The 69575-nt window shown below is 53.5% G+C and overlaps 1 protein-coding gene and 1 long non-coding RNA gene across 9 annotated transcripts; one reads left to right on the top strand and one right to left on the bottom strand.

The window, feature by feature from the left end:
• Positions 1-24464: 24464 nt before the first annotated feature.
• Positions 24465-36138, bottom strand: LOC140594436 (uncharacterized). Its single transcript, XR_011995220.1, has 3 exons — positions 36061-36138; positions 29182-29357; positions 24465-24911 (listed from the first exon to the last, which is right to left on the bottom strand). It is a non-coding gene; the product is annotated as an uncharacterized lncRNA (long non-coding RNA).
• Positions 29557-62771, top strand: BDH1 (3-hydroxybutyrate dehydrogenase 1). Of its 8 annotated transcripts, none has more exons than XM_025990323.2 (7): positions 29557-29798; positions 42813-42944; positions 47711-47783; positions 48346-48456; positions 57488-57629; positions 60449-60601; positions 61988-62771. In XM_025990323.2, exons 2-7 carry the CDS (start codon positions 42862-42864, stop codon positions 62455-62457), a joined length of 1032 nt encoding a protein of 343 aa, XP_025846108.2. In that variant the 5' UTR covers positions 29557-29798; positions 42813-42861; the 3' UTR covers positions 62458-62771. The 8 variants fall into 8 exon arrangements, with proteins under 8 accessions (XP_025846108.2, XP_072582550.1, XP_072582540.1 ...); XM_072726449.1 differs by lacking the exon at positions 29557-29798 and adding an exon at positions 32304-32556; XM_072726439.1 differs by lacking the exon at positions 29557-29798 and adding an exon at positions 32676-33889.
• Positions 62772-69575: the final 6804 nt, after the last annotated feature.

The following is a 69575-nucleotide window of genomic DNA, read 5'->3' as shown; positions in this document are numbered from 1 at the left end:
ATTGCACAAAGCACTTTGTTATCGAAAGCTTTTGCCTAGAGCCTTGGACAGGGTTACAAAGGAATGCTTTCTTCTCCCAGCTCATTTCTTAGGAAATTACCTCCAGACCTGCCAGTCACAAAGAACTGCAGGGGTTCACTGGGGTCTTCATACATGGAACACTTGGACGTCGCTCATGAGTTTTTGGCACTCCTATTTCCTGAGTAGGAAGCAGAAGATCTGGGAGAGAGGAACCGCCTGCCTCTGGTGTCTTGGCAGCCCTGATACAAGGCCTCCGAGGAGGAGCAGCTGCAGGAACCAGGCTGGGACCGTGAGCAGGTCAAGCTCCGTGCTCACAGGGCTCCTTACTTCACAGTGGGTGGCCTCTCTGTCCGCGAGGCCAGGGCCGCATTCTCTCTGCCTAGGGGCTTTGCCTTCACCTTTGTTTCACCACATTTCCTTCTTTTCTGCCTTCCTTCCATTTATCCATCATCCACTGTCCTAAATCCATTCACTATCTGTCCCTCTGTCCATCCGTCCATCCATGCATCCATCCAGCCTTCTACCCATTCATCCAAAACTGGCGACGTATGTGCCAGGCTTTGTGTTAGAAGCTGACTCTAAAGATGAGCAAGAACAGTCCCTGTCCCCAACCTCGTGGGACGTATGCATGCATCTGCGTACATAAATAGTTCTAACACGGGCAGAGGTTGCGTGTGCATAAAACCAAGGGACTGTTCAGAGGAGAAGCATCACCTCCATCTGTCACCTCCTGTGATGGGCTTTCTCCTAAAATAGCCCCTGCGACCCTACTTCCTGGTAGTCACATCTTTGTGTGATCCCCTCCCGAGTGTGGGTGGGACCTGTGACTTGCTTCTAACTGATAAAATATGGCAAAGCAGGTAGGATGCGGGTGAAGGTGTGTATGCGGTGACATTCCCACGGTCAGAAAGCCGTAGCACCCATCCTGCTAGAGTCTCCATGTCCCTGGCTGGCTTTGGGGAGGCGAGTGGCCGTGCTGGGGAACCACACATGGCAAGGCAGTGGGGGGGAGCTCCGGGGGCTGAGGGCAGACCCCAGCCAACAGCCAGCAGGAAACCGGAGCCCTCAGTCACACAGGAGCTTCCAACAACCGAGGCAGCTTGGAAGCAGCCCCTTCCCCGGAAAGCCACTTGGACTGTAGCCATGTGAGCCCCAAAGGAGAAGATCCAGTCAAGCTGTGCCTGGATGCCTGACCCAGAGGAACTGTGGGATAAAGACGTGTGCTCTTTTTAAACCGGACTTTGTGGTACTTTGGTATGCACCAAATGAGGACTATTACACCTCCTGCGATATAAAGTCCTGGGGACACTGTGGGTGGGGGGCTCAGCGGTTGAGCGTCTGCCTTCGGCTCTGGGCGTGACCCCGGGGTCCCAGGATCGAGTCCCACATCAGCCTCCGCATAGGGAGCCTGCTTTTCCCTCTACCTGTGTCTCTGCCTCTCTCTCTCTCTCTCTTTCTCACGAATAAATAAATAAATAATCTTAAAAAAGAAAGAAAGAAATGTAAAGTTCAGGAAGGGGTGGTATGCCTCCAATCCCGACGCTCATTCATTCATTCATTCATGCATTCAACAAATATTTACTGAGTACTTACCAGTCCATGGCACTGTTCTAGATACATTAGTACAAAAAGAGAAAATCCCTGCTCTCATGAAGCTTATATGTCTAGTCAAGGACTACAAACTTGAAATGAGTAAGTTAATTATATAGTATGTTCTTAAATAACGAGTACGATAGAAAAAGAGAGAGAAGGGAGGTCGGAGCACTGGGAAGGTGAATTGAAATTTTTCAGGGTAGGCCTCACTGATAAAGAAACACTTGAGTGAAAGTCGAAAGAAGTGAGGAAATACTGCACGAGAAACTCTGGGCATCCTCCAGGTAGACGACAGCAAGTGTGGCCTCATGATGGGACCCTGCTCTGGGGGACGATGGGGATTCATAGCTGCTCCTTTCAACCTCATTCCCTCCCCACTGTTTGAGTCCATCCACATCCTCACCCCCTGACCCACTACCGTTCCCTAAACCACCTGCCAAGAATCCTCACGTCTCATCCTGTTCACAAAATGCTTCTTCCCGGTAAACCTCCACCATCCCCCTCCCCCAGGCCGCCCCGCATCCCCCCCATCCTGCGGAACGGCAGCCTCCTCCGAGTTTCCTCCAGCTTTATGAGTTTAGAGTTTATTTATTATTATTATTATTTTTAATGATAGTCACACACACAGAGAGAGAGGCAGAGACACAGGCAGAGGGAGAAGCAGGCTCCATGCACCGGGAGCCCAACGTGGGATTCGATCCCGGGTCTCCAGGATCGTGCCCTGAGCCAAAGGCAGGCGCCAAAATGCTGTGCCACCCAGGGATCCCGAGTTTAGAGTTTAGAGTTTAGAGCAAGCCTTCCGCTTTCCCCAGGTAGTCCAACCGGTTACCTCTGCCTCTTGGGGACTGTGGGCTTGCAGAATGCAGAGACCTTTGCCTGGTATCACTGGATTTCCACACTGGCAGGTTATAGATGGTATTTTTTGGGGAAAAAAAAATGTAGTTAGGGCAGCCCGGGTGGCTCAGTGCTTGAGCATCTCCCTTCAGCCCAGGGCCTGATCCTGGAGACCCAGGATCGAGTCCTGCGTCGGGCTCCCTGCATGGGGCCTTCTTCTCCCTCTGCCTGTGTCTCTGTCTCTCTCTGTCTCTCTCTGTGTCTCTCATGAATAAATAAATAAAATCTTTTTAAAAATGTAGTTAGGTGTCACTCCGCTGCGGGTTTTTTCTCTTTCTCTCATTCCATCTACCCCTTTCTTGACTCCCTTACTATCTGCTTTTCTCTGCACATCTCTCTCTGCATCTCTAGGTGCTTTTATCTGTTTCTTAGTCTGTTTCTGATTCTCATACACACATGGACATGCACACGATCATATATAGCAGTTTCTTTTGAGCATCCTGTCCTCTGTGACAAGGGGGGACAGGGGTCAGGAAATGAGGGTGTGGTGGGGTAGGCTTGGGGTAGGGGAGGAACATCTACTTCCAGGGAAAAATTTAAAGTATAAAGCTGGCTCTTCTTTTTTTTTCTTTTTTTATAGATTTTATTTATTTGAGAGAGGAAGAGAGCGAGTGAGAGAGAGAGAAAAGGAGCGGTGCGGGGGCGGGGGAGCAGAGGGGGAGGGAGATGCAGATTCCCTGCGGGCTGACTGACTGGGGCACAGGGTCCCAGGACTCCAGGATCGTGACCCAAGCTGAAGGCAGACACTTAACTGACTGAGCCCCCCAGGTGCCCCTACAGCTGGCTCTTCTTAAATATTAGATTAAAATAATCACATTATTACCGCACATCCGCCAATGGAGGAAGCTCCCCCCTCTTACTATCCTGTAGCCCAGGGCTTCTCAACAGGGCGTTATTGATATTTCGGATCAGATAATTCTGCTGTGGGAGGAGGTCCTGTGTACTGTAGGGTGTTTAGCAGCATCTCTGGCCTCTAAGCACCGCTCGCAGCCCCCGGTCGTGACAATCAAAAAATCTGTGGACGTTGCCAAATGTCCCTTGGGGGCGAGATCTCCACTGCCTTCCCGGGAGCTGCTCCTACAGCCCTCTTCTCGCAGGATCCGCAGAGGCTTTTCAGGCAGCCTCCTGAGCGTATAACTTCTATAGGGCACGACGAAGGACACATGCCTCGGCTCGGGAGGACGTCAGCCTGTTCTCATCCTTCCCCGAGTTTTGGGTCCGGCCCTATGGGATCTAACGTGGGCCCTGCGGTAGCTTGCAGGGCACCTGTGTGCCACCTCTTCCAGGAGGTGCTATCTCTGAGTTAGGACACCCAGCTTGGATTTTGGACCTTCTTTGCCAGCTCTGCTGGGCCTTCGTGTGCAGCGTATAAACTACACAACTGTACACTGTGGGCCCGGACACAACGGCCCCCTCTGCTGCTAAACAGCGGGGTGGCTGCCAAAGAGTCGTTCTTCCAAAATCCCAGCAGGCCTACTCTTCTCTAACACGCCCATGAGGGGATGGCGCCAGCGGGGGCAGGGGTGGACAGGGACACGACCGGCTTCTCGAAGCCTCCGACTGTCCCTCCTGCACGCAGCTCCTCCAGCAGCCGGCGCTGTGCTGCTGGATCGAGCCGGAGCCCGGGACAGCCCGGCGGCAGAGACACCGAGGACCAGGTTGCCCAACAGTTTGTGGCGCTTGGGTCACAGGAGTCCGGGGACTCAGAGGGAAATTTGACCACACATCTGGCTCAGAGGAATTCACCCCTGGAGGGTTCACGTAGCCGATCCCGGTCCTGCTGCTCTGCCGCCCAGCTGCGCGCTGTGAGCCCTGGCATCTCACCCAAACCCAAAGAGCTTAGAGACCTTAGCGTAGTTAGAGGACGCTTGTATCGTCTGGGGTTTGGTTTGTTGCTCAGAGAGCAGTTGTTTCCTTTTGAGCCAGCTCCTTCCACAGCACAGGCCAGACGCTCCCCCACAGACGCGCCCCCCCTTCCAGACTCGGCCTGGGACCTGAGTCCTGCGTCCCCCAGGAGAAAGAGGCCGATGACCCGGGGCCGTTACCAGTAAGCGGCGAACACCAGGGGACCGGCCCCAAATATGCTGATTGAAAAGTCTTGCTGTTTAGTTACTTATTGCGACTCAACATAAAGCCCCAAGGTGGCAGAAGCCTCGGCGTGGAATCCAGGCGCCCGCGTGTTTCCAGGGCCACTCAGGCGCAGGCCAACAGCCGGAGGAAACACTTGGCCTCCGACTACAACCGACTGTCCTGAGCGACGACAATAAACCAGGCAGAAAGACCACATGTACTTGTGGGGAGCTCCAAAAAGAGTCTGGGAAACACTTTCAGTTGAGGATCCACGAGAGGAAAGAGCAAGCAGCCGAGAGTCCCACGGGCAGAAGGCGAACTTGCTTAAACCAGTCATCGGGGCGACACAAGTGAACGGGACGAAGAGGCCACCCCGCGCACCTGCTAGCTTGGCGGACGTCACAGAGCTGAGTGTCGGCATCGCGTGGTGGGGCTGTGGGTGGTCGGAAACCTCCTGGGTGCCGGGTGCCTGCGGGCAGCCGTTCTAGGGAGGAGCCGGGTCGAGTGCCCACCCCACGGGGCTGCTGTGGGGATGATGTGGAATGACATGTGCACGGCACTTAGCAGCTGGCAGCGCGTAGCAGGCGATTAAGGGAGGTGAACCAGTCAACGCTGGGTGTGGGGCTGCGTTTGGGTGGGAGAGGATTATTACATCTTGCTCAGAAACGGCTAGTCCAGGTTGTTCCCTTTGAGGGTATAAGGAAACCCCAGGGGAGGCTCCCCCACCACAAAGGGGGGGCCTCTGCGTTCTCCCCAGTGAATGCCCCTACTCAGGGGCACCTGAATGCCAGCCGTGAGGGCTCCCTCCTTCCCGGGGGCAGGGCCTGGTCAGGCTGAGGCCAAGCTGGGGTGGGGAAGAGCAGAGACCCGCGGGGAGCCCCCACACGGGGAGCCATGGCCCTCAGCCAGGGACCCTGATCCTGGCAGGCGGGCGCCCCGTCCCTCCTGCTGGCGGGGCACAGAAAGTCCTCGCCAGCGACCACCTCCTGCTGGACAGGCACAGGCCAGGGGTACGTGGGGGCCTCGGCGGTGAGGCTGCTCCGGGGCCTTGCGGCGGAGCCCGCGGATGGGGCCTGCCTCCCCTCCCTCTGCTGCTCCCCTGGCTTGGGCCGTCCCTGGTCCCCTGCTCCCTGTCTCTCAAACGAACAAATAAAATCTTACCAAAAAAAGCAAAAAAGAAACAAGAAAGGTACATGGCAACATGGTGAGGGCTAAAGATTTTGGAGGAGGAGGAGGAGGGATGATTAGGTTAGTGCTGGCCCAGGCCGCCCACAGAGGGGCCCAGCCCTATTTTGAGGACGATAGGGGTACAATCAGGAGAGACATGTACATTTTTTCTCCCAGAAATGGCACCAAGGCTAAGTATCCTTTACAGGCTCAATCGCCACATAAGCTTCAACTTGATAAATGAGTTTTAAAAATAATAACTGCGGCCGGAACGAGGGTTTTGAAAAGCAGCAACCAAGCAGGTTGTAAGTCTATGTCGAGTGGTTCAAGGAGCCTGAAGGTGGCCTGAGAAGAGGACCCTGTTCTCAGGGAAGGACGCTGTAAGGACACAGGGCCTGGTTATCCTTCTGATATAAGTACGTGCTCATTAATTTGAGTTAACCACTCAACCGTCAATACTCCTCTCATCTCAATGGATCTTAACAGAAAAAGAAAAAAAAAAAAGAAAAAAGAAAAATTCAATCAGCTCTAATGGAAAGCAAAAGAAAGGAAGAAGAAACGTCACCCTAGACTCCGTCTCTTCCAAATTCAACCCCCTTTCTGGGTTTCCCAAACATGATCTCACTCTGTTCAGCTTATCGCATAGAGATACATTCTTATATTCAGCTTTTGCTTACCTAGCACCGAGTAACGCAGTCTATCGAGAGGTGCTATACTGAATGCGGTTTACATTTAGTGACATAAGAGTAGAAATACCTCAACAATTAAAGTACATGCAGCAATTTCTTTCAAAGTCCTTTCGCCCTTTGCCCGTAAGAAGCTGGGGTCGCAAAGGTAAACTTTCTGACACCTTTTTCCAGGTGTAGTCCAGGGAAAGGGGCCACTGAGGGTTATGTTTATTCGGCTGTAGAACTGAGTCAGAGTGGTGATGCCTGCTGAGTACTTCTCGGGAACCGCCAGGTCGATGTGATGAACAGGTAAATGAATAAATGCCAAAAGGGTCCTGAGGAAGCAGGTTTAGGTGTGTTGGGGTCAGGGGTGGAGGAGAGAGAAAGATAGGGAAAGACAAAGAGCAGCATGGGCAGGCCCAGCCTGGGCTGGCTTCAGAGTCTGAACCTCCGGTGTGGTGGTAGCTGGTAGGGAACCCCAAACACATTGGCACCTTGACCATCTTGCCACTCTGGGGGGACATCAGCTGAAGGGGCAGTGGCAAGGGGCTTTGCATGAGGTTTTGCTGGCAGGAGCATGCAAGGTGGCTGGAGAAAAGTCTGAGGGAGATGATACTGAGCACATCTAAGGCAGTTGCAGGGGATCCCAGAAATCGGTGGCGGTGGAGGGAGATGCTGGGTGCGGTGGGCTGAGGTCCTGAATCAGATGGTACGGGGTGATGGGAAAATTGAAGTGTGACTTTTATGTTAACAGGCTTGGGTTTGGGGACACACTGGCAATAGAAGAAATCTTACTTTTATCCACTCGTAAGAAAAATATATAAAAGCCTCAGGGGATCCCTGGGTGGCGCAGCGGTTTGGCGCCTGCCTTTGGCCCAGGGCGCGATCCTGGAGACCCGGGATCGAATCCCACATCAGGCTCCCGGTGCATGGAGCCTGCTTCTCCCTCCGCCTGTGTCTCTGCCTCTCTCTCTCTCTCTGTGACTATCATAAATAAATAAAAAAATTAAAAAAAAAATAAAAAAAAAAAGCCTCAGAAATATTTGGCTTATTCCCTTATTGTTTTAAAGAAGCTCTCCAAGGTCAAGAAGAGTGGGCTAAGAGCCTGTTCTCAGGGCTCGACTTTCCTTTCTGGCACAAACTGGTTTCTCAAGGGTGGTAAACTACATTGCAGAAGGCACTCTCTTGGGGAAAAAAAGTTGGTTCTTCAAAGATAAACAGAGAAGAAATATGCTAACAACAGAGGCTCTTGGGAGACACTGGGCACTGCTTATGCAAGGTCCATTCTTCAGGAGTTAATTAAAAAAAATTAAACAGATGTCTTTAAATGGTCGTTGTGCAAAATGTTGACTTGTTGTATCTGGGGATCTTCCCTGTGTTCCAGGGAAAACAATCTCCCCCAAGATAAGTAGCCGAGGCTAATTCAAGTCAGTGGTGAGGTTAAGAAGTGGGGTGGATTGGACGAGTACTCCCAGAAGCACACCTGGAGGCCTCGCATCTGGTTCTGTGGGGGGAAATGTATCTGGATGAATCGCAGGGTCCCTGTTCTCAAGAAACTCACACTCGAGCTGCAGAGAGAGCTACTGCTCAGCCGGGTGAGTGAATTCAACCTTTACACTAAACACTTTGGTTCTGCCATTACATGGGTCTGCACCCTGAGGATGCCTGGCACGGACGGGCTGCAGAAGGAGGACCTCCAGTCATTTAACAGTTGGACAACGGATGTGCTATTCCTTCCAAGGGAAGAGGAGGGCTGGCGGCATATTATATTCATAGGCCTGCTGGGCTACCTTGGCCTTTATATGGAACCATCTCCTGTATGTTCTCCAACCGAAGACACAAATGCCTACACTTCACTTGGGGCTATGGAACACTACTGGTGTGTAACCAGCCCTGGCTAAGGCCCGCCATTTTGTCTGGATGAAGAAAAGCTTGGAGAAGGAGTTGAACAGTTCAGGATGGTATATAGGGAAATCCTGAACTCACCTCCTCCCTTGGACACAGTGAATTTACAGTGACATGTGAAATAATATTCTCTTAAGAAAAAAAAAAAAACAACCCAAAGGCTAGCTGAGTAGTCATTATACATCGGGTTACTGCCTGCAGGGCAGTGCACCCTAAAGCAGGTAGGAAGGCTGGAACACAAACCCACCATAAAACCCACCACCAACCCAGCACACAATTGGGAGGTAACTCAAAACCCAGAGCTTCTCCATGAGGAGCAAAGGGTTTGAACCCCACATCAGACATCCTAAATTTTAGGACCTGCACCCTGAGAGATGGAGCTAATTTTGAAAAGCAAATGGGGGGGATCCCTGGGTGGCTCAGTGGTTAAGCATCTGCCTTTGGCCTGGGGCGTGATCCTGGAGTCCCAGGATCTAGTCCCACATCGGGCTCCCTGTATGGAGCCTGCTTCTCCCTCTGCCTGTGTCTCTGCCTCTCTCTCTCTCTGTATCCCTCATGAATGAAAAAATAAAATAAAAAAATAAAAAGAAAAAAAAAGAAAAGCAAATGGGCTCAGGTCCTGACACCCATAAGACTGTGACGATCTGAGAAATGGCTTGTGAAGGCCTCACACACCCCAGGCCCAGCTCAGAGGTGGTAAGTAGATTGATGGTGCCCAGGTTGAAGGTGAGGATACCTTAGAGGCAAGCATCTAATTTAACATGCACATCTCAGAGCCTGCTGGGGCACCCTCCAGGGCCAGAGATGGGTGGGCACCATCTTTGTGTTCTCCCTGTGTCACAACCAAAGCACCAGTATCTCCTGGAAGGGACCTTTTATTACATGTGTCTGGTACCCCGATTTCTGTAGCTGCCCGGAGGATGCCTCTTGATCATCTAGGCCTGGAGGCTAAAGGAGCTTACATCCCTGGTCTCATGAGACTATAACAATCAGAGTCACCCAAAAGGGAGTTTATTCCCTTGTCTTGTGCCCTGATTCTTGTAGTTGCCAGCAGGAGACACCTCTATGTCGCCTGGGTCTGACGGCGAATGGGCCTTATGCTAGAGGGTCCTACAGAACTCTATATATTTACATACTTTTAAAAGCTGGTTTTTATATTTCCTTGGTTTTTAGGTTTACTTCCCCTACTTTTATGGATGCTGCCCAGGGGATGACCCTTGATTTCCTGGCTCTGGTAGCCAGAGGACTTACATTCCTGGGATCCACAGGGCTGTGACAATCAGAGGGACAGTTGGCAGGCTACCACCCCTAGGACACTGCAGAGACAGCAGCCGGGGGTACACACCCGGTCTTTCCGTGAAGGAGCCTCTTTGCCTGTCCTGAAGCTTTGGCCTGAGGGACAGGCGTCAGGTTTGATACGTATTTGGTGGCCTCCAGAGCTGCTCTCAAGGAACACAGGCTATAGATGCCATCTTGGTGCTCTTTGTCTGCCTTGCTCCAGGTCTCTGGAATCTCCCAGAGAAAAGCTTAAACACTTGCCTGGAGCTCTAATTTTTGTGACTGCCATTCTGGGTGTGCTTCCAGGTTCCCTGGCTCTGGTGGCAGCAGGGCTTCTGCTTGTGGTCCCACAGGACTCTATATATCTGCATACTCTTAAGAGCTGCTGTCTCAGAGTCCAGTTTCAATCAGCTTGAAACGAGGTGCTAAGATCCTCCCCTTAGGGACACAGATACTGTGTCTTGGCAGATACTGGGTCTTGGCAGATACTGGGAGCTATTAAAAACATAATTGGGTGCTTAGATGAGCACTCAAGCTTGAGAGACAACCAAGAGCTAGGGCAGGTTTTAAACGACAAGTTTCATCTCCTACACGAACCGGTTTACACAAACTGGTCTGAACTGACTGATTACTAGCAAATTGAATCAGTAATAAAAAAAATCTTCCAACAAACAAAAGCCTAGGGCCAGGCAGCTCCACTGGTGAATTCTATCAAATATTCAAAGAATTAGTACCAATCCTGCTCAAGTTCTTCTAGAAAACATAAGAGGAGGGAATTCTTCCAAACTCATCTTATGAGGCCAACACTACCCTAAAACCAAATCAGACAAGGATGCCAATATCCCTGATGAACATTTATGCAAAAATCCTCAAAATATTAGCAAACCAAATTCAACAGCATATTAAAAGGATCATACACCATGATCAAGTGGGATTTATTCCAGGAATATAAGGCCGGTTCAAACCAAATCAATCGATGCTATATGCCACATTAACAAAATGAAGGATAAAAATCATATGATCGTGTCAATGGATGCAGAAAAAGCATCTAACAAAATTCAACACCCTTTTATGATAACAATTCTCCATAAAATTGGTAAAGAGGAAGTATATCTCAAAATAATAAAGATCATCTATGATAAGCCAAAAGTTACCATCATGCTCAACAGCGAAAAGCTGAAAGCTTTTCCTCTAGATCAGGAGCAAGACGCGGATGCCCGCTCTTGCCACTTTTATTTAACATAGTACTGAAAGTCCGAGCCAGAAAAAGAAATAAAAGGCACCTAAATTGGAAGTGAAAAAGTAAAATTCTCACTATGTGCAGATAACATGATATTATGTACAGAAAACCCTAAAGTTTCCACCAAAAAACTTAGAATAAACTAATTCAGTAATGTTGCAAGATACGAAATCAATATGCAAAAATCTATTGCATTTCTACATACTAACAATGAACTATCAGAAAGAAAACTTGATTTTTTTTGCCGTTTACAGTTGCATCATTTCCATTTACAGTTCCATCAAAGGAGTAAAATACCTAGGAAAAAATTTAACCAAAGAGGTGAAAGACCTGTACTCCAAAAACTACAAGACGCTAAGGAAAGAAATTGAAGACATAAATGGAAACATTCCATACTCATGGATTGAAAGAGTTAGTATTGGTAAAATGTCCATAGTACCCAAAGCAATCTAAGATGTAATGCAACCCTAATGGAATTCCAGTTGCATTTTTTTTTGTAGAAATAAAACAATTCTAAAATTTTTATAGAACTACAAAGACCCTGAATAGCCAAAGCAATCTTTTTTTTATTTTTATGATAGTCACAGAGAGAGAGAGAGAGAGAGAGAGAGGCAGAGACACAGGCAGAGGGAGAAGCAGGCTCCATGCACCGGGAGCCCGGGTCTCCAGGATCGCGCCCTGGGCCAAAGGCAGGCGCCAAACCACTGCGCCACCCAGGGATCCCAGCCAAAGCAATCTTGAGAAGGAAGAGCAAAGCTAGAGACATCACACTCCCTGATTTCAAGCTCTTTTACAAAAGCTATTATAACATAGGATGGTATTGGCATAAAAACACACACACACAAAACAAACAAACAAACAAACAAACAAAAAACCAAAACAGACACACAGAAGAGTGTAACAGAATAGAGGGCCTCAAAAGAAATATATATATATATATATATATATATATATATATATAGTCAATTAATTTATGACCAAGGAGCTAAGGATATACAATTTGGAAAGAACAGTCTCTTCAAAAAATTATGTTGGGAAAGCTGGACTACTACATGCAAAAGAATGAAGCTGGACCACTATACACAAAAATTAACTCAAAATGAATGAAAGACTTGAACATAAGACCCAAAGCCATAAAACTCCTAGTAGGAAACATAGGCAGTAAGCTCCTTGACATAGGATGTGGTGATGATTTTTTTAAAAAACTGACACCAGGGATCCCTGGGTGGCGCAGCGGTTTGGCACCTGCCTTTGGCCCAGGGCGCGATCCTGGAGACCCGGGATCGAATCCCACGTCGGGCTCCCGGTGCATGGGAGCCTGCTTCTCTCTCTGCCTGTGTCTTTGCCTCTCTCTCTCTCTCTCTGTGACTATCGTAAATAAAAAATTTAAAAAAAATTTTTAAAAAATAAAATAAAAAACTGACACCAAAAGCAAAAGTAAACAATGGGAGTACAGCAAGGTAAAGACTTCCTGCACAGCAAAGGACACCATTAACAAAATGAAAAGGCAACTTACTGAGCAGGAGGAATTTTTGTAAATCATATACCTAATAAAGGATTAATGTTCAAAATATATAAATGACCCACATAACTCAATAGAAAAAAATAATAATTGATTAAAAACTGGGCAGAGGATATGAAGAGACATTTTTCTTTTTTTTTTCCTCCAAGTTAGAGTATTTTTTAGTTACTAGCAGTGGCTACCAAGTAAGCTGAAGGTAAATTTCTTCCAAGGAGCTGCTCGCAATTTGCTTTGTCGAGAAGAGGCGAGGAGCTGCCTCACTGTTCCTCTGTAAGGTGATGCAAGTGTTTTTATCCTTGAAAGGGGTGTCTGAGGTTGGTGTCCCTATCAGGAAAGGGTCACTCCTGGCGTGCTCGTCCCCTGGGACGTGAGGTCCACTGACGCCTCTGAAGCCTATATTCAGCGGAAGCTTCTTGCACGATGCTCGTGGGCCTGCTGTTGGCTCCACACCTTCAGTTATTGCTTTTACCTGGAGCCAGTGGGCCTTCCCGTGACCCACCATTTTCAGGTTGTAAGCGGTGGACTGAACCTGCGAGCTTTCCACCAGCCTCGGGGCCCCAGGCCAGAGGGCCTGACCTCCTAGGTCTGGCTGCAGCCAGGCCTCATGATTATCAAAATCATTCCCCAGCTGATTCAAACATCTGAAGAGACATTTTCCAAAGAAGACATCCAGATGGCCAACAGGCAAGTGAAAGGATGCTCAACATCACGAATCATCAGGAAAATGAAGTCAGAACCACAGTGAGGTACCACCTGGCGCCTGTCAGAGTGGCTGCTATCAAAAAGACAAGAAATAAGAAGTATTGACGGGATGTGCAGAAAAGAGAACCCTTGCGGGTTGGGGAGAATGCAAATTAGTGCCGCCGCTGTGGAAAAGAGCATGGAGCTTCCTCGGAAAAATCACAAATAGAAATCCCTGTGCTGCAGTGATTCCACTTTGGGGTATTTATCCAAAGAAGACAAATAACTAACTCTGGAAGATATATGGTACCCCATGTCCTTTGCAGTGTTATTTACAATCGCCACGATACGGAAACAACTGAAGTGTTGATTGATGGATAAATGGATAAAGATACTTGGTATATATATATGTTTTTTTCAATGGAGTATTATTCAGCCATAAAAAAGACTGAAATATTGCCATTTGAGACAACATGGATGGGCTTCAAAGCGTTATGTTAAGTGAAATACGTCAGAGAAAGACAAATACTGTATGATCTATTTTATATTTAGATTCCAGGAAAAAAAAATCAAGTTTAGAGATACAGTGAACAGTTTGGTGGTTGTCAGCTATGGGGGTTAGAGCACAGTGGGAAAATGGGTGAATGGGCCACACATTTTAAAAACGTAAAAAATATAGAAAGTAATAAAAACAGATTAGAAAATATAATTGAATCACATTCTTTGAATCTACGGGTTACACACAGATGTAAATATTTGAAAAATGTTCTATTCAAATAACCCATACTCCTATCTGGGTGTTACATGTGGAATTAATTAAACTAAATTTAGAATTTTATTTTTTATTTGTATTTCTCTTTAAATATTTTATTCAGGGGATCCCTGGGTGGCTCAGCGGTTTAGAGCCTGCCTTTGGCCCAGGGCGTGATCCTGGAGTCCCGGGATCGAGTCCCACATCGGGCTCCCTGCATGGAGCCTGCTTCTTCCTCTGCCTGGGTCTCTGCCTCTCTCTCTTTTCTCTGTGTGTCTCTCATGAATAAATAAATAAAAATCTTTTTAAAAACATTTTATTTATTTGAAAGAGAGAGAGATAGCGAGAAAGAGCACAAGCAGGAAGGAGAGGGAGAAGCAGACTCCCCACTAGCAGGAAGAGCCAGAGGGGTGTCATGCCAGGACCCGGGGTCAGGACCTGAGCCAAGGGCAGATGCTTCACCAACTGAGCCACCTGGGAGCCCCTATGTAACTTTTAAAAATTCATTTATTTACTTATTTGAAAGAAAGAGAGAGAGAGTGTGTGTGTGTGAGAGAACCTGGGGAAGGGAAAGGGCACAGGGTGAAGCAGAGGCCCACCGAGCAGGGAGCCGGAGGCGGATCATGACCTGAGCTGGGGCAGATGTTTAAGCGACTGAGCCACCAGGTGTTTATTTATTCATGAGACACAGGGACAGAGAGAGGCAGAGACTCAGGCTGAGGGAGAAGCAGGCTCCATGCAGGGAGCCCATGTGGGACTCGATCCAGGACCCCGGGGGTCACGCCCTGGGCCCGAGGCAGGCGCTAACCGCTGAGCCACCCCTGGAGGCTACTTTTTACGTGAAGCAGCAGACATTCCGCGATGGGCAGCGTCCACTGCTGCTGGTGCACAGATGCGCGCCCGTCGCAGCGGCGGTGTGATGCTGGGCCTCCTCGGGCCGCGGCCCGGTCACGGTGCCCTCCAGGGCCGCGGTCCTCCTCGTGGTCAGCGGCTCGTCCCTCAGGAGTTCGCCCGTGCACTCGAGGCCTGAGCTCGGGTGGGAGCGCCGTGTTGAGTCAAAGACCTTCCGAAGGTCACACGATGCACGTGTTGGAAAGCGAGGAGGCAGCAGCCTGCGGGGAGGGAAGCCCGCGGGGCGCGGGGCGCGGGACGCGGGGGTCGGGGGCGTCGGCCCGGCCTGGGGGGAGGGGGGGGCCCAGGGCGCAGGGGGCGCGGGGTTCGGTCCCGAGGGCCCGCAGGCTCGGGCCGGCAGCGCGGGCGGGGCGCGGTGCCCCGTGTCTTCCCCCGAGGCCGCCGGGGCCGTCCCGCGGGCAGGGACCACGGGCACGGGGGCTCCCCTGGGGCGCCGGCCTCGCGGACCGACCTGTCGCCCGGGCCCCGCCCCCCCTCCCGCTTCCCCCCTCCCCCCTCCCGCTTCCCCCCTCCCCCCTCCCGCCCGCTCCGACTCCCAGCCCAGCGCGCGCCCGACCCCGACGGCCCGGGGAGGGGCCCTCCCCTCACTCCCCTCACTCCCCTCACTCCCCTCACTCCCCTCCTTCCCCTCCTTACTCCTCCCTCCCTCCCTCCCCTCCCCTCCCGCAGCCCCCCCTCACGCGGGCTCTCGAAGCAGGTTGGTCCCCCGCAGGGACCGAGGGGCCGAGGCGGGCTCCCCTCCCAGGGCGCCCCGAGCCCGCGCCCCGCCCTGCTCCCCGCCCTGCTCCCCGCCCGACGCCGACGAGCGGCCTCCGGTGGTGGTTCCCGGATCTACGCCGCGGCGGACCCAGCTCGGGCGCCGTCGGGGGGGGCGGGGTGTACGGGGGGAGGGGGCGAGGGCGCGGAGCTGCAGGGGGTGCAGCAGGGAGGGGGCGGGGGCGGCGGGGGCGGAGCTGGAGCGAGCGCGGCGCTGCAAGGGGCGCTGCGGGGGGGCAGGGGCGGCGCTAGAGGGGGTGCGGGGGGGCGCGGAGGGCGGAAGCACGGGGCTGCAGGGGGTGCGGGGGCGCGGAGAGCAGGAGCACGGGGGTGCGGGGGGCGCTGGGGGGGCGCTGGGGGCGGGAGCACGGGGCTGCAGGGACGCTGGGGGGCGGGGGCGGCGCTGCGGGGGGCGCGCTGGAGCCCCGGAAGCCTGCGGGCCCGGCTGGCTGGTGGGGCCGCGGGCGCCTGGGCGCGGGGTGTGGGGTGCTGGTGGGCGCCCGGCACCCAGCCGCAGGAGCAGCGCACCCGTCCCCGTGCCCTGGAGACTAGGAGCCTCCGGCGGGAAGGCGGGCAGGCGGGCAGGGGTGCGGGCAGCGGTGCGGGCAGGGACGAGGCAGCCGCGGTCCGCTGAAGCGCCGCCCTCGGTGGCCGCCACCTGCGGCTCCGGCCTTGTCGGGGTTGGGGGGGGCCGCGATGCGGGAGAGTCGGTGCTGGCCTGCCCGGGGCCTGCCTCCTGCGGGCCTCTCCATCTCCACCAACACCGCCCAGTCCTGGAGAGGGACGAGCCACAGTCACTCGGATCTGCAGTGAAGAGCTGCAGAAGTCACGTGAAAGCCCCCCTTCCCCTCCAGCCTGCCCCGCCTGCGCCCCTCCTGAGCCGGTTCTGGAGCCCCCCTGCCACAGGACATTGCCACGTGCCCGGGACGCACAGGCCTCAGGACATGAAGTAGCAGTCGGTGCTTGAGGGGGGAAGGCAGGGCAGCGCGGCACCTCCCCGGGCCGGATACTTTCAGAGCCTTTCCCCCTTGCTGTTGTTGCCTGAGTTAGTCTCTCTTCAGCACTGTGGGACTTGCTGAATTTCATGAGACCCCAAATTCCTGCACCTCCAAGGTCAGATCGAGTCCTATTTGTGCATAATTCTTTAAAAAAAAAAAAGTTTTATTTATTTATTTATCCATGAGACACAGAGAGGCAGAGCCCCAGGCAGAGGGAGAAGCAGGCTCCATGCAGGGAGGCAACGTGAGACTCGATCCCCAGACCCCAGGGTCACGCCCTGGGCTGAAGGCAGACGCTCAACCCCTGTGCCACCCAGGTGTCCCGAGAGCAGGGATTTTTACATCCTGTTTGGTTTCTAGGTATATCCCCAGCACCTAAAGCAAATAGTAAGTGCTCAAAATTTTTTATTGAATGAATGAAGTTCTACTTTTGAAGGAGTAGCGTAAGATGATTTGTATTTCTAGACTCCAAAAGAAGGCAGCGGGACCCTGGGAGGAGGACAGAGGCAGGAGGAATGGCAAAGAAGGTGGCTCTAGGTTCACCAAGGGCCCGAAGCCTAAGTCCCCCTGGCAACACTCCTGTGCTGGAGTTTGGTCTGGAAGTGCGGGGTCAGTAGAATAGGGGTGTCGGATGTGGGATGTCGGTACAGGGCGGTTGTCGGGAAGCAGGAGCAGCTTTGAGGGCCCATTTCTGCTCCATCAGCCCCAGGGCACCTCCCTGTGGCAGGCTGCTGCACTTCTGAGCAGTGTCGCTGGAGTCTTTCTGCTTCGGAGACTCCTCCCCTGATAAGAAACCCTGCTCCCCAGCAATGCCCCAGGACACTTGCCAGTCCTAAGGGATGACTGAACACCTAAGAAGAGCGGAGGTAGAATGGAAGCAACGATAAGAGAGGGAGAGGCAGCGTTAGATTTAAAGGGTGGGTGAGATTAGTGCAAGGCAGGGACATAAGCCACAGCAGGGATGTCCAGGACGGGTCAGAGTAGACTTGGGGAGTGTGTCAGGATTCAGGGATCTGGACAAACACCACGAACATGCAAGAGTTCTCCAGGCTCAGCAGTAAGTGTGCTGTGGTTCAGGGGCCGGGGGGCTTGGTGGTGGCGGGAAGCGCGGGTACATCTTGCGGAAGGCGGAAGGCTATACTGAGGCCTAAGTGTCCTGCCAGTTGTGCCTGCCGCCAAGGACCTAGCAGCGGCTGACTCTGATCTTTGATGGGGTCACTGCCTTTCCGGGGCTGTTTTGGTCTGAGTCTCAAAGACCTGTGTGGGAGTATTTTTTTTTAATATTTTATTTATTCATAAGAGACACAGAGAGAGAGAGAGAGAGAGAGAGAGAGGCAGAGACGCAGGCAGAGGGAGAAGCAGCCTCCATGCAGGGAGCCCGACGTGGGACTCCATCCCAGGACTAGATCCCGGGACTCCAGAATCACGCCCTGGGCCGCAGGCAGGCGCTTAACTGCTGAGCAACCCCCCCCCCCCCCCCCCCCCCCCCCCCCGCCAGGAATCCCCCCAGCTGGGAGTATTTAGACAGACTTGAGAGATGGAGCCATAGTCAGGAAAGCAAGTTTCTAAACACCTTCTTAGGGTTGAGGTTGCTACTGCTTTAAATGCCACTGAGCATTTGGGAGCAAAATGATGCATTTTTCTAGGGCAGTTTTATTAAGGGGCTTAATATCTACAACTTCACGGTGCACAGATTTGCTGCGCCTTACATTTGAGAGGCATCTTCCAAAGCCTCATTTTAATTAATTAAAGCCCATTAGGTTGAAATTTTTAGTGTTTCTGGCCTAAACTAAGTTGTCACACTCAGATTAATTTCTCCTAGAGGAAAAGCAGGGCAATTGTGATCCTCTGTATGGCGGTCACTCGTCCCCGGCAAAGGCTACTGGTGTTTGGAGGAGTGTTTACCCGACACAGCGCTGCTGCACTGTGGAATGATGATACTTAACTAGACTGTAAGCTCAACGTACAGCCCGATGCCTTCTCGCCAGAACGGGGGTCCTGCCTCTAGCCGGCCTGGTTCCTTGCCGTGTCTCGCCAGCGCCAGCGCCAGCGCCCGCGCGGCTGGGGTCCCCCTCTCTCCTGCACCCCCACCTGGCCTGCTGTGCGCCCTGGGCCGCAGCCCTGAGCCGGGTAGGAGCCGGGCCATCAGGGCTCCAGGTGTCGCACTGTCGCCAAGCCTGCCTCGTCGTCCTACATACAAAGAAATGGATGTTCCGTCAGCACAGGTTTTGTTTGTTTGGTTTTGTTTTTATTCATTTGAGACAGAATGAGAGAGAGCGAGCGAGCGCATGAGCAGGGGGCAGAGGCAGGGGGAGAAGCTGATTCCCCCCCCGCCCCAGCAGGGCGCCCAATGCGGGGCTCGATCCCCGGACCCTGAGATCACAACCTGAGCCAATGGCAGGGGCTTAACCCACGGACCCCCCAAGGGCCCCAGGAGAGGCTTGTTTTTTTAGTGTTAGTTAGAATTCCAGCGGTTACTATGCAGCGTCATGTCAGGTGCAGGTGCCCATGTAGCGGTTGGGCCGCTGCAGTTACGGGGCGGCTATCCTTAGTGGGGTGTTCAGTGCCCCTCGCTCGCTCCCCCGTCAGCTTGTTCTCCTTAGTGCAGAATCTGTTTCTTGATTTCTCTCTCTTTTTCTTTGCTCCTTTGCTTTGTTTCTCAAATTCCAGCTATGAGTGAAATCGCCCGGTACTTGTGTTTCTCCGACTTATTTTACTTAGTGCTATGCCCGCCCGGTCCACCCAAGTCCTTGCAAACGGCAAAGGTTTTATTCTTTCTGTGGCTGCGGGACGTTCCGCTGTGTGCATGTGCAGCACGTGCTCTCCTCCACTCGCTCGTTCCTCTGCTGGTGACCTCTCGGGCTGCTTCCATGATTAGGCCTGGCAAGCAATGCTGCAGCCAACACACCTGTTATCCCTGAATTAGTGTTTTCCTTTTTTTTTTTGGGTAGATACCCAGTAATGTGAATCTGGATCATAGGGTAGTTCTATTTTTGACTTTTTGGGCAACTCCATGTTTTCCACGGTGGCTGAACCAGTTTGCATCTCCTCCAACAGTGCAGGAAATTTCCTTTGTCTCCACATCCTCACCAACACCTGTTTCTTGAGTTTTTGATTTTAGCCGTTCAGGCAGGTGTGAGGTGGTCTTTCAGCGTGGTTTTGATATGCATTTCCCGGATGATCAGTGATGTTGAGCATCTTTCTCATGCGTCTGTTGGCCACCCGGATGTCTTCTTTGGAGACATGTCTGTTCGTGTCTTCTGTGCGTTTTTTGATTGGATTATTTGGTTTTGGGGTGTTGCGTTGTTTCATTTCTTTTTATACATTTTGGATACTAACCCTTTATTGCGTGTCATTTGCAACTATCTTCTCCCATTCTGTAGTTTGCCTTTTAGTTTTTTTGATTGTTTCCTTTGCTATGCAGGAGCTTTTTAATGTCCATGTAGTCCTCATAGTTTATTTTTGCTTTTGTTTCCCTTGCCTTAGGAGACACATCTAGAAAAAATGTTACTATAGCCAGTATCAGAGAAATTACGACCCATGTTCTTTTCTAGGATTTTTGTGGCTTCCAGTCTCACATGTTAGGTCTTTAATCTATGTTTTAAAATTTAAGACTTTTAAAATAGATTTTATATATTTATTTATATATTTGAGAGGGATTGGGGGTGAGTGTAAGCAGGAGGAGGAGCAGAGGGAAAGGGACAGGCAGACTCTGCTGAGCACGGAGCACAGCACGGGCTTCCATCCTCCCACCTGAGATCACGATCTGAGCCGAGATTAAAAGTCAGACCCGTAACTGACTGAGCCACCCAAGCACCCCTTTAATCCTTTTTGAATTTATTTTTGTGTATGGTAAATGATGTGTAAGAAAGTGGCCTAGTTTCATTCCTTTCCATGTAGCTGTCCTGTTTTCTCAACACCCATTTGTTGAAGAGATTGTCTTTCTCCCACTGCATATTCTTGCCTCTTTTGTCAAAGATTCACTAACCATATAATTGTGGGTTTGTATTTGGACTTTCTCTCCTGTTCCTTTGATCCATATGTCTATTTTTGTGCCAGTATCCTACTGTTTTGATGACTACAGCTTTGTAATATAACTTAAAATCTGGAATTGTAATACTTCTAGATTTGTTTTTCTTTTTTCAAGATTGCTTTGGCTTTTTTGGGGTCTTTTGTAATTCCATAAAAATTTCAGGATCATTTGTTCTACTTCTGTGAAAAATGCTGTTAGCATTTTAATAGGAATTGCATTAAATCTATAGATTGATTTTGGGTAGTATGGGCATTTTTTTTTTAATTTTTATTTATTTATGATAGGAACACAGTGAGAGAGAGAGGCAGAGACACAGGCAGAGGGAGAAGCAGGCTTCATGCACCGGGAGCCCGACGTGGGATTCGATCCCGGATCTCCAGGATCGCGCCCTGGGCCAAAGGCAGGCGCCAAACCGCTGCGCCACCCAGGGATCCCTAGTATGGGCATTTTAACAACATTTGTTCTTGCAGTCTGTGAGCATGGGATATCTTTCCACTGGTTTGTGCTGTCTTCAATTTCTTTCATTGATGTTTTATAGTTTTCAGAGTACAGGTCTTTTACCTCCTTGGTTAAGCTATTTCTTTTTTTTTTTTTTTTTTTTTTGGTTAACCTATTTCTAGGTATTTTATTATTTTTGGTGTAATTGTAAACAGGATCACTTTATCAATTTTTCTGTTGCTTTGTTATTAGTGTATAGAAATGCGATGGATTTCTGTACGTTGATTTTTTATCCTATCCCACAACCTTAACTGAGTTCATTTATCAGTTCTAGTAGTTTTCTTGTGTGTGGAGTCTTTAGGATTTTCTGTATATAGTATCATATCATCTGTAAATAGTGAAAGCTTTACTTCCTCCTTACCAGTTTGGAGGCCTTGTTTTTTTTCTTGCTTGATTGTTGCGGCTACGACTCCCAGTAATATGTTGAATAAAAGCCGTGAGACTGGACATCCTTGTCTTGTTCCCAGGCAGGAGAGGTTTTAAGGTCACATGGCAACATAGTGGCAGAAACTGGATGCTGGTTTTTTTTTGACTCTGGAGAAGTGTTCAGACCTGCTGAACTGCTAATTTATAATTAGACTGTAGAAGAAGAGTTCTTCCCAGCTTTGTCACTTTGACACAGGCTGCCCTTGAAAAGCCTGTCTCTCAGAGCACTTTAAGAATGGGAAAAGTTAGGGACGCCTGGGCGGCTCAGCGGTTAAGGGTCTGCCTTTGGCTCAGGGCGTGATCCTGGAGACCCAGGATCCAGTCCCACGTCGGGCTCCCTGCAGGGAGCCTGCTTCTCCCTCTGCCTGTGCCTCTGCCCCCACCCCCACCCATGTGTCTCTAATAAATAAATAAAATACTTAAAAAAAAAAAAGAATGGGAAAAAACAAAACAGGAGTGGGCACCACCAATTTTCAGGGGCCCCCTTTGGCTCTCTCCCGTCAGGCAAAGGGAAAGTGGTAAATAAAAGCAAAAAAGCTTGTGTTTTCTTCCATCAAGCCCCAGGAAGCAGAAACACTAGAGAGACCTCAGAAGATGAAGTAAATATGGGTACAGATGTAAGTGGCTGTCCCCAGAATAATGTGGCTGTCCCACATTAGCTGTGATCACAGCATCCTGGGTGACTCCGTTGCTGTCACCTCGGGAATCAGGTTGCCGGCATCGCATGGGGAATGTTCCTTTCAGTTTGTTCTCTGCCTCTGGCCAAGGCTGTGTAGACATTTGAACCAGTTTCAGAACATCTCTGCCCTCTTGGCCCCCGGTTGGAATTAGGGGAAAAGTGTGTACTCATGCCTGGGTGGACAGGTAAAGGGGAGGAGCCTTGGACATACCTAAGAAGGGGGCCCTGGAGGCAGGAGCAGCTGCACCCCAGAATGTTGGGGTTGTCCCTTCTCTGCCGACCTTGGAAAGTCTTACCGGAGTTTTTAATGCTGAGTAAGCAAGGTGGCTGTGCCAACTTAATGTAGTTATTCCTTCATTTATTTATTCAACGAACACGTATGAAGTGCCTACTGGGTGTCTTGAGCTGTTTATAATATCCCCTTATATTCCATCCAGTTGACTCCATTCCTTCAACTAAATCCAGCTTGCCTGTTCCAGTATGCGACAGGCATCCCCACAGACTGCAGGGCGCCACCACGGCAGGGCCACATCTCTGGGTTGCCGTCTGCCTCCCTTTCTCCTATCTCCCCTTCTTCCCTTGGGGACTGTGTCTTAACCATTCCCCACCTCCACTTCTGGTTCCGTAGCCTAGTTCCTTGTATCGTGGAGGCTTCCATTTGCTGTTTGTTTTTTAACCTATTAATTTTTAAATATTTTATTTATTTATTCATGAGACACACACACACACACAGAGAGAGAGAGAGAGAGGGAGGCAGAGGGAGAAGCAGGCTCCATGCAGGGAGCCCAATGCAGGACTTGATCCTGGGTCTCCAGGCTCACCCTGGGCCGCAGGCGGCGCTAAACGGCTGAGCCACCCGGGCTGCTCTAACCTACTGTACATTTAGTATTAGTCTAGAATGTATGTTCCATGAGCGTAGGAATTTGCTGTATCCAGCATCTATGTCAGGGTCTAGGATTTCACACGGCAGGGGCTCAATATATAGTTATAGAATAAATAACTGAATATTAGAGCAATTTAAAAAAAATGCATAGGGCAGCTCCTCTGTTCTCAGAAGGCTTTTTAATTTAAAATTAATATACCAGGATTAGGAGCTTAATTCCCTCCCTTTGAGCATGAGCTAGAATTAGTGACTTGTCTCCCAAGAATGAATATAGAAGAGGGAAAATAGGAACTTTTTTGGGCAGAAACCTGGCAGACATTTTAACCAAGTGCCAAGGTTAATGTTATCTATGTTCACATTAGGGGAGATTGGGTGAGGCGTATATGTGAAGTTTTCATCTAAAATTGTTCAAAATAAAAGCTTATTAAAGCATAAATGACGTAGTATATTCTTAGTGTAAGAAATTCAAGGAGTTTGGAAATGAAGTAAAAGTAAAAGGCCCTCACCCCTCTACCATCCTAATCCCTTAGAAATAATAACCATTGGGAGTTCGGCATCTAATATCCCACATCTTTCTTCATGCCAGTAAGTTTGTAATGTTGCATATCCCACAAATAGTTCTCTTCAAATTGAAAAACAGGTTATAGAGAACCAACTGATGGTTACCAGAGGGGAGATGGGTAGAGGAATGGGTAAAACAGGTGATGGAGATTAGGGAGTGCACGTGTCCTGACGGGCCCCAGGTGTCGAACGGAAGGGTTGAATCACCATGTCATACACATGAAACTGATATTACACTGTATGTTAGTTAACTAACTGGAATTTTAAAAAGCACGTGTGATTTGAAAAAAACGCTGTCAGGGGCAGCCCTGATGGCACAGCGGTTTAGCGCCACCTTCGGTCTAGGGCGTGATCCTGGAGACCCGGGATCGAGTCCCGCGTTGGGCTCCCTGCATGGAGCCTGCTTCTCCCTCTGCCTGTGTCTCTGCCCCTCTCTGTGTCTCTCATGAATAAATAAGTCTTTATAAACAAACAAACAAAAAAACCACTGTCAGTAGACCATGGTGTACATATTGTTCTGTTCCTTGTTTTTTTTCACATTACTGTATGTCTTGGATCTCTTTCCTTGTCTCCACGTATATTGGACTTCAGTGGTGTTAACGGCTGTGCGGTGTTCCGTGGCCGGGAATCAGAGTGGTTAGCACTTGCCTGGTCGTGTGTGTGTGCCTGGATGCAGGTGTGAACTAGTTCAAGCAAGAAGAATGTCTCAGGGGGCTCGTGAGCATGAGGGACGACGGAGCCCGGGCAGGGCTCTCGGCTTCTCTACTTGCTGGTCTTCTCTGCCTCTGGGCTTCACCACTCCGGTCACGCTCCCTGTGGCCGGGCCAGCCGTATTTGTCAGGTGCAAGGTGTCGGAGCTGTGGCTCGGGAACTCCCCAGCTACCTCCTAAGCTTCATACGTCACACCCTTAGACTGGCCCTCTTTCTTTCAATTCCAGAATTTCAGGGGATGTGTCTAATTGGCCTGCTGTGGGTCAAGGGAACCCCATAAACCCCATCATCTGTGGCCAGGAAGGCTGATTTGTTCTAACAAGAATCATGTTTCAGGGGATGGAGAAGCCGGGACACGAGGAAGAGTGATTCAGAAAAGTAGCCAATCTGGGCAGGTAGTATTTTTGGTATAGGTGAACCATAACTTATTTAAACATTCCATCGTTTATTTTTTATTTTTTTCTGTTACAAATAATGTTGCATCAAATACCCATGTGCACACGGGTCTGTAAAGTGTGTTAGTATTTTTGTAGTCTGGAGTCCTAGCTCGGAGTTGCCGCGTCCGTGGGTATCATGCATGCTGCCAAATCATTTTCAAAGACGATTGCAATTTTCCCTCCTGCCAGAAGCGTATGGGGGTGCTGTTTCCTCACTTCTCACGAATCTGTTAATTTTCACCAATGTGATTGACAAAAATATTTTTTTTTTCAAAAATATATTTCTAATTTACACTTTAAAGTTGATTCATCATCGTATTTGAGCCCATCTTCTTATGTTTATCAGCCATTCGATTTTCTTTTTTGTGATTTATCTACCTTTTGTCAATTTTTTTCAATTAGATTATTTCTCTTTTTCTTATTCATCTGTAGGAGTATTTTATATGCTGAGGATTTTTAGCCCTTCTCTGATCTGCATGTTGCAAATGTTTTTGCTCAGCCAGTGACTTGAATGGTTGGTTCTCCTCGTACAAAAGTATACATTTTTAAGTGGTTTAATCTTTCAGTCTTTTCCTTTGTGTCTCCTGGGCATTGTGTTAGGTTTAGCAAATCCTTTTCCAACCTCAAGGTTATTGAAATAGTTTTATATTTTCTTCCAGTATTTCTATAGTTTTAGTTTTCATTTTTGAATCTTTAATCTACTTAGAATTTATTTTTGTGAATGGTATATGCATAGATAATCGTCCCCATACCATTAAATAATTCATCTTTTTTGAGGATCCAGGATCCTCACCTCCAGGATCACACCCTGGGTGATGGTATGTGTCCGCATACCATTAAATAATTCATCTTTTTTGGTTGGAAATGCCACTCTTAGGGTATATTAAATTTCCATTAACTTGTGGTTTCATTTCCGGACTGCCTATCTATTCCATTAATCTGCCTTTTTACTCATGCACCAGCACCATACTTCCTAATTAGCTTAGCTTTGTAGTATGTCTTGATCTTTTGAAGCATTTCTCAAAATTATCCTGCTTAATTTTGCATATTTATTCATTCAGAATCAATGGCCAAGTTCTTCCCTCCCCCTCAAATGTCATGAATTCTAGATAAATGTAAGGAAAACCCCATCTTTTATGATGTTGTCTTCTATCTGGAAACATGGTATGGCCCCTCATTTTTCAGTTCATCTTTCATGTATCTTTGTGAAGACCTACAACTTTTTTTTTTTTTAAACAAAGGCTTTGCAATTTCTTGTTGTCTCCAGGTACTTCGGTTTTTATTGCATTGTGATTATTATGATTTTTTTTTTACCACTACATTTTCTAAACAGGAAAGCTTTTTAAAAAAGATTTTATTTATTTGATACAGAGAGAGAGAGTGAGCAGGTGCACACACAAGGGGTGGGGAGGAACAGAGGGAGAGGGAGAAGCAGACTCCCCACTAAGCAGGGAGCCTGACAGGGGGCTCAATTCCAGGACCTTGGATCCTGAACTGAGATGAAGGCAGACGCCTGACTGAGCCACCCAGGTGCCCTAAATGGGAAGCTTTAAATTTTCTCGATTTGTCTTGTGTTCAACTTCCTGAACTCCATTATTATTCTAATAACTATTATGTTAACTATCCTGAAAAGTTTGGATTATCATAGGGCCTGCAGTAATGGTAGTTTTGACTCCTTTTATTTATACTTCACTTCTTTTTCTTGCCTGATTTCAGCCTTGTCATTGAGTGCCTGGGCATGGGGTCTCTCTTTGGGACAGGACACTGGGTCTCTGCCTTCCTGCTGCAAGTCCCTCAACCATGGGTGAAGCTCTATTATTATTTTGTGTGTCTGTGTGTGTGTGGGGGGGGACCCATCCCCTGATCCAGCCTCCACTTATCAGAACATACCCTTCCTGCAAGCATGGCTCTCATACTCTCTTGTGGCTGCTGCAGGATCACATCACACAAGAAAATGAGCAGCCAGTTGAGGAAACACCTGCTATGCCCCGAGTCCCAGAAAACATCTCACTTCCCTTCACACTGCCAGTTTTGCCTTTGCTTCTAGCTTGTTAGTACCGGAGAACTGGGTTGGTCAGTCTGGTAGTCTTTTGCTTCCAGCTTCCTGTCCCCGTTGTCATCTCCTCATGTCCCATGCTCTCTTTGTCTCAACTCTCATTGGCCCACTAGGATGCCAATTTGTGTTTCCATCTTCGGCCACCCCAGACTTGAGCCAATGATTGGGAGAGAAGAACACGAAGGCTGGGCAATTGCACTGGAGACTGGCTGCAGAAACTGGTGAAGTAGGAGGGATGAAGAAGCAAGGAGAGGTTCCAGAAACTCTTGGTCTGGCTGAAGTAGTTTCCAGTTATGAGGAAAACGTGCTAGGATAACCCAGGGATACCCCTGCTGGCCAGGATCCCCCAAAAGAGGACCTGGAAGATTCATAGGAGTCAGACAGACACTGCCAAACACCATGAAATCCAAGCTTTCCAGCTCCCCACCCGACCCCACCTTACCCCAGCCGCTCCTCAGCCTCATTTCTTTAGATTCTCTTCATTTCTCTAAGCTCTTCCTTCCAGTTTGGCAATTGTCGTGGCCCACAACTAGCCTGGACTCATCAGACTGTTAATATCACGAAAGACCCTGTCCCCCAAAAGGAAAAGGCGGGGTACTGTTCTAGATTAAGAGAAACTAACCGGACCTAACTAAACATAAGTTATTTTCCTCAGTTGGAATCTTGATGGAGAGGAAAAAATGTAAAACTACAAAAGGACATTATTAGGACAACTGAAGAAAATCTGAGTATAGATGAACTGGATCCTACTGTTATCAATGTTAAATTTCTTAAATGTGATAATATAGTGTCACAGTTATGTAGGAGAATTGCCCTATTGCTTTGTTCTTTTGAAATAGATTCTAAAATATTTGGGAGTCATATGTCATGATGTCCGTCTGCAACATACTTTCAAATGACTCCGCCAAGTGTGTAAGTGTATGTGTATTAGGGAAGGCAAATGTGACCAACAATTGACAATTGTGACTCTAGATTATACTGAATGGGTGTTCATTATACCCTTCATCTTTTCTGTAATTTTAAACTTTTCTCAAGCTAGAAATCTGGAGGAATAATATCCTATCTTTGAATCTGTGATCCAAGGCAATGACCTCCTCTATGAACCCTGTTGCTTGGCCCCAATCGGAAGGAACAGCTCCCTCTTCCATCCTCCCAGAGCCCGTGGAATCGCCTGGTAGTGCGCCCCAGCTGCCCTGGAGTGGGTAAGCTGCAGATGTGTGGGCCCCCTCCTTAGACTGTGAGCCCCGGAGGGCAGTGATTGCAGGGACAGGAGGAGAAGGAGAGGGATTTTAAGGACTTTGGCTCTTGATGATGGAGGCTTCGCAAGTTCAAAAGCATCAGCATAGGCCCCAGGGTGGAGCCCCAGGGAAGAGTTCAAAGGTGGTCAGGAGCAGAATTTCCTCTCCTGAGGAGTCCGTCTTCTATTAAGGCCTTCGGTTAGCTGGGTGAGGCCATCCACGTTATGAAGGGTAATCTGCTTGGCTCAAAGTCTACGGACTTAAACGTTAAATTCATCTAAAAACACCTTCACTAAAGCTTTCAGTATAAAGTCTGACTAAATACATGGGCACTGTGGCTAGCCAAGCTGACATGTAAAATTAACCATCAGCCGCCGCTCCATGGCAACCAGGCATCCATACGCACCTCCTTAAATCATACCTGCTCTCCAGACAGAGACAGTAAGAAGGTGATAAGTCCCTCCAACACGACAGGACTATCCTGTATACAACTGAAAATGCACTGACACTTTCCCTAAAGAGGATGCAAAGTCCTTGGCTGATGTCTACTCTTCTCCTTGGTATCCCATAACTTAAATACTATGCTGTGAGGTTAACAATACTATGGTAAATATGACATAAAGTAAAAAATAGGGGTACCTGGGGGGCTCAGTGGTTGAGTGTCTGCCTTCAGCCCAGAGCATGATCCTGGGGTCCTGGGGTCGTGTCCCGCTTAGGGCTCCCTGCAGGGAGCTTACTTCTCCCTGTGCCTGTGTCTCTGCCTCTCTCTCTCTGTGTCTCTCATGAATAAATAGATAAAACCTTTAAAAAAATAAGTCAAAAATATAGTTTCCTCTATTATATTACCTAAGGGGATAATTGAGGAAAGACAACAAAGATATTAAACACACATACGTGCATAACCAAATACAGAAGAACTCCTTATGACAATTATGGTCCTTGTTTTCTGTAACTGGTCACGCGGTTGTAGCTGGTATTTATGATTCCCCTTCCCTCCTGCCCATTGCATATTCCCTTTGTCCTCGGCTGGTTTTACTTCTTTGCCTGGTAAGATGCCCTGCACTTCACTCATGGAGGATCAAGGTCATTGGTAGTCCCGCCTGAATTTGATGGTCATTTTCCACTGACTTCAATCACAGGGTAGGGTAATCCTAAGGGACACCTTTAAGAGGCTCCCTGTACTCCAGACATACTTCTCCTTACCTGCATCGTGATGGTCAAGGGGTATGTTTGGCCCCCGCTTCTCGCAGCTAACCCTGTCCAAAGCTACTTGGCCATCTTGAAATCTTTCTCAGGTTCCGACTCTGGGTCATGCTCAAGGCATTCTCTGGATATTTCCACTCAGGCCAGTTCCCATGTTCATTTATGCCTACATATACCTGGCAGGAAACGGTTAAGATGAAGTCAGCTGGAGCTGCCCTTTGGCATAAATTTTTTCTTATGTGTCCCTAAGCAAAGGCATTTATTCTTGACCCTCTGCTCATCAGAGTGCCAAACTCACAGACATTTTAAGCTTAAAACAAACATTTACAAGGTGACCTTTGTCTATTTAATGACAAACGCAGCAACATCCAGAACTCTAAATATTGTGGTTTATCATTAGTCAGTTTTATCATATGAACATGAGAATTTCCCTTCCCAGCTAAAGGCAAGAATTGAAATAAGACTTATACATTTCGGCAGAGGTTTCCAGAGGTGTGCCTTACACCCTATTAACTGAGCATTAAGAGGATTCCAGGTGTATCTGCCTTGTAGCTTACCTGGAGAGTACTCTGCGTGCTGATAGCTGAGGACGCATTGTTATCCTACCACCAGCTAAGGTGAGTCAACACTGAATGTGAGAACTGTCAACAGAAGGAAAACTTTCAAGTCTCCCCCGGGTGGAGGGGAAGGAGTTGGGAAGGACCAGATATGCCTTGGGAAGGAAGCTTTGGGAACCCCAAATTGAGAGGCAGCAGCTTGGCAATTTGATTTCCCTTTTGAAATAGCAGGTTCTGTCCTTGGTAATAAAAAGCAGAAAATATTTTTAAAAATATATATTCATTTGAAAAAAAAAAGGAAAAGATATCAATAAAAATAAGCATATGGTTTGGTATCCTGATTTTTAAGAGTGTACTATAACAGTCTTTGAAGAAACAGCATTTGAAGGTCAGGAAATTAAATCAGATTTAGATTGAGAATCTTGTCCCATCTTTTTCTCTTTCAAAGTTCATATGGTCAATTAGAATTGACCTGTAATTACTTTTCCTAGTTTGAGGGCATCAGATCTTGGCATCTGTGTTGTATTTGTTGGAAAGAAATGTCCATGTAACAAGGCATTGGAGCTTCTGTGAGATCACTCACCAAAACAGTGGTTTAATAGGTCATAAAAAATTCTCTACTCCAAATACTCTCATAAACTGGATTTTTTTTTTAACAAAGCAAGAACCTTAGGACAACTGGTGGTATGCTTAAAGTGAGCCTTGGGGGGCCGGGGGGCACCCGGGTGGCTCAGTAGGTTGAGCGTCCAGTTTGGTTTCAGCTCAGGTCATGATCTCAGGGTCTTGAGATCAAGCCCCATACTGGGGCTCTGTGCTGATGGAGCCTGCTTGAGACTCTCTCTCTAGCCCTGACAGGCTCCGCTTGTGAGCACTCTCTCTAAAAAAAGACTTTGGAATAGTACAGACTTTTGTAGGATCTGTCTCTGCCCCTTGCTAGTTGTGTTGCTGTGGGCAATTATTTGACCTCTCTAGGCCTCAACTTCCTTAGATGCAAAATGGGGGTGATCTTAGGTCACTGTTAAGAGTAAGTAAAATAACGCACACAAAGCTCTTGACATAGTATCTGGTACATAGCAATTAACTGCTAAATTGTGTCGTTGAAAACAGGGACCCAGCATTTGGTATCGCTGCATTCGGAGAACAAAGCATAATGCCTGCGATAGAGCACAGCTCAGATGTAGACTGAAAGAAGGAAGAAAGGAGATGTATGGGTTGCTCCGGCTTGGGGTGAATGGGCAGAGGTGGGGACACTGTCTTTTTACCTTCTCATACATTCCCTCTTCAAAGGTCCCAGTTACCTCAAAGAAACTTTGTTTAAATTTCCAAACTGCTGGAGCACCTGGCTGGCTCACCTGGCAGAGCATGTGATCTCAGGGCCCTGAGTTCAGGCCCCAAGTTGGGCATGGAGCCTACTTTAAAAAAAAAAAAAAATCTAAACTACTCCTCAGGGCAAACTGTAGTTAAAAAAAAAAAAAAGTTAAATACATTGTAGTCAAGAGACAGAAAGAGAGTGGGGATGTGGGTGCCTGGTACTTTTCCAGAAAGGTCTAAGCTCTTGTTTTCCTTGCTCTTTCACTGCAGGGAAAAGGCTGGGCCCCCAGTTCTCATTCAGGGGAAGAATTCAGAATTATAGTCACATCACGATCCAGGGCTCTTTTCAGCGCCTTTGGATTCTGAGCACCACAGCTTTTAGAATAATCCATTGGGCCTTTTCTTTGTTTCACTGTCTATGATAGAAGAAAGCTGTTCGATACTTTTAAAATTCTGCAGAATTAAGATAAGGGCACATCTCTAGGCACACACCCCCCTTTTTTTTAAAATCCATTTGTATCCAAACAGAAGCCCTGCAAGGTTTGGAATAGTAAGTGGTTTTACTCTCCTCTCTTCCCCAGCAAGGCTCCGCCTGGAGGGCTGCACAGGTGGGCTTCCAGGGGCCTTCCAGGTGGCTGGCCCAGGGCAGGATTTAACCTGCATCACTTGATATTCAACACTTAATGCCGAGGGCAGAGGAGGCCCAGGGCATTCAGAGACAGGACAGGGCCAGATGTAGAGGGGAGGGCTGGGGCTAGGAAGAAGAGGGAATGATCAGCTTGCCTGGGATTCAGGAAGGGTGTGAACCAGGAGGCAGTGAGGAACTGGACTGAACCGGAGCAGTCACTGGGGCTCTCTGTGCAGTGGGAGCTCTTAAGAGGGCTTCCTTCCAACCGAGAGTCTTTCAGGATGCCATCTCCTCTACAAAGCCCTTCCTGAAGTCCCATTATACTTACATGCCCCTCTTTTAGAGGATTTACAGGACTTCTAATGATTCATTAACTTATGTACATGTCTCATTTCCCTCCTTGAAGGGAACAGCTAAGGGCTGTTTCCCTCCCCAGACTAGCAGCCTTGGTGGTGCTGAAAAGTGCTAGGTGCTAGGTGCCCAACACCCGGCCTGAGACCTTGTATCTGGGTAGAGAAGCAGCTTTTGCAAGGGGGAGGGGAAGAGGCGGGCAGAAAGGAGACAGCATGGGAGTGACTTGCGTCCCACATGGCCTCCGCTTCCACGTTCAACCCCAGAGCTGAGTTTCTCCCGTTTCAAAGTCAGCAGCCAGCACCTTGGAAGTCGGGGAGAAGAGATTTAAGGGCGGTGCCGAGTGTGACCTTGTCAGGCTGTCACCCAGACCCAGGCCACGGCTGGCCCATCTCTTGGGAGCCCCAGGACTTCCTGCTGGTCTCTGAGAGCTCCTGAGTGAGGCCCTCGAGGGCAGGCCCGCTGGGAGATGAAGGAGCAGGAGCTCAGGCTCAACAAATGGATTCCTGCTTAGCCGACTGGGAGAAGGTCTGCTGAGGATAACCCTGAAAGGCGGGCAGGGTGCCTCTTCTGGGTTAATGATCCGCTTGCTCTGGGTTCCCCAGAGAAACACCGAGCAACAATCTCTGGTCCAGGTGGTTTGTTTCGGGAACAGGTCGGAGGGAACAGCAGAGGGGAGGGAGGCTCAGGCAAGCAAGAACAGAGAAAAGCGGTCCAGGGCTGCGGTACTCAACTGAGGACGTTGGGCAGCACCGTGGGCAGCCGGGGCTCGGTCCTCTTAGGGGCCACACAGAACGCACCTCAGAACCGTCCCACCGGAAGACGGGAAGAGGGGAGTATTTCTCCGCCAGCTGTTTCTGCCTCAAAGCCTGTCCCTAAACAGGGTTAGGTTTTTTTGCATTTGCAGGCATATGCGTGTGTAGGGATGGGCAGTGATTTCCTGCTGGGCTCCCTGGCTGCTGTGACCGCGAGGACCCGAGGCAGGCAAGGTGCTCTCGGGGACACCTGAAAGCAGTGGTTCGTCTCAGCAAAGCTGGAAGAGAAAGATGGGCTGGGAAGACGGGAGGCCAGCGGGGCGGTTTGATAGACCTTCAGGCCCAGCGTCCTTTCCTGGTCTTCTGGAAATAGAACCACATTTCCCTTTCGTTCTCGGCCCAGAGTCAGGCCCTCCGGGTTTTCGAGGTGGAAACAGAAATTCTTCCTTTAATTAAACGCCTTTCTGGCAACGTATAGTCCTCAAAGCTGCAGCCCCGGGTAACGATTTTGGGCTGTGGCTGTGGCAGGTGCAGGGGGAGCACCGTGGAGAGCCCGCTGCCGCAGGTGGTCTGTAAAATGGGTACAGGGACCTGCGTGCATCCTGCCTTTGCGACCAACGCTGTGTGTCAGGAGCTGGGGATAAAGCTCAGCCTCTCCCAGGACGCTGACAAGCTTTTTAACCCCCACCGGCCCGCCCTGGCCCCGGTTCACCTGCGTAGCCCCCCCTGCCCATCCGCGCTCCTCTGTGATCGGACCCGAACGAAGCTCGAAGCTCGGCCACTAATGGGTCCCGGCAGTTCGCGTCCTCCCCTCCGCCCGGTTTCTTGCCGGACGCCCCGGAGCCGCGGCCTGTTGGCCCCGCAGGTCCCAGGGCTGGGGCTCTGCGGCTAAGCACCTGCGCTCGCTCTTTACAAGGACAAAGAGAAAAACCACCCGGTGGCCCCGACCGGCTCCAACGTCCGCAAACACGCTCGGGAGCGGCAGGACGCGGGCGCCTGGCCGGGTGTCCCGGGTCCGCGCGGGGGGGCAGGTGCAAGAGCCCAGACGCTCCCGAAGGCGGTTGGCGCGAAGGCGGTTGGCGCTGGAGGCCGAGGCCCCGCGAGGGGTAGGTCCGGGGCGGGGGGGGGGGGGGGGGGGCCCCGGACTGGGGGTACCCGGGAGCGGGGGGGCCGCGGGGGGCGGGGGGCCGGACTGGGGGTACCCGGGGGCTGGCGGGCCGCAGGTGAGGAGCCCACCCCCGCAGTCACCCCGCCCCCTGCACGGCCGCCCCCTCCGCCCCCCCCCCCCCGCCCCCTGCACAGCCGCCGCCTCCCCCTCCCCGCCCCCCGCACAGCCGCCCCCTCCCCCTCCCCCTGCACAGCCGCCCCCTGCACAGCCGCCCCCTCCGCTCCCCCGGCCCCCTGCACAGCCGCCGCCTTCCCCTCCCCGCCCCCTGCACAGCCGCCCCCTCCGCCCTCCCCCTGCACAGCCCCCTCCCCTCCCCGTCCCCCCTGCACAGCCTCCCCTCCCCCTCCCCCTGCACAGCCCCCTCCCCTCCCCGTCCCCCCTGCACAGCCTCCCCTCCCCCTCCCCCTGCACAGCCCCCTCCCCTCCCCGTCCCCCCTGCACAGCCGCCTCCTCCCCCTCCCCCTGCACAGCCGCCCCCTCCCCGTCCCCCCTGCACAGCCGCCCCCTCCCCCACTCCGCCCTCCGCCCCCCGCAGCCCAAGGCGGAGCAGCCGCGGCGGGAGCGCCGACTCGGGGAAGCGCCGTCCGCGGCCGGGCCGCTCCGCCCAGGGGCCGGGGGCAGGAGGGGCCGCTCCCCGCAGCTCCCGCGCCGCGCCCTCCGCTCGGGTCCCCGCGGCCCTGGGCGGCCCCGGCCGGGCGGCGGGTCCCGGGGGCGGGGCGGGGGCGCCCCCAGCTCCATGTCGGTCTCCGTCCCGCTGACGCGCCGCCCCGAGGCCGCAGGGTGCAGAGGCCCCGCCCGCCCCCGCCCGCCGGGGGACGCCGCCCCGGGCCGCAGGGGGGAGGCCGAGCGGCACCCGCGGGCGCCCAGCCCCGCCACGGCCCCGCGAAGCTCCCGCCCCCGCTGCGGCCCGGGGGGCGCGGACCTGGGGCCCGGGGGCTGCGGGGCGCGGCGGGGACGCGGGGCCTGGGCGGCGCCGCCTCAGCCAATGGGAGCGCGGCCGGAGCCGAGCCCCCGCCGGGGAGGAGGGAAGGAGGGACCCGGGACGGCGGTGGCGCCCGGGCCTCGGCGCGCGGAGCGGGGCGGCGCCTGCGCGTCCGGGGCGTCCCCGGGGCTGCTGGAGCGCGCGGCGTGCAGGGGAGGGGCCGGGGGAGGATGGGCGCTGGAGCGCAGGGCGTGCGGGGGAGGGGTGGGGGGGGACGGGGAGGACAGGGGAGCAGGGGAGGGGGAAGAGTGGGTGCTGGAGCGCGGGGCGTGCGGGGGAGGGGTGGGGGGGACGGGGGGGACAGGGGAGCAGGGGAGGGGGAAGAGTGGGTGCTGGAGCGCAGGGCGTGCGGGGGAGGGGCCGGGGGAGGATGGGCGCTGGAGCGCAGGGCGTGCGGGGGAGGGGTGGGGGGGACGGGGAGGACAGGGGAGCAGGGGAGGGGGAAGAGTGGGTGCTGGAGCGCAGGGCGTGCGGGGGAGGGGTGCGGGGGGGTACAGGGGAGCAGGGGAGGGGGAAGAGTGGGCGCTGGAGCGCGGGGCGTGCGGGGGAGGGGTGGGGGGACGGGGGGGACAGGGGAGCAGGGGAGGGGGAAGAGTTGGTGCTGGAGCGCGGGGCGTGCAGGGGAGGGCGGGGTGGGGAAGCAGGGCAGGGGGCGGGGTGGAGGGCGGGAGGGGGCAGCAGGGGAGCGGCGGGTGCCGGAGCGCGCGGCGTGCAGGGGAGGGCGGGGGGTGCCGGGGCGCGCGGCGTGCGGGGTGGGGGCGGGGTGGAGGGCGGGGGGAGGCGGGAGGGGCGGGGTGGGGGCGGGGCGGGTGCTGTTCCGGCCGCGCCTGGCGCCGTCCGCGTGGCCGAGCCCTGCGCGCGTCCTGCAGCCGGCGGGCGCCGAGCGGCCTGAGGTCAGCGGCCTGGGGTCCCCCGGGGCTGGGGTCGGGGCGGGGGCCGGGGCCGGGGCCTGGCCCGGTGCGACCCGCGGGAGCCCAGCTGCGCCGGGAGCTGGCGGCTTCGCGCTCGGCCGCGCCGCGTGTGGTCCGCCCCGCCGGGCACCGGAGCCGCCCTTGGCGGGGGGCAGTGGCCGGAGCCCCGCGGGGCGCTCGCAATCGGGGGGGGGGGGGGCGGTGCCGCCTACTTACAGGCGCGGCGCTCGGTGCGGTCCGGAGGCGCGGAGGGAAGGGCCGAGCTGGAAATGCAGCAGCCGGAGCCGGGGCCTGTAGTTAGGGCATCAGGAGGAGCCCCGCGGAGGAGCCCCGCGGAGGAGCGAGCCCCGGACCAGCACTTGGCCGCGTGGACAGGTCAGGTGTGGCACAGGGTGCGCAGCCCTGGGAAGCTGGAGGAAAAGCGGAGGGCGCGGGGCTTGCTGAGCGACCGTGGGGCAGGAGGGAACGCGGAGACGGGTCGGAGGCACCCCCCCCCCCCCCCCCCCCCCCCCCCCCGGGTCTGATGGGTGCACCCGGGTTTGAACTGCGGTGAGCACTTAGGAGTGGAATGGCTCTTTGTCAGTTGTACTAATATTTTTATTTCTTTTGCGTACGCACCGGAAATCCTGGAAATATCTTTGATTTTTTATTCTTGCACATCCTCCTCTCAGATGTGTCAGTTAAGGAGCACCTGGGTGGCTCAGTCAGCTGAGCATCTGCCTGCAGCTCAGGTCATGATCGCAGGGCCCTGGGATTGAGACCCAGGAGCCTGAAGTCCACCCCCTGCTCATTGGGGAGTCTGCTTCTCCCTCTCCCTGCCACTCCCCCACCCCTGTCAAATAAATAACATTTATTTTAAAAGTGTCAGTTAAATCATACTGGGCTCTACCTTCAAAATGTAGCCAGATTCTGACCACTTTTTGTTACCTTGGTAGTTTCCACCGGGGTCACGGTCACAGTCAGGGTCAGGGTCGGGGTCGGCAGCCCTTCTGTCTACCTCCAGAGAGCTCCTTTTCACCATTCACTAGAGTTGCCGTGCACAACCTTTTTTCTTTCTTTTTTCTTTCTTTCTTTATTTTTTTGCCATGCACAACCTTGAAGGCTATAGAGGATGGTCCTGTATGGCCGCCCAAGCATACAATGGTCTCCCTACTTCCGCTTTGTTCATCCTCAGTTTCTTCTTAACCCAGTGACACGTGGTGTTAAAATAGAAGTCTGATCATACTAGGCCTCTGCTGAAAACCCCCCTAAGTAATTCACATTTTACGTGCCTACTGTGTGGCGGACACTGTTAGGTGTTGGCTGTGACAGTGACCAAAGCAGACAACCCCCCCCCCCCCCCCACTCTCAGAGCTTACATTCTCCTTGGACTGAAGATAACAAATAAGATAAATAAGTACAACGTGTATACTGTTATAATGTAGTAAGCCGGGGGCGGGGGGGGGGGGGCGGAACAGGAAAGGAGGAATAGAAAATGTCAGGGTAGGGGTGGGATTGATGGACCAGCCAGGGAATGTCTTACTGAGTAAATATTTGAGTAAAAGACCAAAGTGGGAGAATGAGCCCTATGGATGGGGGCGGGGGGTGAAGAATGTTCCAAGTAGAGGGAAAAGTAAGGGCAAAGTTCCCAAGGCAGGAGGTTACTTGTCATGTTCTAAGTATAGCAAGAAAGGCCCCGGTAACCAAGGTGTAGTGAACAAGGTGGGATGAGGCCAGTGAGGTCATGAGGACCCAGATCACGGACGGTCTCGGCGGCAATCTATAGTGATTTTGGCTTTTACTCGGAGCAAGAGTTTGTGCAGGAGGGACGTGATCTGCATATTTCACAGGATCATGGAGGCCACTGTTGAGCAGCGTCCAAAGGGGGACAAAGGTAGAGGCAGGGAGCCAGTGGGCGGCGACTACAATAATCCAGGCAAGAAGTGAAGACGGCTTAGGCAGAGGTGATCATCAGAGGGTCCTAGATATACTGAAAAGGTGGAGTCAGGATCTGCTAACAGCCTGGCTGTGGAGTGTGCAAAAAGAAGAGCTGGAGAAGCAGGTGTTCAGTGCCGTGGCACGGGCTCAGCTGTGGGCAGGTGCTTATATCGGATCAGCTGTTGAACATTCCGGTGGGAATGTTGGACGGGCAGGCGGATGCGTAAGTCTGGAGCTGGGAGGAGAAGGCCCTGGGAGGTAAACATTCAGGAGTTGGCATGTAAATCCTGTTTAAAGCTATGAGAGTCGGGATCCCTGGGTGGCGCAGCGGTTTGGCGCCTGCCTTTGGCCCAGGGCGCGATCCTGGAGACCCGGGATCGAATCCCACGTCAGGCTCCCGGTGCATGGAGCCTGCTTCTCCCTCTGCCTGTGTCTCTGCCTCTCTCTCTCTCTCTCTCTCTCTGTATGACTATCATAAATAAATAAAAATTAAAAAAAAAAAGCTATGAGAGTCCACGTGGGGGTGTGAAGAGCCCACCGGCGGGGCCGGGGACGCCCACCGTTTAGTGCTCCCCGACTTGCACTGAGACAGAATTTGACTTTGGTTTCGATCTGGTTATCCCAGGACGGAATGCCTGCCTCGTCTGGCAGTTGTCATTGTGATTATGGCAGTTTTGACAGCTCTGGTAACACTCTTGGGGAGGGACAGATGAGAAGTGGAGAGGAAGGGACACGGGTTCCTGGTGTCACCGCGAGACCCACAGCGTCGCAGTCCCAGAAGCGGGGCAAGCTGAAGAGTCTGTATCAACGCTCCGCGCGGAGACCCACTCAGTGTAGCTGGTGTCGTCTCCCTGCGAGCAGGAGCAGACACCTGAGGCCTATTTAACACGGAGACTAAAGACCTCACACCCCTTACAGAGCTGAGGGCGGGAGGGCAGATGGTCCCAGAAGCAGCTGTGCCCCGAGGAGGCTGGGGTGTGTTTCTCTTTCATCGCTGCATCCATCTCTCCTTGTCCTCTGCTCCTGTGCTTGACCCTCCTCTCCGCGGACTGGCCTTCTCCATCTCTGGCCTCCCGCCCTCCCCACTGCTGCGGCCGTGTCTGATGGTCTGATGGTCTCCGTCACACGTAGTCCTAGGAGTCCCCGTTTATGATCAAATGGCAGTGAGACCACCGTCCATCATTAATGCCCCTGTAAAATGCTTCTTGACTTTGGTTCCAGAATAATCCTGTCTCTGAGGAGTAACTGGTATCTTTTTGGGATTAGGGCCTTGAAGGTGGTCAGCTTTCCCCGTGCACGGCCTTCAGGAGGCCCTGGAGCTCACAGGCAGCTTGTGTCGCTGGGCTGGGCTGGCACTTCTAGGCCGCTACCAAGTGCTCGGAGGGAACCCGAGGGTGATAGCTCTGTCTCTCCGGGTAGGGGTCCCCACGCAAATGCCCGGGGAGTGCAGGGAGTCAACCACGGTGATCGGAGTAGGCCTACGAGGGTGAGTGTAGGCTTCGCACTGAGGTCAGGGATACCTTAGCTGCCTGGTTACCCGGCCTTTTAAAACGCCGGGCTGCCAAACAGCCACGTAGAGCACGGTGGCGGCAGGCTGCGGCCCTCACGCAGAAGCTGACGGTCCTCGGCAACTCGGGGTGGGGCCCTACCTCAGATTTCCTGCCGAACCCCAGCCTGGCCTCCTCCACAGGACGGGGCCTTCCCTTCCCACTTGGATGTGCCGAGGCCCGTCCACACTCCACGTCTAGAAACCTACGGTCTTCCCTGCCTGGGGCCTGCCTTCCGGGTGCCTGTTTCCGTCTGACGGCTCACTGTTTCCAAGGATGTCAGCATTAGGAGCGACTGTCCCTCGCAAGGGAGGCCTTGATCCTAAGCCACAGGACCGCAGCCAGCTGGGCCTCTGCAGGGAAGCCTGTCAGAATGCCACGGGGAGCCCCGCTTTGGGCCACGGATGCACATGCTGCTCTTTTTGAAGAGGAGGTGCATTCCCCAGGTAGCGCATGGGTGATACAGTGACCGTGGAAACGGGGCGCCCTTGAGAGTACACCCAAGTGTTCTCAGTGTCAGAGGAGTTTCTCCCAGATTACAGATGGACGTGTGAGCATCTTGGTTTTGTGTCATCATCTTATAAATTTGGTCACTGACAGTCGAGTCCTCAGTGGGGCAGCTGAGGTCAAGGCCCGAGAGACTGTCCCCCACCCCTCCCCACAAAGTCACTCTGCCTCCTTGCCGCACCCACCTCTCACAGCCACCTTCATTTCCAAACCAAAAGACAAGTGAGAACTTTTCAAGTTTGAGAACTTCACGTTCACAGAGAAGAAAGCCCAGCACAAGGCATTAAAAATGACGGCAGGCAACTCCCAAGACCACACGGGCGTCCCACTGCCTCTAGCAGGCATTGCGTTTGCTGTGGAAAAATCACATTTAAGAAACTTCAAAAACAAGAAGAGACCTAGAGCCCTGCCTCTTGGTGTGTAAGCGACGACCTCGCAAGTAGTCAGCTATTCGAAGGGCTGAGCTCTCATGTACTTTTTTTTTTTTTTTTTAGTTTTCATGTACTTTAAGCTATTTTGACTCTAGCACTTTTTGATACTGCTGACTTAAGGGAAAATAAAAATTGCAGGCAGCCCTCTGGAGAGAATATTGAAGCGGTCTCTGCCGCAGGCACTGAGCACAAGGGATGGAGGGGCTTTAATTAGAGACTACTGGCTTTGGAGTCACCGGTGGTGGTGACCTCAGCCTCTAGTCCCGACGGGAGAGGGGGAGATGCGTGTGCTCAGTCTGCCCAGCCGCTTGGAGGGTGGGGGGGCGCCCGGGGTGGGGGTGGGGGGGCGCCCAGGTAAAGATTGAGCCGCGTGGGCGTGTGCCTTCTATGAAGGGCCACCTCGGGCTCCATTTTGCTGTTGCCTGCCAGGCGCTTGCTACGGAAACTTCCGTTCTGGCCACGGGCTGACTTTCTACTCCCAGCTCATCCCCACCCACAGACTCACTGAGTGCCTCTTTTGTGTCCGCCTTCTTCTAGGTGGGAAGGCTTTAGTGGTGAACAAGATGGACAAGGCCCCTGGCCCCACTGAGTTTATGATTTAGAAGGGGAGGATGAAGTAAAGAAACACGGTGGTTTTCGATTAAAGGGTGGTCTTACAGGGAGCAACCTGTGTGTGCTGCGTGGGGGATCGGGATCCGCCTCCCTTATGTCCAGAGTCAGAAGGACTCAGCCATCTGGAGTGAGGGAAGAGTAAAGGCCAGGGCCCTGAGGCAGGAAGGAGCTTGGCACACACAAGAGGCTTTCAGAAGGTCAGAGTGGCTGTGGAGCAGTGAGCAGAGGAGGGCGGCACCAGACAAGGTTGGGAAGGGAGACAGAGGCCCACTCCCAACAGGCATGGAGAGGAGGCTTTGGGCAAAGGAGTCGCATACCTTGACTGGTATTTTTTTAAAAAAGATTTATTTGAAAGAGAGAGAGCGTGTGCGTGAGCAGAGGAGGGGCAGAGGGAGAGCGGGAATCCTCAAGCAGACTCCCTGCTGGGCCCAGAGCCCAGTGCAGGGTTCAGTCTCAGGACCCCGAGCTCCTGATCTGAGCCAAAGTCAGACACTACCTGACTAAGCCACCCAGGCACACCACTTGACTGGGATTATAAAGATCTCTGTGGGGGATCCCTGGGTGGCACAGTGGTTTAGTGCCTGTCTTCGGCCCAGGGCATGATGCTGGAGTCTGGGGATCAAGTCCCACGTCAGGCTCCCTGCATGGAGCCTGCTTCTCCCTCTGCCTGTGTCTCTCATCTCTCATGAATAAATAAAATAAAATCTTAAAAAAAAAAATAAAGATCTCTGTGGCCACAGTGCTGAGGATGGCCTGGAGAGTAGGGAGTGGAAAGAGCCTGCTGCATAATCGGGGAAGACCCACAAGCCAAGGGGTCCCCATTTGTTTTCCTTTCTTGAGGATTAAACGGATTAAATACCTCCGCCTGCCACCCACAGTGAGCAGTGCAGTGCTTGGCTAGATAATGAATATGTTAAAGACCTCGTGGCCCAGGTGGCCGGTTACCGGTTAGGTTTGGGTAGCAGCACAAGGGCAGGAGGGAGCTGCCTCCCAAGCAGAACCGTCGTTCCTGACAAACCACAGGCAGGTGTGCAAAGGGGGGGCTCGGAGGGTTCAGCAGAGAACGAGCAACAGCTCCTCTGGCTGTGATTGCCTTGCTTGGCTCCCTCTTAGCCACCCCTTCCCTCCCCTGGGCCAGGAGGGCTCACTGTTCACCGCAAATGCAACACACCAATCAACAGTTAATAATGCACAACTGGTCATGGTGCTGAGCAGCCGGAAGTGACCCCACGTGGTATGTGGCCTGTTGCAGTAAAGTTGATTTGACTTCAGAAGAGACCGGTAGGGTGTTGGGAGGGACTCCGTGTGCGTGCATACGCGCGCGTGTCTGTGTGTAAGTTGGTGGAGGGATGTCGTTCTCTAGCTCCCGTCTCCATGTACTAGAGCTACTGATGAATTGTGCCTCAGAGCCAGGCCCTGTCTGTGCTGGGGGCGGAGAGAGGTGGAGAGTTGAGTCTGGTCGGTATGTGCCATGGGCCAGAAGAGCAGCCTGTGGAGGCAAGTGGCCAAACAGTGCAGGCTGATGCCCCGGGTCACCACAGATGGATGATCTCGTTATAGGGAACAAGCGGATGGGGCTTATATAGTTGGAATTCCCAGGGGGGGGTACAGTCCCCAAGTCCTCCCTGTGGTTGCTACTTAACTTGGTTGTAGGATCAGTGGTCTGGTCCCACATGTTACAGATGGGTGACAGCTGGCCCACGCTTCCCCAGGGAATCGGTGGCACAGCTAGACCTAGAACCCAGCTCCTGACTCTTCTCATCATATGAGGCAGCAGCTCGGTGAGGGCGGTGCCGGAGGGCACTGCTGGGTACCACGACCGGGCCTGAGCCCGCCAGCCAGAGCCCAGTTAAGGCTCACAACCTGGAGCCAAAACGGCCCCTCCTGCCTCAGCCCCTGAAGGGTCCACCCATGGAGGCGACCAGGCAGTGCTGAGGGTACATTGTTGTTTCAGAACCCGCAGCGAGGAGGAGGCTGTGACCGTCCCACCTCTTGTGGCCACAATGCTGACCGCCCGCCTCTTCAGACCCCTGTCGCAGCTCCCGGGGAAGTCTCTGAGGTTCTATGATAGAGGAAACGGAACAAGGTAAGGAACAAAAGGGTGGAGGCCCCCTTGAGGGTCACACCTGCTGGGCCAAACAGCTCTCCACACCTGGACGCTGCGGGAGGTAAGAAGGCTTGACTCTCAAGGACGTCGGTCAGTACTTGCTGCCGCCAGCAGAGGAAACCCAGAGATGTCCGCGAAAGATAAAGACCTTCACAGGGCACAGAGGATGATCTTTCACCCCTGCTTTATGTTTTTCAACTTTTAATGTTGAAATGACTACGCTTCTGCAAAAGTTGCAAAAACAGTAGAGGGTTCCTCTATCTCCTTCACCTCCTTCCCCACATGTGAGTGTCTGACAAAACCATAGCACAGTCGCCAAAACCAGGAAACTACTGCTGATGTAATAGGGTTAACCATCTACAGACCGGATTCAAATATCACCACTGGCCTACTAATGACCTACTACCTCCTGGTACAGGTACAAAGCAGGGTCCCAGTTTGCATTTACTTGTCGTGTGTCCTTAGTCTCTTCTCTCTTCCTACTGGGGACAGCTCATGACCTTGACACTTTGGAAGAATGCCTGTCACTTTGGGTTTGGGTAGTGTTTCGTTGTGTGTACATCGAGACGTGGATGTTGGAAGAGTCGCCCCTAAGTGGGGTGCTGCCCCTCAGGAGGCATAGGACGTTGATGTGTCTCGATGCTCTGATCACCTGGATAACTGCTCTTTTTCAATCTTACACACGAAACCAGTTAACCAAAAACATCCTGATGCTTCCCTGGTAGGTTGTGTGATTTGGAGGAAGCATTAAAAGAGCAGCTCTTCTTTGAGAACTTCTGGAATTGCCTTTTCCAAAGGGAGTCCGAGTGCTCTGTTGCCTCATTTTCTTCTTTTGCAGCCAGAGCAGGGAAAGAATAATACACTTTTTGTGCTTTTATGTTTGACAGGAGTGAAATTAAGGGTCAGGTTAAATTCAACGGCTCCAAGATCAATGGATATTTTCTATGCCTATGAAGGAGTCTGTCTAGAAGAACATGCATTTAGGCTTTGGGGACCATTTGCTTAAAAGCATTTCCATTGGGGACGCCTGGTGGCTCAGTGGTTGAGTATCTGCCTTTGGCTCAGGTCATGATCCCGGGATCTGGGATCGAGTCCCACATCAGGCTCTGCAGAGAAAGCCTGCTTCTCCCTCTGCCTGTGTCTCTGCATCTCTCTCTCTGTGTCTCTTATGAATAAATTGATCTTTTTTTTTTTTTTAAAAAGCATTTCCATGGGCCACAGAAGCTTCGTAGGAAACGGGCTTCAACTAGCAGAAGCCATCATATAAGAAGAGTATAAAATGGCCCTTCCCACATAGGCCACATCCCACTGAAGGGGGAAGGGGGCCTGGCTCCCTTGAAGGACTCTGAGCTGACAACCTGCCCTGCCCACTGGCTCTGCACAGCCCTCGGATTTTGAATTTCTGGCTTTGGCAGAAGGCTCTGTCCCTGCCCAGGACAGGAGACTCACTGATGCATTCCCCGCCTCCTGGATCCTGGTTGCACACACAGCTGTGGCTTAACCCCAGCGCTCGGCTTTGCGGCCTGGGCAGGACGTGTAGTTCCAGGCCAGCCTGAAAAGGGCAGTGTGGAGGAGGGCTCCGTTGTCCCTCCAGCCTTGGCCCACGGGGATCTGTCGGCAGGCACATCACTGGCGATTCAAGGTTGACCAGACTACGTTGCTTTCGCGTGTGCTGCCATGTGAGGCCATATTTCTCCCAAGCTGCACTGTGTCAGTGACATTCGTCCCTCCTAGGCCCCATCTTGTTCGGGTCAGCCTGTTGACTCACTTAATCATGACTCCTCTCAGCAGAAAGCTGGGTTTCTGGCTACTGCTGCTGATTCATGGTGGAAGAGACGCGGCCCGGTAAGACAGAGAGGAAGCCGGAATGATGCCCTGGCCCGCGTGGGGGTGGCATCTCCAACGTGGCCTTGCAAGTTCCTGATGACAGTGCTCTGGGGCCCAGATCCTGGCCCGGGAAGGCCTTGGTACCTTAGTTCTCTAACTTTAGTTGACAGGCACCTGGGCAGCTTGTTAAAATGCAGATTGCCAGGTTCCTCCCACGGACATCCTGGGTGCAGCAAGGGGCGGCAGCGAGCTGCAGGTCAACCAGCCCTTCCTCCAGCAGCTGTGCTAGCCCCGAGGTGGTGCACGTTCAGCTCCGGAGAGTCAGTAGGTTCTCTGAGGGGAGGAATCCCAAAGGGGGTAGCAGCCACATTCAGAGAAGAGCTCACTGGCTGTGGCCCTGACCGACAAATGCAGTTGGATGGGGCCGAGAAGGTACGGTCTGGCCACGTGGAGGTTGGGTGTGGAGGGCTGGAGCTCTGTGCTCTCTAGAGAGGAGCAAGTGGCCATTGGCTGCTGGGTTTGAGCAGCAGAGCCTGCCCTAGCGAGTACACCCACAGAGAGTCAAGTTTGGACCTGAATGTATTTGACAATGGGTTAATGGATAGGTTAGAAAAAATCTGGCAAGTCAGTTTGAAATAAATTATTTCTCTTGCTGTAACCTGTTAACTTTTTATTTTTTAATTTTTTTTAAAGATTTTATTTATTTATTCATGATAGACATAGAGAGATAGAGAGAGAGAGGCAGAGAGAGAAGCAGGTTCCATGCCAGGAACCCGATGGGGGACTCGATCCTGGGACTCGATCCCGGGACTCCAGGATCACGCCCTGGGCCAAAGGCAGGCACCAAACTGCTGAGCCACCCAGGGATCCCCTCTGTTAACTTTTTAAAGTATCAAGTAGTACAAAGGGGACTGGCAGCCGGGGGTAGAACACATCTAATCTGGCCCAAAGAGTCACCTTGTTTCTTCCCAGGGGTCTTGGGAAAACAGCGATTCTCTTTGGATGAAGTCATTTCACTACCTTTGGGTGTACTAACCACACCATTCTGCTCTCATCTGAGACCACCATGCACCAGGACTTAAAATCCAAAGAGATTCTTCTGTGGCAATTCAAAGGACAGGAGTTTACCTTGGTAGACTTTCCTAGGACCCTTGTTTCCGTCTCGTGAACCCATTGTTCTTTAAGAATGTTGGATAACACATTTTTTTTTAAAGATTTTATTTATTTATTCATAAGAAAGAGAGAGAGAGAGAGAGGCAGAGGGAGAAGCAGACTCCACGCAGGGAGCCCGACATGGGACTCGATCCAGGGTCTCCAGGATCACACCCTGGGCCGAAGGTGGGGCTAAACTGCTGGGCCACCTGGGCTGCCCTGGATAACACATCTTTATGAACATTTAAAAAACTTTATGTTTTGGGGGTCCCTGGGTGGCTCAGTCAGTTAAGCATCTGCCTTTGGCTCAGGTCATGATCTCAGGGTCCTGGGATCAAGCCCTGCATCAGGCTCTCTGCTCAGTAGGGAGTCTGCTTCTCCCTCTCCCTCTGTCTGCCGCTCCCCCTGCTTGTTCTCTCCCCATCTCTCTGTCAAATAAATAGGTAAAATCTCTTTAAAAATTTTAAAAGAAAAAGCCAAAAATAAAAATAAAAAATTTAAAAGAAACAAAACCTTTACGTTTTCTGGAAGGCAGTCTGACGGTTTCTTAAAAACTAAATCTGCATCTACTGTATGACCCGGTGACTGTTCCCGTGGGCATTTACTCAAGAGAAACACAGATTTGCACAAAAACTTGTACAGGAATGTTCATAGCAGCTTTATTTGTCATGATCCCAACTGGAAACAAGGCAGATGCCCTTCAGTAGTTGAGTGGTTAGGGACACCTGACCTGGCTCAGTCAGTAGAGCGTGGGACTTGGGGTCTCGGGGCTGTGAGTTCAAGCCCCACATTTGGGCGTGGAGCCTACTTAAAAACAACAAAAAAAAACCAGTTGAATAGTTAAACTGTGGTATCCCCGTGCCACGGAATACAGTCCAGCAATAAAAAAAGAACAAATTATTGATCCCTGCAACAATTTGGATGAATCTCCAGAGAAATATGTTGGGTGAAAAAAAAGCAATCTGAAAAGGTCATATACTGTGTGACTGACTATTTATATAACATTCTTGAAATGACAAAATGATAGAGATGGAGAACAGATTCGTGGTTAAAGAGGGTGTGCGGTGGCACGGAAGTAGGTGCGGCTCTAAAGGGTAACACGCGGGATCCCTGTGGTGATGGAAATGTTCTAGATTTTCCCTGCATCTGTGTCCATATCCTGATTGTGATATTGGGGCCATAGTTTTGCAAAATGTTACCATTGGGGGAAATTGGGTAAAAGGTTGCAGGGCATCCTCCTGTGTTATTTCTTAACTGCATTTAAAGCTACAATCATTTCAAAATAAACATTTAATGAAAAACTCCCAGGGGTGCCCGGGTGGCTCAGCCAGTCAAGCACCTGCCTGAGGCTCAGGCCACGATCTCAGGGCCTGGGATGGGGCCCCGCGTTGGGCTTCCTGCTCACGGAGTCTGCGTCTCCCTCTCCCTCTGCCTCCCCCCCCGCCCCCCGCTCCTGCTTTCTCTCAAATAAATAAAATCTTTTCAAGATAAGGAACTGTCAGGAAGCACCATGAGACCTAGGGGTGAGGACGCTGCGTTTGCAGAACCTTTGTGGACCTCGCTGTACTGCTGGGGGATCCGAGCAGCACCTGCTGCCCTGGGTCCCGGCCCGGCAGCCCCGCCGGAGGGCCTCTTCCTCAGCAGTGCGGCGGCTGTCCTCGGGGCGCGGGGTGGTGAGTGTGCCCTGGTGGCCGAGGGTGCCCGCATCTGCCTGCCCGGGACCCTGTGCGAGCCCGCCCTTGCTCACCGCTTCCTTCTCTCCGCAGGCCCGAGCCCCTGGGTCCCGGCGCCCCCTTGCTCCCCGGCAGCCGGCGTGCTTTCTCCGACGAGGTGAGGCCGGTGAGTGCAGCCCGGCCGCCTGGACACCGGCCCACTGCGGCCCTAACCTCGGCCCTAACCGCGGCCCTAACCTGGGCCCGGTCGCCCTCCGAGGGGCTGCAAGGTTGGGGGTTCAGGGGGGAGGCTCTGGAGCCCCGGCCTGGGTTTGAGCCCCAGCTCCACCACTGCCCGACTCCTCAGGGCTTGCAGGAAATCGGTTTCCCCGCTAACATGGTAACGGGTGTAAGAGTCCCGCTCACTGTGGGGCTCGCGGTGGGTATTAAACGTGTGCACTGTGCCTTGCACGTGGTAGGAAATGACAAATGCCGTGTGACAAGGGAGGTGATCATGGGGATTGCGGAGGAGGACACCGAGGTCCGGGAGCGGGGAGTGACGCCCCACGTAGCTCTGTCCCCGGGGGGCAGCACCTGGCTTAGAGCCTGGCCTCTTGATTCTGGCTGCCAGCCCTTTCCGCCCTCCCGCGGTGCCTCTCTAACCTAGAGGCAGGCTCTGCCCTGAGGACGCTTGGTCGCTGTGCTTGGGATCCTCGGTTCCTAATGTGGGGTCTCACCTTCTAAAACAGGTTGGCAGCAAAGCTGTCCTGGTCACAGGCTGCGACTCGGGATTCGGGTTCTCCTTGGCCAAGCATCTGCACTCGAAAGGCTTCCTTGTGTTTGCCGGCTGCTTGATGAAGGTAAGAGATGCTCGTCTTTGTTATTGTAGGGTCTTAAAAATTATAGTAAAATACACATAACGTGAAATTTGCCTTAAACTTTTTTTTTTTTGAGAGAGAGATTGTGGGGTGCGGAAGGGTGGAGGGAGACCTTCTCTTGACCCTGAGATCGTGACCTGAGCTGAAATCAAGAGTCAGACACTTAACCAATTGAGCCACTCAGGAGCCCCTGCCGTCTTAACCATTTCTAAGTGTGTCACTCAGTGGCATTAAATACATTCACGTTGTCGTATGTCGTACGACCGTTACTCCCAGCAGTTCCCATAACACTTTTCACCCTGTAAACCTGAAAAATCTATACCCAAGAACAGTAAGTGTCCATTTCCCCCTCTGCCCGCCCCCCTGGCCACCACCATTACAATTTCTGTCTTTATGCATCTGTCTATGCTAAGTACCCCAGAAAAGTAGAGTTTTACAGTATTTGCCTTTTTGTTGACTGGCTTATTTCACTTGGCATAACGTCCTCGAAGTTTGTCCTGTTGTCGCACATCGCAGACTATTTTTCCTTTTTAAGGCTAAACTCCATGACATGTATGTATATCACATTTTGCTTCCTTCAAATGTCATTGGAAACTTGGGTTGCTTCCAAGTTTGGGCTATTATGAACAGTGGCACTTTGAACACCAGCATACAGGTGTGTCTGAGACCCAGCTCTCGGCTCTTCCCAGCGGAGAGCGGGAAGTACGATTGCTAGGTCACCTGGTAACCCTATTTTTAACCAAGGAACCACAGTGGCCGCGTCATTTTTCCATTCTCACCAACAGTGTACAAGAGTCCCAGTTTTTCCACATCCTCACCGATACTCCTTTTTCCGTCGCATGTGTGTGGTAGCGATCTGAAATGCCCGTGAGGTGGCATCTCATTGTAGTTTTGACTTGCGTTTCCCTAATGATTAGTGACGCGGAGCATCTTTTATGTGCTTATTGACCATTCATGTATCTTCAAAGTTTGGAGAAGTCTCTATTCAAGTTCTTCGCCCCGTTTTTTTTTTTGTTTGTTGTTTTGTTTTGTTTTGTTAATTTTTTTTTTTTTTTTTTTTTTTATGATAGTCACAGAGAGAGAGAGGGAGAGAGGCAGAGACATAGGCAGAAGGAGAAGCAGGCTCCATGCACCGGGAGCCCGACGTGGGATTCGATCCCGGGTCTCCAGGATCGTGCCCTGGGCCAAAGGCAGGCGCCAAACCGCTGCGCCACCCAGGGTTCCCTCTTCACCCAGTTTTAAGCTGGATTGTTAATTTGTTGTTATCGAGTTTTAGGACTTAGATATTCTGAATATTAATTCCTTATCTGGTATATGATTTGCAAATATTTTCTCCCATTCTATGAATTTTTTTTTTTTTACTCCATGGGTATTGTCTCTTGATGAACAAAATTTTAAAATTTTTATGAAGTCCAGTTTGTCCATTTTATTCTTTTGTTACCTGTGCCTTTGATGTCATGTCCAAGAAATCATTGCCAAATCCAAGGTTGTGATGCTTTTGTCCTGTTTTCTTCGAAGTGTTTTATTTTTGGGGGCCTGTAAACCCCACACGCACATGCACACACATATAATCCATGAGGTTACGCTGACCTCCGATTCCAGTTCAGCACAGTAGCACTCTTCCTCACTTCCCTCATTCCACGTTGGTTTCTTCCTTTTCCTGCTCTTGGGACCCGGCGCTATCAATCCACTCACTCATTAGGTTGATCCCACAATGCACACTCCATTGCTTCAGAATCGCTACAGTCAATTGCAAACGTGGACGTACTAAGTTGTGTCAGCTTGGTTACTCCAACAAGCAGATGTCAAAATAGGCTATAGGATGCGCAAGAGATTGATTCGGGAAGTGCCTGTAATGGCTAAAGGGGAAGAGGGCAGGAAAAGGCAGGACCGTTCTTGAGATTGCGGTGCCGTTCTGGGCGCCTGGCTGGCTCCGTGAAGAACATGTGACTTGTGGTCTCAGGGTCATGAGTTTGAGCCCACTTGGGGTGTAGAGGTTAGTTGAATAAGTAAAAACTAAAATATAAATAAATAAATAAATAAATAAATAAATAAATAAATAAATTTTAAAAAATAAATGAATCAATTAATTGCAGTGGCATTCTGTGAAAAGCAGTGGGGAGGAAGGAGGATTAGGTAGGCCGAGTTCTCACTGTGGTTCATCTGAGAGGCTCTTTTGGGACGATCGGGCATCCTGAGGCAAAGCTTACCTGCTGGAGAAGACCTGCCTCGGGCAGGAATGGCCCAGTGTGTCTGCGTGCTCCGCTGGCTGAGAGCAGCCCAGGCCAGTGTGGCCTCGGCATGACATTCATGCTGTAGTGGATCTAAAGGTGAGGCAGCCAGAGACCTGTCATCTGCTCCTACGGGAGGTTGTCCTGAAAGGAGATCTATTACAGTAGAGCTTTGAGCTTTCTGTAAAGTGTTTTTTATGTATTGATTGCCAGTACCCAAAGTGCTGTGTTTAAAAGTTATCTGGACAATATCCAAGAAATAGTCATAAAGAAACAATCAGAAATGCAGCCAGAGATTTATAGTATTTATAGTATTTCGATCATGGTCGAAATACTATTTCTAATAGTAAAAAAATTGGGAATATGGGACACCTGGGTGGGTGGCTCAGTAGTTGAGCATCTGCCTTTGGCTCAGGGCGTGATCCTAGAGACCCGGGATCGAGTACTACATCGAACTCCCTGCATGGAGCCTGCTGCTCTCTCTGCCTGTGTCTCTGCCTCTCTCTCTCTCTGTCTCTGTGTGTCTCTCATGAATAAATAAATAAAATCTTAAAAAAAAAATTGGGAATAACCTAAATGACCAGCAATGGAGGAATCGCAGAATAAACGATGGTAGAGCCATAATGGGAACTATTAGGATCTTCATTATAAATGAATAAGTGAATGAATGTTACTTGGATTAATTTTTAATTTTCTTTGTCATTATTTTATTTATTTGAAATACAGTTTGATTCATTTATTTGTTTAGATTTTGTTCCCTTCATTCTCGTTGATTTTGGAACATGTAAAACCTTAAGGAGACTCTCACGTCAAATTACATTAAAAGGTACAAAGCAGTCTTACTCTCCCACTCCATTCTTTCGTTTTCCCCTCCCTGCACAAGTGTTTGTATCCTGCATGGACTCTTTTGAGCTTTTTAAAAAAAGGCTTTACGATATCTTGGAAATCACTCCCTGTAAGTACCTAGAGACTTCCTCATTTTTTTTAAACAGCATCATTGTGCTCCATTGTGTGGTTAGACCATAGCTTATGCCACCAGTCTCCTATATTTAGGTTATAGGAGATAACGTTTAGGGTAATTTTCAATGTTTTACAATTATAAGTAATGCCACAATGAATTACCTTGTGTGTATTTATTTTTGTATTGCTCGGAGTTTATCTTAAGGGTGAATTCTTAGAAGTGAGATTACTCTTATATCAAGGGTTAATAAAATATGTCATGATTTTTAAAGATATCCCCACATTTTTCGTCATAGGGGCTCTGTAATTTTACCTTCCCACCAGTAATATATGAGAGTATCTGTTTCCACATAATTTCACCAGCGGTGTACTTTAAGCTTTTGATTTTTGCTAATCTGATAAGTGAGAAATGTATCCCAATGCAGTTTGAATTTACATTTCTTCTGTTGTGAGTGCATGCAGTAAGAATCCAGAGAAGGAATTATTTTTATAGTAAGCTTAATATCTCTAAAAACAATGTCTGTTCAATGCAAAAATTTCAACAATTAAAAACAAATAAAAATAATCGTCATTTGCATTGGCATGATTTGAACATATTTTCAGATCAGAGAGGATCTATTGGTCCTGTTAATTTTTTCCTTCTTTGGAATTATGAAAATAATACATATTTCTAATAGATTCAAACCACACAGAAGTAGGTGGTATAAAAAAGTGAAGTCTTTTTTACTGCAGTCTCTTGCCCCGAGGTAGCTAAAATGTATGTGTGCACATTATTTGTGAATTTTACTATTATAATCAAAGCCACGGTGAACAGTCTTCCTCTTATCTTTGCCTGCTTTCCTTAGTAATCCTTAGGAAAATTTTCTAGGTGTGAAAATATTGGGTAGAAAGGTGTGCAGATTTTAGGTTTCATTCAGATCCGTCAAACTGCTGCTCCCCAAAGCTATCCCAGAGCTACTCCCCCGACTGTGCATGCAACAACCTGCTTCGGGGTGGATTCCGGGTGATGGGTGGGGCAGGCTGGGAGCTGGGTTCTCTGCATAACGTGGGCCTGCTGCAGCAGGTCCCGGCAGGCGCTGTGATGCCACAGAGTGTTTCATGCCGCCTGTGCGGTCCTGCTGGCTTGTCCGGTGATGCAGGGGCTGCATCCTGACCACAGTGGGGGACAGAGGCTGCCGAGGGCTGCAGAGGAGCCTTTGAGAGAGAGAGAGAGTCAGAGCCTTGGATTCTAGTCCCGGATCAGCCTCGAGCCCAGGGACTAGGCAAATGCTTCCCCTCCCCGCCCCTAATTCTGGGGGTGCGCCCAAGTCCTGCCAGCCTCCAGTGCGGATTCTCCTGTAGAGACTGGTGTTTTCTTTTTTGTAAGATTTTATTTATTTATTCATGAGAGATACAGAGAGAGAGAGAGAGACACAGGCAGAGGGAGGAGCAGGCTCCGTCCAGGGAGCCCGACGTGGGACTCGATCCCGGGTCTCCAGGATCACGCCCTGGGCTGAAGGCGGCGCTAAACCGCTGAGCCACCCGGGCTGCCCTGGTGTTTTCTTCAAAATACCAGAGGAGGTCACTGCCGGATTATGTCTGTTGGTGCTGCTTGTTAACTATTTTGGTGTCACAGTGTGTATTTTCTGGTCAAAAGCTAGGAAGTCACTAGGGGTTTGAATTAATTATGCAGATCGGAGAGTCAGAGCCACTGGAGGCCATGGATAAATCTTCCAGCCTGCATCTGCCATATTAGTCCACATGGTGGATTCTGGCTACATCTGTACCCAAAACTCAGCCTGCTTCCTCCTCTTGTGCTTCAGATCGCAGTGCCTTGGGCCAACGCAAGGACTTGGCTCCAGCAGATGTCTCTATTCTCCTACATCAGTAACTGCTCACTCTCTACTGGATCATCTCACTCACTGACAACCTCACATCCCGTGTGCATTTTTCTGCCCGCCCCCCCAGGATTGTTTTATTAGGTATTTTCACCTATTTACTTCCTGTTTTCTTTTCAACCCATAGGGATTGGGCTTTGGGCCCCACCACTCTGTTCATTTGTTCTTTCATCCAGCAAATACCTATTGAGTACCTACAAGAGCCAACAATGTTCTCCTTTGGAGGTACAGCATGTACCAATTCAGTGAAAAGTTCTTGCCCTTGTGGAGCTTACATGGGGGAGAGGAGACACACAGGGAGGTAGATAAGTAAATTGCTTTCCTATGGGATGGTGAAGCTATAGGGGGTCTTTGGTTTTAGAGAAAAAAGAAAGATCTTACCTGGAAAATGACATTGGAAGGAGGTAAGGGAGCAAGTCTTGTGGATAGGAGGGGTAAGAAGGGCAGCCAAGTCAACGCCCCAAGGAAAGTGTGTGCTTTTTTTCTTTTTTTTTAAAAGATTTTATTTATTTATTCATGAGAGACACAGGCAGAGAGAGAAGCAGGCTCCATACAGGGAGCCCGACGTGGGACTGGATCCCGGGTCTCCAGGGTCACGTACTGGGCCAAAGGCAGGTGCTCAGCCGCTGAGCCCCCCAGGGGTCCCAGGGTGTGTGCTTTTGTGCTAGACAACAGCAGGAGGCTTCTGTGGCCGCAGGGAGAGGGGTGGTGGTGTGAGGTGAGAATGGAGTTGGGGGACAGATCTTATATCATAGAAGGGACAGATTGCCTCTCTGTGGGTGCAAGGGAAGGCTTGATGGGCCAACGTGGCATCTCATTGCCATCTGGAAGGACAAACGGAGTTCCCCGTGATGGATGGTGGCAGCATATTTCGACAGCATCGGTAGTTTGAGGAAGCTGAAGCCCAGAGGCCTCGTGGATTAAGAGGAGACCAGCTGGGAAAAGGAGGCAGGGCCAGCCCAAGAGGGGCCCAGGGTGCCTCTGACACGGCTTTCATCAAGGATGCCGGTGGCCCCCATTTTGCTAGATCCGTTGGCCACTTCTCCGACCATATTAATACTGACCGTATCCGCAGCTTTAACCAAACAAGCTAGCCCGTGTGTTGCACTTTGTGTCGTGACTTTCGGGCGCCCCACTGTCTTGGTTTCCCTTCGGCTCCCTTGCCAGCTGCTCCTGCCGCTCATCCTGTGACTGTTACCGTGGCCCAGGCTTGCTCCTCTTCCGTGTTTCTTGTACATGTGATAGATGCTCACGCTTAACGTGCTGAGTGTCCTCCCTCCTGCCTCAGGGTGCTAGGCCACCTACCAGGGCCTGCCGAGAGTCCTAAACCCTTTGTGCCAGGTTTAGTCCATCACCTGCCTCAATATGGTACGAGATGGAGGTGGAAGAGGCTTGAGAGGTTGGACAGAGTTGTTGGCTGTGCTGTGCGGTTTCCCTCTGGTCTCGGGTGAAGTGAGGTGGCCTTCAAGAAAACCACTTGGAAAAACAGACTCTCCTTAACTTGAAACTAATAGAGCACCGTACGTTAACTCATAGGAATTAAAATAAAAACTTAGGGCAGCCCGGATGGCGCAGCGGTTTAGCGCTGCCTTCAGCCCGGGGCGTGATCCTGGAGACCCGGGATCGAGTCCCACGTCGGGCTCCCTGCATGGAGCCTGCTTCTCCCTCTGCCTGTGTCTCTGCCTCTCTCTCTCTCTGTCTCATGAATTAAAAAAAAAAAATTAAAAAAAGACTACAGATTAAGGAACAGAGGAGGAGGGGCTAGAAAATAGGGAGACAGTCCTCACCACTGCACCCCCACCCTGACCCCGGCGTCCCATGGGCTTCCCGCTGTCCCTCAGGCCTGGGTCAGGGCAGCCTTTAGATTGATGCAAGTTTGAGGGTTCGGGTCGTGAGAGCAGTCTGGGCTGGAGTTACCTGATCAGTAGCCTGGCGTGGACTCTTTAGGTCAAACAAAGAGACTCTATTGTCTGAGAATGTGTGGAAACACGGCAACAAGTGCCTACAGTCTCATCCAGGGCAGAAAAAAGAGTTTACAGGTGAAAGTTAAAGGGATAATGAAGGAAGTGGTTTTATGGGTGAACCAGCTGCCTAGGCCCCAGCAGCAGGACTGAGAGCTTGTCCCTGAGCAGCAGGACAGGACGACGGGGACGGAGGCCCTGGAGCAGGGAGGCCTCGGACCTGGAGGGGAGGCCTCTGTTCTGCGGGGCTGTGGGACTGGTCTGCTCCCTCCCTCCCGTGCCCCCCAACGCTCTCTCCCGTGACTGTCTGCAGCACCTTCGGCCGCACCTGCCGCGGTCCCCTCGCGTTCTCTCTCCATGTCCCCCTGACCTGATGCGACGACGTCCGCTCCTGGGGTCGGGGTCCCCCGGCTCAGAGCACTCACGAGGCTGACGCACACCGACGTCCTGTCTTCCTCGTCCCGTGCCAGCCCTGGAGCCAGGAGCAGCCTTTCCCTCTGCCTGGGCCCCAGGCAGCTCCTGCCGTCCCCTGCCGGCTGCGCAACTGTCCCTACGCCGCTAGCACCGTCCCTGTCGTTACACTACAGCCGAGAGTGCTGACTTTCACGTGCCTTGTAGCTCGTCCCTCGCGTGGAAATGTGGGTCTGGAGTAGATGGAGCTGGGTAAGGGGAGCTGCCCCGCGCTGGGGACTAACCGGAAAGGCACGCCCGGTGCTCCCACGGTGAACGGTGCCGGGGGTTATTCGTGCCCCCCAGTCGCTCACCACTGGCCCCCAGGGAGACCCCTGCCCGCCTCCCCGCCTCCTGGGCAACCTCTGCTCCGCCCGCAGAGGCCTTACCTCTCTCTGAAATGTCCTGTTCTCGGGGCACCTCTGGTCCACGGCCTCGGCTGTCACTGCCTTCAGAGGCTGCCCTGTCCCTGCCACCTTGTGGGCAGCGTCCCCCCTCCTGCCAGCTTTCATGCCACGATACCGCCCACATCATTTGCTTATGCGTCTGCCCCCTTATGCGTCTGCCAAAACACGCCTCTTTGAGGACAGGGGCTGAGGTGTTTCTGTGTCTCCAGCTCCTAGCACAGTGCTGGACCATGACGCATGCTGAGCGGGACCCTTTCTTAGGTTTCATAATACCTGGATTTGCATCGTGCTTTATAGTCTCCCAGGTTTTTAGTAAGGACAATTTCCTTATTCCATTAACCTGGGCAGGGTAGGACAGGTGGCGATGTCCTTATTTCTAAGCTGGAAAAACTGGGCACCTGTTGAAGGGCCGCACCTGAGGGCACAAAGCCTGGGTAGTGACCCAACTGGAATTAGAGCCTGCTCTGGCCTCTGGTTATCTTGGTGGTGACGGGCCTTTGACTTAGGACAGAGGTGACAGGCCGGCGGCCCACTAGTCACGTGTGGCCTGTGGGTGTGCTCTGGCCTGCACCGTGTTTTTTTTGTTTGCTTTTTTTTTTTAAATGTAAGTTGCCAACACTTAAAAAATTGGGAAATCCTAGTTGCCAGCTTCAAATCTGAGCACGTGGCAGGCCCGATTACACCCGCACCCGCACGGGCAGCAGCTGGCGGGGATGAGAGGAAGGCGAGTGCCCCATTCCTGAGCCCCTGCCCTCCCTGTTGTCTGATTCCCACATGCCTCGTCGTCGTCGTCGTCGTCGTCGTCGTCGTCGTCGTCGTCATCATCGTCGTCGTCCTCCTCCTCGTGTAGCTACTGACTTTGCAACTTCCGCTTGGAGAAAGCCTCTTGCCAGAGGGGCCGGGGGCCGGGGCCGGTGTCTCTGGCACTTGGTTTGGCTTGAGACGCCGTCGGCGCTAGGATTGAACAGAACCACGTGCGGTGGGGCAGCCCCAGTGGGTCTCCGGAGCCCGCGGCCGGCCACGGGTCATTGTGAGTGGGCCGCAGGCTTCGGCAGGGCCCCGGCCCTGGTCCTCGGGCTGGAGGCAGGCGGCGGGAGTGCGTCCAGCGGCCCCCCTCTCCTCCCCAGGACAAAGGAGGCGACGGGGTCAAGGAGCTGGACGGCTTGAAGAGCGATCGATTAAGGACCATCCAGCTCAACGTCTGCAACGGCGATGAGGTGGAGAGAGTGGCGGAGGTCGTCCGCTCGAGCCTGGAGGACCCTGAGAAAGGTAGGGGGCACCCTGGCCAGCGGGGTGCCGCAGCAGCCGTCCTCAGGGCGCCTCGCCCCCCGTTGGCCACTATCTTGCCAAAAGTCCCCTTTCGCTGTAGTTGAAGCTCTTCCTCTTGCGCAGTGAGGAAATGTGAAGGCGAGGGGTGGTGGGGCGCCCCGACGCTGACCCACTGAGGCAGCGCCCACTGAATGCCCACTCCAGACCACGTGGTGGGGACGCCCAGACGGCCGGGACGCCGTCCTTGTCCCCAGAGCCCTTCCAGGTGGATGGGAGGCTAACCCAGGGGATTTCCGCAGCCCTCTCAGGAAGGTGCCCGGGGTGGAGGGAGCCCGGCTGGGGTGGGGTGGGGAGCCCGTTGGTGAGGGCAGGTGGTGGCGCAGGGCCGGAGGCATCCCGGAGGGGGCAGAGCCAGCAGCGCTGGGAGGCGCACGGGGTGTGCTGGGGGCTGAGGTGGTGACAGCAAGTGCGGGGGAGGAGGGAGGTGGCCCAGGGCGGGGTTCCGGGACAGGGGAATGCCCTGCCAGCCAGGCGGAGTGTGGAGGGTGGAGCCTGAGTGCTGGGGCACAGACCTGAGGTGCTGGGGGTGAGGAGGCTGGAGGGGGCGGGCACAGCTGGGGCCAGGTGGTGGATGTGCGGGGGATGACGGAGGGCGTGGGGGCCTCTCCGATGCCTGGTGCTCCCCTCCTCAGCTGGAGGGGTGTCGGGGTGGAGGGGAGGCTCTGGGGGCAGGTGCAAGGAGAGCCTCCTGGGCACGCGAGCAGTCAGGGGCTGGGGACGGGGCAGGCAGCCCAAGAGATGTCCAGGGGCGCCAGGCTGCGGAGGAGCGGGCGGGGTGGGGGGGCTCGGGACACAGCACCTGTTGGCCCAGTGCCACCACCACCCCGAGGCGGGCCGGGTCAGGCCACCCTGCCGTTGGAGGAGAGGCTCCTGAGCGCCCTCCTGGGAGAGAAGGCAGGCTGGGTGGCGGGCCCACCGCCCCCTGCGCACCCTCCGTCGCGGACATTTACTGCGCCCCGAAGGACCGTCTCTGCAGAGCTGGGCGCTGCTAGGCCCCTGCCAGGGACGGAAGCGCCCGTGAGCCGGTGCAGCCGCGGGGCGGGGTGGCAGGCCTGGCAGGGTGCACCGCAGGGGAGGCACCCCCCACACCCCAACCCCGCTCGGGCTGCGCCCAGGCCCCACCGCCCCCCGATGCAGAAGCCTTTCCATCTTTAGGATCTGGAGACACGGTGGTTGTAGACATGCATTCATCTGACAACACTTCTAGAGCATCTCCTGTGCCCCAGTGTTGCAGGGAGGGAGCCAGGGGCAAGAGGCGGGTTGAAGTTGCATAAAAAAGGAAGAATGAGCCCCGCTAATGGTTTAGGAGGAGAGGCGGGGAGGCGGAGGCTGAAAGCGTCAGCCCTGGCAGGCGGTAGGAGGCCGCTTGCTCTTCCTGGGAAGCAGAGAGGGGTGAGGACCCCCTGGAGAGGTCTGCAGGGTGGGGTGGGGGGGGTAGCGGCTGCATCAGCACGAGGTCACTGGGGGACCTGAGGGCCTGACGCTTCAGCTCAGCCGCTGTGGGGAGTGGGAGTGAGAGCTTCAGGAACACTTTGTTAACCAGCAATTTCCTTCCCTGATAAATGTCCTGAATTCCCCATAATTGAAGGAGAAGGCGCCAGAGGTCAGTTGAAGCTTTAATTTGGGTAACGCGGAAGGAAAGCAGCGAGATACCAATTACTCCTACCAATTACTCCGTCACTTGCACAAACTCATTTCCATGATTAAGTTGGAAGGAGAAGCAGGGCCGGTTCTGCAGGCAGGAGGACGGGCCGGAGGACATCTCTGCCCCGAGGCTGCAGGCCCTGCAATCCCCACGCCCCACAACCTGGACCTGCAAACAAGGCTGCCCCTTGGTGCCGCCTCCCCTAATCCGGCTCTGCCTCTGATTTCCTGGGTGCACTGAAGCCGTCCTCTTCAGGGCCTCGGCTTCCCTGGCTGTAAAGTGGTTGCCAGAGCTCCAGGGATCCTTCTAGTACTGGTGTCCATGGAGTCCACAGAAGCCATCAATCCCCTACCTGGTCTTACAGGAAACGTTCGACCCAGGTGTACTCAGTGTACGTGTGCTCCAACGCCGTGCTCCACCCGGGACCACACAGGGCGATAGGTGTTCTCTACCTGCAGAGACCAGGTGTATACACATGGGCTGCGGGGCTCAGCAGTGACAACCGGCAGATAGTGTGTGTTTCGGCGACGGGAGATGGGAGAAAGGAGTAATGGCCCGGGGGTCTCCGGATGGAGCAGGACTGGGGCTCCACCTGAGGCCAAGTCTTAGCTGAGCCTCTAACTGCTGCGTGACCTCGGATGCTGGGTCCTCTCCCTGGTCCTCCGGAGACCAGGAGGCCTGGCCTGGAGCACTCCTGAGGTTCTCCTGGCTTCTGGTCGAATGCAAGCAGAGGTGCAGAGGCAGGAATGCTTATGCAGCACAGGGTGCGGGATGTGACAGTGTGGAGCAGAGTGGGAGTGAGCGAGCCGAAGGGGGGCTCCAGGCCGGGGACCCCTGGTGGGCGGGGTCCAGGTGGGTCCCGAGAGTCTGTGCAGGTAGGTGGAGATGATAATTGGATGTTTTAGACTTAAGGGAAGGTCACAGCCAGCACTGTAGGCCTCTCTGTCTCCTGTTGTTCTTGGTGACTCTAGAAAGAGTCCCGAAAGCCTTGGACAACAAGTGGCAGGTTTTGGGGGAAAGGCACAAAAGCGAGGAGGGGGACGGGCTGCAGGCTGGTGCGTGGTGTGTGAGGCCAGGCCTGCGTGGTGACTGCGGTCTGTCCCATCCCGTCCAGGTGTGTGGGGCCTGGTTAACAACGCGGGCATCTCGACATTCGGGGAGGTGGAGTTCACCAGCATGGAGACCTACAAGGAGGTGGCGGAGGTGAACCTCTGGGGCACGGTGCGGATGACAAAAGCCTTTCTCCCGCTCATCCGGAGGGCCAGAGGTGAGTTGGAAAGGGATGTCCTCCCGTCCCACCTCTTCAGCTTTGCTTAGAACGGAAAGAGGTCCCAGCGGAGCCCACATCCACACACCCCAGTGAGGCTGAGCGCAGGACTGTCTGCTGCTGCGCGGTCCTGGCGACGGTGGAGGTGCCGTGGCCAGGCGGGCGGAAGGGGACGTGTGGTTCCAGAAAGGAGGGCAGCCAAGAGGTCAGAAGTCTCAACGGCTGAAAGCACAGCAGCATCCCACTCTGGGAACCTAATCTAGAACCTAACCTGGGAACCTTGTGCACAGAGCTGTGGGTGTACGTCACCTGTCGACACAGGCGTGGTTAAGTAAACTTGGGCTCGTCTGTTCTATGGGTTACTGTGGCATAGTAACCCCAAAATAACACAATTGCCGTAGCAGCTAAAATACAGTAATAATAATAATAATAATCAAGATTAGGAATTTGGAAAAGAGACAAAACACTCAAACCGTGTTAGGGAGCTAAGAAGTCACTTATTTAGATTTCCCCCCCCAGGGAGCAAACAATGATGGCAGAAAGGGGATGATCCATAGATCTCTCCCAAAGGTGCAGCAATGAGGATGAACCCAGAGAGCAGCTGTAGGGTTTTTTATTTTATTTTATTTTATTTATTTTATTTTTTATTTTATTATTTTATTTTATTATTTTATTTTATTTTATTTATTTTATTTTATATTTTATTTTATTTTATTATTTTATTTTATTTATTTTATTTTATTATTTTTTAGCTGTAGGGTTTTAAAAGAAAACCTGACCTTTCAGTGGCTTCCAACTTCAAGGTTGGAAAAGGGGCCTCCCCGCGGTGCCCAGGATGGGGCTGGGCCCCAGCTTCCTGAATGCACACCCAGGGCCAGCAGGTCCGGGTGTGCTTGGACGTACTTGGATGGGCTCCACCTCCATCCGGCTACCCAAGGCTGGGCCTGTGGGAAAGCCTCTTGAAGTCACCACTCACTTCCAGGGCTAGAGGCTCTGTCCACATGTCTTAGCCCTGAAATCAGATTCAGAACCCTGGTCCTGCCTGCTTGCAGCCGGAGCCCTGGTGGGGGCTGGCAGTTCCCCTCTTATGCTGGGCCCCCCTGGTATGCAGCCCTGCTCATTTCCCTTGCCCTGTCTCGCCTGGCACAGTCAGGGGAAATCAGGGGGGTCAATCCGGACATATGGGCCTGGGCTGTCCTTGATCATTCAATTAGAAGGCCCCCTGACTGGGTAGTTCGGAAGGCCGGGCCCCAGCCCAACAGGTAACCAACCAGGTGTCCAGCATGGGGCCCAGGTTCCGGCCCGGGCTCTGGAAGCATGTCGGGCCCCAGGCCCTCTGTGCCAGTCAGTGCCTCCTGAGCAGGTGTTTGCTGTCTTCCTGTGCAGGCCGCATCGTCAACATCAGCAGCATGCTGGGCCGCATGGCCAACCCGGCCCGCTCCCCATACTGCATCACCAAGTTCGGGGTGGAGGCCTTCTCCGACTGCCTGCGCTACGAGATGTACCCGCTGGGCGTGAAGGTCAGTGTGGTGGAACCCGGCAACTTCATTGCTGCCACCAGCCTCTACAGCCCTGAGCGCGTCCAGGCCATTGCCGACAAGATGTGGGACGAGCTGCCCGAGGTGGTGCGCACGGACTACGGCAGGAAGTACTTTGATGAGAAGATCGCCAGGATGCAGGCCTACTGCAACAGCGGCTCCACAGACACATCCCCCGTCATCGAGGCTGTCACCCACGCTCTGACCTCTCGCAGCCCCTACACCCGCTACCACCCCATGAACTACTACTGGTGGCTTCGAATGCAAATCATGACCCACTTGCCCGGAGCCTTGTCGGACAGGATCTACATACACTGAAGAGTGCCCCGCCGGGAGGGAAGAGGGATCTTGTGCGGCCACCTCCTGATTACCTGCTTGTGCATTATCCACAGTCCCGGGGGGACCTACTACCACTTTTAGCATTAAGCAGAGGAGACAGCCCAGCCCCACCTGTGTGCACAGTGAGGGGTTTGGGTCTTCTCAGCCAGGGTTCGGCATGGTGGGCAGGGTCCCTAAATCTCAGGGCAAACATGATACAGCCATCTTTCTGAAGTTGATCTCACACAAAGAGTCTTGGAAGACCTGTTTGTATGAAAAACAGATTTCTTATAAAATCCAATACAAACCCTTTACGTTGTATTTATTTATTTATTTATTTTTTTAACCAAATCCTTTACATGTTAAAGCCAAAACATTCGTTCAAAAACCGATTGCCCTTGATCCTTAAACCAACCTTGTAAGAAAAAGGGACAGATGCCTTCTTCTGTACGTGAAGGATTTGCGAACCAAAGAGGGTACACGAGTGACCTACTTCTGGCGTATAAATGCTCCAGGGTGGGTGTTTCCGCGCTGCTGCAGAGGCACTTCCCATTTTGTGTTCCAGGGCTGCTCTGGATCCAGGTGTGTGAGGAGCCTGCGGTGAGCTCGGTGTCCTCGCCTGAGCCGTACATACCGCGTGCCCAGTGCTGCGGTGCGTGTCCCTGGTGCCCGTGTCGTGTTGGCCCTGCGATTCCAAGGGGTGGGGACATTCTGGAAGTTTCCGTCTGAGATTTCCGCAGCCTCTCTTAGTACGCGTGTGGAGGTGCTTGCTGGCTAAGCGGTTGGTTTGTTTCTGGTTTGAGTCTGCTTAGGTTCTCCTGGGGTCGGGCCCTGTTGATGGGGATCCTGGGCAGGAGCCATAGAGCAGCCTGCACCTGGGGTGGTCCGGGTTCGCTGCCTGTGTCAGGTGGTGCGTGCACATGTACACACACGTGCGCGCACACGCACTCAGGGGGCCGTCACTGATCCCTTGCCTTATGTTTAATTAAGAAGCAGGTCACTGACTGCAGGTCACGTGACAGTGTTATCACATCTTGGCTTCGGGGTTGAACGTGCCCATCCCTGCCATGGGCCAGAGCCTGGATGTGTGGACCCGAAGCAGCCGTGGCTTCCGGTCGGGCTCCTGGGCCTCGGGGACCCGCGAGCCCCGCTGGCACCATGCCCCCCCGCGAGTGCTGGGCCCCTGCGGATTCGGGGTGCCCCCACCAAGCCCGCAGTCGCCATCCGCACCCCGGCACACCCCGGCCAAGGACGCGTTCCTGCCCGGCGAGCAGCTGCCCGCAGACCCGGGGCGCCGGCGCCGGGGCAGGCCCAAGAGCAGCGGGCAGCCAGGGCTGGGCCCGGCCGCTGCGGAGAGCAGGGGCGTCACGGGACGAGCGTCCGCCGGCCCTGGGCCTTGGTGGCCGTCCTCAGCACGAGTGCCCTGCGAGGGCCGTGGGGTGACGCTGGCAGGCGGGGAGCCCTCCGGGGCCGCTGGTGGCCATGGGGTCACACCGCAGTCCCATCCTTCTGGGTCACAGGCCTGGCCTTTGTGCGGATTTTATGAGAGATGGACGCCGTGAGCCCTGGAGCCCCTCGTGTGCACGGCGCCCTGGGACCCGGAGGGAAGGGCCCTGGCCGGGCCGCGTCCTCCTCGGCTGGCCTCCGCCAGTAGGGCCGGCCTGCACACCCTCTTTCTGGGGGCCCGGGTGCCGAGAGCTCACGCTCCCCGGAGCCCATGCGGCAGCAGGGCCGCTCCGGCCCTTGCCAGAGACGCGACGTGCCCATTTCACAGATGACCTAACTCGGCCCCAGAGAGGGAAAGTGAGTCACGTAGTGTCACAGGGCCTCCGTGACAAGGGTCTGCTGGTCACCCCGCAGGCCCTGGGGACTGAGCAGGGCAGAGTCCCCGCACGCAGACCCTCACTGCTCGCCTGTCCGCAGAGCTGCCCCTTCTTGGGGTGGCGGTGAGGGCGGCCCCACGCCTGGAGTGGGAGCAGGAACTCTGCCCCCCGGGGCTGGACGCTGGGTGAGAGCTTCCCGCGAGATGCTTCCAGCGGGGTGCGCCCGGCTTCCCCCCGGGGCCCAGAGCCTGTGAGCAGTGGGGGTGCGGGGTCCGCTGGCTCCCCCCGGGGGGCCTGCTCACTCCCTGCACTTCCACCGGGCCCGGCTCTGCGAAGCCGCGAGCTCCTCTGGGTGCAGGTAGGACCCGAGCGAGCAGCGGCTCCCTCCACCTGGGCGGCCCCAGGCTCAGGCTGCCAGTTGACAGTGGGCACGGCCTCCCCGGGTCCCGCGGCAGCCCCGGGGGGTCACCGTCTCCTTTTACGCATAAGGAGACATTCCCCCAAGTCTCTTGCCTAGCGCGGGATGGGACTGGGGGGCCGAGCCAGATCGAACCTCCAGCACGGAGCTGGCGGCGCACGACGAGCAGGGCAGATGGCACCAGGAGCTAAAATAAGGAGGATAAAAAATACGTCCTTATGTAAGAAGAGTCCGTAGCACATGCCGGGCCGCTCGGAGCGCAGCCACAGGAGCCTCCCGCTCCCGCCCCCTTTGGGAGAGAGCGGCCCCCAGGAGGGGACACGCGGGGGAGCCCGCTAGTGTCTTGACCGGGCCAACGTGCCCCCCGGGCGTCTCCGGGCCCAGCCTCGGGCTCGGCTGTGCTCCCGCGGCGCCGGGGGTGGTCGGAGCCCAAGGCTCGAGGGGCCTCAGACCAGGACGGGGAAGGGGGGTGCAGGTACCGGGGGTGCTGGCCTGTGGGGGCAGCTTCAGGAGCGCAGAGGAGGCCAGCTCCCTGGGGGCGAGGGCCAGGGACGGGGCTTGGCTCAGGCCTGGGGAGGCCGCAGGAGGGAGGGGAGCTGAGCCTTGGAGCCCCGCAGTGACGGGGAGCTCATTACTCCCTGAGACAGCAGGTCCCTGGTTTAGGGCGAATTTCCCCAAAGCCCGAGGCGAGACCGACCTCCTGACGTAGCTCCTGGGGCTCGGGGCCGTGACCCCGAACCGCGCGGATCATCGGGTGTTGGGAGACCGCCGGCCAGGTTCGGAGGCCCAGCTCCTCACTGGACAAGCCTTCCAGCCCCCCCACCCCCCTGGCTGAACAGGGGCTCCAGCTGCGGCCACCCCGTCCTTCGTTCTTGGTGGCACGCACAGCTGAATGGCCCCCGTGGCCCCCCAGCAGCAGGAACGTCTCCGCTGGGGGAGATGCCGACAGCTTCTGCCACGAGTGCCTGTCCACGAGGCGTGACCGAGCCTCTTCCCTCCCCTGACCCGCCGACAGCTCGGGGTCCGCCGGCCACCCGGGCCGCAGATGAGGCAGCCGAGCCTGGGGGGGCCGAGCCTGGGGGGGCCCGAGCCCTGGGGGGGGCGCGGTGAACCAGGCCTGCCTTCGGGCCCGGACCCTTGCTTTGCTGCTAGGCTGCCTCGGTGTCCCCGGCAGGGCCCTGGCGCCAAGCAGCCCAGGAGGCGGTGAGGGAGAGCCCTGAACTCCGTCCCAGGCCGGTCTTGCGGAGGCAGCATGGAGGGGAGGCTAGGCCTCGTGTCCCTGCAGGTGTGGCTGTCGCGTTGGGGCCTGGGCCCTGGGGCAGGCCTGAGGGTGGTTCCCTGGGCCAGGGCTGCGGACTGGGCTGCCTCCACGCATGGGTAGGTGGGTGGGAGAGGGGAGAGCGGGGCGGGGACCCACCCCGGGGGATGTGGGGCCCAGACACACCAGGAGACCTAATTACTCTCGAAAATGGGAGGCTGCTCCCCCTTAGCAAGTCACACACGGGCCTGATCGCACGCTGAGCGACCACGGGGGGCTCGTCGGGGCTTCGGCTACAGCCCCCCGGCTTCTGGGGGCGGCTGGTGATGCTGCGCCGTCGGGGGCCGGGCGCCCTGGGGCCCGGGGTGCTGCTCCGGGGTGTCCCGCGCCGGGGCCCGCTCTCCGGCCACTGCTCCGCTCTGGCCCCACGCTCCGGCTGTCGTGGCTGACGCAAGGTCTACAAACATGCGGTGCTGGCCGAAGCGCGGGCTCCGTGGGGCTCCGGGCACCCTCCTGGGACGGGGTGAAGGGCGGCGGGGCCCGAACAAGGGCCCAGTAAACCCCCCGCAGCTGGCGGGATCCACACCCTGGCTCCACGGAGGCAAGAGGCGGAAGGCGTGACGTGGTGGATTCCGGGGCCGTGGTGGCCCTGGAGGAGCAACTGCTGGTGGCCATCCGGGTGCCCCTGGCGCCCCCCATTCAGAGGATGACCCCCGAGGGCAGTGGCATCTGCTCCCCCTCCCCATCCCCCCGTGTGATTCGTGCCTCTCTGCGCCAGGCCCTGGGCTGAGCCCACGGCCCTCCGGGGGCGCACAGACTGACCCGGGAAGCCAGAAACGTCAACCCGGGGTGACAGGTTAGGGTTAGGGTTAGGGTTAGTTGGAAATTTCATTCTGGGCAAGGTTGGGTAGAAAGAACACAGGTTTGGGAGCCGAATAGACCTGACTTTGAATCCTGTTGGGCAACCTTCCAGGCCTACCTGGCCTAGCTGTCCAGTAACCAGCCCCTCCCGGCCCCCCGCCCTTTGCGTCTAAAACGGGGATGACGGTGGGTCCCCTGCAGGGCTGTGGCATAGGCTGGTGAGTGTGTGAGCTCCAGTGTGGGAGGGACCCAGGGGGCCAGAGCCTATATAACCCTCTCCCGTCCCCACCCACACCTCGGCCTTTCGGAGAAACGCATAGGCCTTCGTCCAAGGGTATTTTGGGGCCAGAGACAGAATCTGGGAAACACTCAGGGCTGAACCACCGTGGCCGCAGCCCACCCTCCTGCTCACCGTGCTCCCTCTGGGGCCTGGGGCACGGGAGGTAACTGCCTCCTCCCAGTACCCCTCTCTGATTGCTAAACACAGAACAAACCCCACAGCCCTACACCTCACCTCCTTGCCAGAAATCCCGGAAGGAGATGCTGCTGGATGAAGGAATCCCTACTGGCCAGAAGGGCTTCAGCCTGGAAGTACAGGCAGCAAGTGCATCCCAGGCAGAGGGGATTTCCCGAGCACAGACCCTTGGGGCTGTCCCAGGGGATCGCCCCAATCTTTCGGCCTAGGAAGAGAGGATGCACCAGTTCCTCCTGCCCCCGGCTGTGTTTGGGCTCTCCCTGTTGCCTCTCAGGGATGCCTTAGCCAGGCCTGGCTTCCTTCCTGTCTTTTCTTCCTCTACACCGAGTTCTGAGGGTCAAGTGCAGTCTGGAGTCAGGCCGCGGGGGCTGTGGCGGGTGCCCTCCGAGCCTCGAGGTGCTCCCGGCTGTGTGGGGCAGGGGCCGGCCCCCGGGCGAGGGGCGCTAACCATCGCTGAGGACAGGCCGGGCCACGCCGGGCGCGTGGTGGGGGCCCGGGAGAGGGAGCGGAGCCTCCCGACTGGTCAGGTTACAGGTGCCTCCCCAGGGAGGTTGCATTTCAGCAGCGCCCCGCGAGCGACAGGAGGCGGGGCACTGGGCAAGGCGCAGACACCCCAGGAGCGGCGTGGGACAGGCCCACCTGCCCCGCAGAGCCTGCACTGGGCTCGCCTCCTGCCCGGAGCTGCGGGGCCGTCCCGGGGAGGACATCAAACAGGACGGGACTTCCCTGACCCACGGCGGGAGGGCTGGGCTCCTGTTCCCGGTGCTCAGGGGCGGCTTGCACCCCAGGAGTGGCTGAGGACAAGCGGCCCGCTCCCGTCCCTGTGTCATAGTGCCCGCGTGCCTGGCCGGGCCCAACCTGGAGCAGGGGCAGAGCCGCGAGAAGTCCCCGCCGTCCACTGTCCCTTCGGCAGGAATATGCCCACCAACGGTCAGCTGGACCCCCGGCTCCCCAGGGGGGAGGCCTCATTTCCCAGCTTCCCTTGCTCACGGGGCTCTGGGGTGGCCGATGGTCGCGCCCCAGCTCTCCTGAGCCTTAGGAGCTGGAGCAGAGGCGCGCCTGGGCCCCTTCCTCCCTCCCGTCCTTTATTCTGCTGCCCGGTTGGGACTTGGGTGCAGCCGCGTGGGACCCCGAGGTCGAGGCCGCCGCGGTGTTACGAGGCCGTGTCTCCATCCCAGCCGGTGGCGAACTACTTTCCTCCCTTGACCACTCGTTCAGGTTTTGAGAAGCACTTGCCTTCTATCTTTTTACATTACTACTATCTTGGGGTTATTTCTTTGCAGGCAAACCAGATCTTAACTAATGCAACCCCTTGACGGACAGCAGATGATAATAATAATAGTGGTAGTAATAATAATAATGAACGGTTACTGCGCGCTTCTTTCTTGCCAGGCCCTGGTTAAGCACTTTATATGTGTTATCCCATTTGATCCTCCCAGTGATACTATGAGGCAAGGTTTATAATCCCAATTTTATAGATGATTAGACTGAAGCTTAGGTTTAAATACCTTGCCCAGTGAGTCAGAAAGCGACAGGATTTGGAACCAGACTCCAGCTGCTGGGTGCAAGCACTGACCGTTCCTCGGCCAATGATGAGGGTCCCTTGCCAAGCTGACCGTGGCCTCCCTGACCTCACCTGGGCCACTGGGGCCTGAAGCTCAACTTAGATTGGCAGGAGACATTCCTGAAATTGCGACTGCGCTGAACTTGACCGTAAGTCAGGCTGAGACCCTGGGCAGCCCAAGTCACAGTCCTACTCCCCGAACAAAATTCTTAGATTTAAAATATTTTTAAGGTCTAAACCCTCCACCGAATGAAAGTGTCCCCTCATGAGCATCCCAAGTGAGATCATCTGCTATGGCCTGAAAGGGTCCCCCCCTCTCAATTCATATGTTGAAATCCTAACCCCCAGGGCAAGGGTATTGGGAGGCCTTGAAGGTGGAGGTACACCAAGCCCTGAAGGTGGAGGTCTCCGGAATGGGATTCGGGATTCCTGCCTTATAAAAGAGGCTCCCGAGAGATCCCTAACCCCCTTCCTGCATGAGAGGACACAGAGGTGCAGCCTGAACCAGGAAGAGGGCCCTTACTGGACAACGTAGTGCTTTGATCTTGGACTTTTAGCCTCCAGACCCGCGAGAAACCCATTTCCGTTGTTCCTCAGCCCCCCAGCCTGTGGCATCTTGTTATAACAGCCCAGGCTGATTAAGCCCCGTCCCCTGTTGGAGGGCTGAGCTAACAGGGCCCCGACCTCTCTTCCTCCACCCCTGCCTACTCTCCCCGCCT

Source organism: Vulpes vulpes, chromosome 1, assembly GCF_048418805.1.
Source record: "Vulpes vulpes isolate BD-2025 chromosome 1, VulVul3, whole genome shotgun sequence".
NCBI classification, from domain to species: domain Eukaryota; kingdom Metazoa; phylum Chordata; class Mammalia; order Carnivora; family Canidae; genus Vulpes; species Vulpes vulpes.
The sequence above is the reverse complement of the archived record's forward strand: the minus strand, read 5'-3'. Positions and strand labels throughout refer to the sequence as shown.

Bases quoted from the DNA above. Each gene is read 5' to 3' on its own strand.
- BDH1 (XM_025990323.2), top strand. From the start codon at position 42,862: ATGCTGACCGCCCGCCTCTTCAGACCCCTGTCGCAGCTCCCGGGGAAG. The intron at 42,945-47,710 runs GTAAGGAACAAA...TTCTCTCCGCAG, and splicing joins GATAGAGGAAACGGAACAAG to GCCCGAGCCCCTGGGTCCCG. The intron at 57,630-60,448 runs GTAGGGGGCACC...CATCCCGTCCAG, and splicing joins CCTGGAGGACCCTGAGAAAG to GTGTGTGGGGCCTGGTTAAC.